This window comes from Gouania willdenowi, chromosome 3 (genome assembly GCF_900634775.1).
Source record: "Gouania willdenowi chromosome 3, fGouWil2.1, whole genome shotgun sequence".
NCBI lineage: Eukaryota > Metazoa > Chordata > Actinopteri > Blenniiformes > Gobiesocidae > Gouania > Gouania willdenowi.
This window is the reverse complement of record NC_041046.1, coordinates 29,887,467-29,959,555: the sequence shown is the minus strand read 5'-3', so window position 1 is coordinate 29,959,555 and position 72,089 is coordinate 29,887,467. Positions and strand designations below refer to the sequence as shown.

General features: G+C 39.0%; 3 protein-coding genes across 3 annotated transcripts in view; 2 read left to right on the top strand and 1 right to left on the bottom strand.

Moving 5' to 3' along the window:
* The window catches only part of polr2m (RNA polymerase II subunit M), an 8,368-nt gene extending 5,032 nt beyond the window's left edge, over positions 1-3,336 (top strand). Inside the window, exons 2-4 of the mRNA XM_028436523.1 lie at positions 535-1,092; positions 1,190-1,412; positions 2,492-3,336. Coding sequence (XP_028292324.1) covers positions 535-1,092; positions 1,190-1,412; positions 2,492-2,635 — 925 coding nt within the window. The 3' untranslated portion in view covers positions 2,636-3,336. The remainder of the gene's footprint in view (positions 1-534; positions 1,093-1,189; positions 1,413-2,491) is intronic.
* A 32,648-nt stretch (positions 3,337-35,984) lies between these two features.
* aldh1a2 (aldehyde dehydrogenase 1 family, member A2) lies at positions 35,985-60,224 on the bottom strand. The gene is made up of 13 exons (XM_028434607.1): positions 59,894-60,224; positions 52,951-53,055; positions 52,137-52,277; positions 51,548-51,677; positions 49,357-49,418; positions 48,445-48,573; positions 46,760-46,873; positions 41,117-41,219; positions 40,318-40,502; positions 40,034-40,198; positions 38,690-38,847; positions 36,984-37,058; positions 35,985-36,802 (listed from the first exon to the last, which is right to left on the bottom strand). Exons 1-13 carry the CDS (start codon positions 60,191-60,193, stop codon positions 36,730-36,732), a joined length of 1,740 nt encoding a protein of 579 aa, XP_028290408.1. The 5' UTR covers positions 60,194-60,224; the 3' UTR covers positions 35,985-36,729.
* An 8,458-nt stretch (positions 60,225-68,682) lies between these two features.
* aqp9b (aquaporin 9b) overlaps positions 68,683-72,089 on the top strand; it is an 11,962-nt gene continuing 8,555 nt past the window's right edge. The window contains exons 1-2 of the mRNA XM_028436416.1: positions 68,683-68,855; positions 70,204-70,330. Coding sequence (XP_028292217.1) covers positions 68,754-68,855; positions 70,204-70,330 — 229 coding nt within the window. The 5' untranslated portion in view covers positions 68,683-68,753. The remainder of the gene's footprint in view (positions 68,856-70,203; positions 70,331-72,089) is intronic.

The window sequence follows — 72,089 nt, the reverse complement described above, 5'->3', positions numbered from 1 at the left end:
TTCTGAGAGTAGATAGAGCTGTATTACTATACCAAATGTGTGTGGTGTAATTCCTGAGATATTGAAAGATGAAAAAAAATAAGGACACACGAAAATCAACAAATACCCCCCTCACTAAATTGGCCATATCCCAAAAAGTATTCAAAAAGTATTCAAAAAATGTACAGTGTGTCTATTGAATAATCATAGAACAATTGATTAAAAAAAATCGGAATATTTTGAAACCAAAGTGCGTGAGTAATCCTCAAAATTGGTTGAAATGACATGAAATGACCCCAATGCAAAATTTTCTCAGTCACAGGTGTGAAATCGCCTAATTGGAAACACTATTTAAGTCCTGCTAACCATGTTTGTGCTGTTTGCTCTGCATGAGATTTGCAATCAATCTGTTTTTAGGCGTTTCGACCATGCAGGATTGGTTCCTGATTGAGTGCAGCATCCTTAGTCATATTATGTAATGTTTGATTAATGTTTTCATCATCACCTTGGAATGATTTGAATGTAGCTTGGACTAATGGATGTTTGTTTTTGCAGGAGATTATTACAGACGCTTCCTGACAAAGGGAAGAAAATTGAGGAATTTGCTGAGAAAATTCGTCTCGCCATTGAGCAGATCAGTCATGATGAGCGTAGACGTAGTACCGTGAGCGATGCCAGGGCGGAGTTACAGTCCATGCACAAGCAGGCCTTCGCAGTGCAGCGACTCGTTGCCTCCTCTAAATCAGCAGCCGGACAACAGAACCAGGAGGGCGACACACGAAACGCTGTGCATGAGAATACGGCCTCAACTGCTTCGCCTCATGTGCTGGATGATACCCGTATGGATGAACAACAACACTGCTCTGTGTCCTCAGCAGCCACTGTTGATACCATGGTGATGGCTGCAGAGCCCTCAATGAACTCTGATGGGGCAACAAAAAGCCTTGTAAAGGCCTTGGAAAGGGTGACACTAGATGAAACTGGTGCCGAAACCGAAGAAGGAACTGTAGGAGAGAGTTACAGTATTAAAGAAAAAAAGCCTCATTATGTCACTGTTCTGGAAAAAACAGAGAAGTCTGCAGCTTCCAGGAAGCAGAAATTCAAACCAAATCAGTGAGTAAACTAAATTTAATCTGAGAACATAAAAATGATCATGTTTTAGTACTAGTGCTTTGTAATTATAATACTATCTTTTCTACCTTCTTTCCAGGCTACTGCATGGGGGTGACATCACTTCACCAGGATCCTTGTCACCCACACACTCCTCTGAGGGCTCCTCACCCCTCTCTCTGCAGGCGAGGAGGGAGCGGGACAGGAAACACCTAAATGACATCACAGCAGCCAAACTTCCTCCTCTTCGTCACAGTCCAGCTCAGCTTGTGTCCCTGGAAGAGTCGACTGCCCTGCTGAAGGAACACACCAAGAAGCAGCAGGTCAGTGGAGTACAAACACTCCTAAAGCTGCGTATTACACACACATTAACTGGGCTGTTTTTGTCCCGATTCTCCCCTTTTCCGACCACTGATGGTAAATGCCAGATTATTTTATGTTTTATAAGATTATCCTTTAGTCTGAGGTGTGTTAAGATGGGATTTTTCCCAATAATCAGACCTGAGATGATTAATGATCAAAACTCCTCGTGTGCGACGTGCGTGTGTAAAGCTGACGACTCTCCACTCTGTGATTTGTGACGTGGAGCGGAATCTAGCCATTCACGGAGCAAGTTGACTTAAGAAAAGCATAATGCTGCATTCAAGGCAACTTGGAACGTGGCGTTCCCGAGTTAAAAATTCCGATCCCCGAGTTTGACTGAGTTCAGCAGCAGCGCGTCAAAATATTTCCAACCTGGCTGACTGATATGGCATTATATTTTTTCCCCGACTTCATCAAGTAGGAGCTCTGACTTCAGGTGGCGTTCCAAGTCACTTTTTTAGGTAAGAGGTAGGAAAATCCTGAGTTCAGAGTTACTTGAAGCAGCCTTGGGTCACAATGTCAAATCTCATTTGATCACCCAACATTTCTGTCTTGTAGGAAGATCGTTGGTTAGTCTTTGTGTGTGTCGTGTGCTGTGATGAGTTTACAAGATTAAGCCACACACAGTACAATCTAAACTGTTCTATGTCTGATTTGTTATCATGTGTGAGGTCTGTAACAGAGAATCCTTGTGTGTTTCCAGTTCTTTTTAAAGGCGAGGCACAGCTTATATGATATTATTTTACTGTATTTGTTAAAGTGATAGCCTTAGAATATTCCATAGACATTTTGAACACTTAAGTAATGGTGAATACCTTTTCATCAGCTCTAGGGGGCAGCATTGAGTCACCAGCGTGCAGTGCTCTACAATTCAAAGCCATTATTGCACAGCCAGAAACCCACAGAGTCTGTTAAGCTTCTTATCAGTCAGTTTTTGTTGAGGGTTTAACACTGAGCTTTTTTTTAATTTTGATGTGCTTGTTTTCTGTTCACCAGTCCTTTCATGTCTGACTTTTCTCTGCTTTGTTTTTCTATCCAGGAGCTGCAGGCCAAGATGGCAGCCCAGAAACTGTCTGAGGGACTGAAGATGTCCATGGGGAGCTACACTCCTGACGAATCATCCACTGCATCCTACAGAGAGGTTCACGATGAAGGAGCTGAGCTCTCCTCAGATGATGACTGAATGCGTAGAGCCAGCATGAGAATCCAGTATAATCTTTATCCTGATAATAAGAGGCTTTTGACCTCACAATAGAGACTCATCTAACTGAATTTTCACCATAAAGACAAAAACTTGAAGTAAAAAAGGAAAAAAAACCTATCGTTTGGCATGACAGGATTTCCAGTATCTAAGATTTGACTCGTAAAATAAGAATTGCTGTTGGGAATGAAACTTCCCAACATTTGTTTTATCATCCTACTGGAATAATCAACATTTGTTTGAATGTGAGTTATTAGACACGTGTTTCTCATCACTACATTTAAATGGAGGACAATGTTGCTGATACTTTTCTAAACAGTTTTATATGTAAAGGTGTGATAATTGAATGTGCATGAAGCGCATCAGCAGATGGTTGATGGATGTTGATTTTCTGCTGCTTTGTATTAAAAGCACATGAACCTGTGAATTCCTGTCAGACGTATTACACAATTAAATAAATATATCTGATTTTCTAAGGTGGCTTTTATTTAAAGAACTTTAACATGTTTTAAATTAAACTGTCTGTCATGCAGGGGGAAAACACATGGTTCGGCAGTGACTGTTGAGTGTTTCGCTGAATGATTTGTACAATGTAAGGACTTTGATTAATGTGATATTGGCAGTAGTATTGGATGACAACCACGGAAATCTGTGAAGGCTATAAAAAATTTTCTTGTAACGAATCACAAAATAGCTTTGATTTATTTGGCTTCTTTTATGTTGTAGTTTTTCCACTGCTCTCATTCTAGTAAATGTCAGCCACACTTGTGTCACATTTGGATATTTTAATGTATTTTATTCTTATCCTGTTGTTCTACCAGGATTTCAACATGTAGTTTATCACCCAACCTGTTCGTTTGTAAAATGCAATAATGTCATGGTGAAGTAAGAATATATTGATAGTGCAATATACTGTAGTCTTGTGCAGGTCTACAATCTTGTCCCTGGTGTCCTTGGACAGCTCTGTAGTCTTGGCCATGGTTGAGGTTTGAGTCTGACTGTTCAAAGGGGTGCCATTACTACAGGTAACAAGTGGAGGATAGAATAGCTTCTTAAATAAGTAATAACAGGTCTGTGAGAGCCAGAATTATTACGTGTTGAAGTGTACCTATGATGAAAATTACAGCGCTCTCTCTCCTTTTTAAGTGGCACATCTTGCACAATCGGTGGCTGCCAAATACTTTTTTTGCCCCACTGTGAGTATAACTCCCAAAATCTATCAACCTATGTTTTAAACTCAACATATCAGCCAAGAGGCAGCAGTTCCAACGCCTTAAGAAAAGAAACACTTTGAATCTTTAACCCAAACCTAGAAACTGATTAATTTCCATTCAATCAAATGATTCGTGACCATTTAAATGTGGCCACCTATTATATCAGATCAAAATAAATGTGCCTGGTTATCTGACTAACTGTGTTCCCAGTGGAGCTGTGGTCAGCTGCAGGCGCTGAGTGTCTGAAATCCTGTGAGATGTTATCAGGCAAAGATCCGGCCGGACACTTGATAAGATTAATGGCTGCCAGTGAAAAAAAAGTCTTGACGGCTCCGACATCTGGACCACGTTTAGATCATGTTGTTGTTCAGAAGGGCTGGCAATGACGGGACGACAGCAGACTAATACATTGTAGTTAATACCACTTCTTAATGTTGATAACGCGTATCAGATAACAGGTAGGTTATCAGTCAGAGTCAAGCATCCATTCAGACATTCACAGAGGACTGCAGGGCTTTCTACATCAAGCTGCACCACGCAGGGATTTCACTAAAGAAATGCAGCAATCAAGCATTTTCAGGGGAAATGAGTGAGTTCATGCAGGTTAGAATCAGCTGGTAGATGCTCCTTGATAACCTTTAGAAATAGATGCTGAGGGGCAATAGTTCTCATGGGGGAAAACCCGTCTGATTACTGTGTATTTAGAAACTGTGTCTAATGGGCTCCAGAGTGGCCCCCGTGGTGACGTCCAATAACAAATACATGTTTTGTTGTGTAAAAGACCATCATCGAGTTGGGTTACAGCATACCTGGCTTAAAAATAAAGACTGTTACCAATTACGGGGAACATTTGTGCTTTTCTTTGTGGCATCTGGTGTCAAACCTGACTGTGAATGTTTGTTGACGGTGTTGAGCTGAAACCAAGCAGAATCCCGGGTCAAAACTTTTTCCCTTTTTGAAAACATTGTCCATTGATGAGGAGGTTGTTTAAGTTTTAACTTGAATCCCAGACCCTTTGACTCATTATTATAAGCTCCTCATGAAGCAATCTGCGAGTGATTTGCTCCGACCAGAGTCCGAAATCACACATCCTGTGGGAATATAAATAATTTGCTGTTTAGGAGGGAAAATTGGAATGTGATTTCAAAACGGCCTCTTCAAAGAGCTGTCAGCTCAGCCTTAAATTAGATATACAGCATGATGTATAGGCTGGCGTTAAACAAGAGCTAGGCCTTCAGCAGAATGATTTGATTATATCTGCCAGGTTACAAAGTCTGAGGTCATACTTTTCTCATTCTCAGCCTCAGTGTTCGTCATATTTTTTCAGGAGATGAAATAATGCAGCAAATGGCAGCTTTGTGCAGATAAGGTTGCAGCCCATCTTTCCAAATAGACGAAGCTCTCCCCCCCTTTAGAGCACCAAAGCCAACGCTAGAATACCACCTTTAGTGAGAGTATTTGTGTTGCTTCATGCCATGCAAGGGAGAGATCTTTAGCTTTTTAATCTAAACATTTTTGCTTAATTTGCTAGTTCTAGCACTGTTTAATGTTGTCTTGAATGCGCATGCAGAGCAATGATGAATCACTTGTGTGAGTTGGTTGGTTTTCATAAAGCACCTATAGATGAGGAATTTGAATTTGAAGTAACAATGTAATTGTAGCATTTTTTTCTGTTCCAAAACCCCAAAAATAGATGGCTGCCATTGACAGCAGTGCCAGGAGTACATCAGGCATGATGTTCATTGTTTGTTCAATCATGATGGCTGAAGTGACTAACAAACATTCAGATGTAAATACAGGAGTATACATCACGTGTGTAAACATGGTCTATATGTGCCCGATACCTCTGTCCTACCTTGCAGATCATCTTCCCTTAATGAACAGAAGACGTATGTGAAACAGTAATTTTGTCTGAGGTGGAGAAATGTTGCTCAAACATCTATTAATCATCGGTTGCTTTAGACAAATCGGAATCGTCTGCAATAGCTTTGTTAAACACTGGTAGCTAGAGATGAGTGTTATCATTGGTCAACCGATATTATCGATCTATTATTATTAGCCTTAAAATGTGATGTTGGCTGACATCGATATCAATTTTTCCACCTATATTAAAGATACGATATGTGCTATTTTTTAATCACTAAAGTGGAAAAACTATTCTTATTTTGTATTGATGATGTTTATTTGTAGAATACATCACATTAAATGTAGCCTTGAGCTATTATTTCCATGAAGAGATACTGTATATCATGTGATCTAAAAGGAGTTTGGTGGGGGAAGGGATCTGTGTATATATTAGTAGTGCTCTATATTGGAAATTAAAAAAACAAGTTTTTGACAATGGCAGCGTATCGGATATCTGTAAAAAGCAAATATTAAACATCCCTATGGTAACAGCTCAGTAATGGGTAAAGCAACAATCGCTCACCGAAGTCGTGGAAGGGGTCATGGAGACTTAGAATAAGGTTAATAAATGGCTCGGCTTTGCTCGATCAGGTCATCAATCACTTTTATTATACTTTCAATATGAAGTGTGTTTGTGATCATTAAGCTAACATACATGGGAAACACAGCACAGCTCACTGGTAAAATGTAGAAGGAGAGAAGAAGAAAGATAGAAACTGTCCATGGTTTATGTCATGCTAACCCCTGTGCCCCAGGTAGTATGATATGTGGCTGCAAAACTCGTGAGAGCCCTGCAGCTGTCTCACCAATAACGTGGGTAGAAAAATATTACCCTACTGGTAGGATAATCTATTGAAAAGATTGGAAAGACCAGGGTGTCTGGAAATGAGCGCTGGTTGTAAAACACAGTCATGGGAATGATTTATTACATTCCACAGATAGTTTTCTTTTTCACTTTTACTTCAGACATGCACAAAGAAACTGCACCTGAATGTGGTCAGGGCACAATATTTCATGCAGGTCTGTTATGTATTGTAGAACCTGGAAGTTGCAGCATATCATGAGATCAGGAGATCAAGGGAAGTGTTGGTAATTGGCTAATACCAACCTAGCAACACTATTTAACAGGTTTATTGATCATTTATAAATGATCATTATACGATTATTTTTCTTCAAATTTCACTTCTTTCTTACTCAAACTAAATTTTAATGAATTTTAATGACAGCTGAGATAAGCACCAGCAGGCCCCTGTCACCCTGAAAAGGTGCAAGTGGGAAGAAGTTGGTCAGAAAAAAGATGGATAGATGGTATTTCTCATTTTGCACGTGATGAATATGTTCTATTGTCCCCAGCCTCTGCGGTTCTTCCATTCCTTTTGATTTGAAAGGATGGACCATGTGTGAACACTGAATTAGTTTCCTTTAGCAGCTCTTTTGTTTTTACACACAGTAAACCACAAAGTCTGGAAGTCACTGCAGACTTATTTAAATGCTACTTCAAGAAGAAACCACAAAGCCTTGTGCTTTGATAACAATAAAGAAGAAACTTGAGTCTGTTTATTCTTCCTAATCCTCATTTAAATAATCTATACAGTAAATTGGCTTTAGTTGATACCATCCACTGTCTCTTCAAAAGTATTTTGTGTTTCTTCAAAATACCATGTGTTTTAAATAATCAATGTGCTACAATAAGACACACAAACGCTTTGGCATTTCATTCTACACTCCGCTGCTCGTTTTGTTTTTTCCACCTTGTAACTTTTGCCAGGGATAAAGAAACTACACAAATTAATGTAAAAGCAGTTGTCCAAAGTTTTTTTTGTTTGAGTGTTTCCCCATGATGTTTTTCTTCTGCCGTAGAACAATGTTTACAGTGAAAAGTCATAAAACTACCCACAAATGGATAAGGCATGGTTTGGCTGTAATGAGTTATCCTTGTGTAGACTCATCTTGCAGCAGATGGACTTGATGTTTATTCTAACTGAATAGGAGCTGTACTCACATGTCAACACTGGGTGGCAGCGGTGCATTATTGGTCTTTGCAGCTCAGGCGTTCACTCACATCAGGCTTTTGAAGTAAGTCCTCACAGCTCATCATTAAGAAAATATGTATCCCATAGGATTTACTCTCTGCTAGGGATGTTTTACATGTGTATCTTAGCAAATTGTTAAAGGCCAACTTTAAGGAAAATATGGACCAAAAGAATGACAATGGATTGTGTTGACAGCTGGAAGAAGCTACTGGATCATCACGTCAGCAGATTTTTGGAGTGCAGGAATTTATATTGAGTTTCTAATCCAAATATGGAAAATGAACCAGGTGAGACCACTTCCTCAGATAGAGGATCTCCTGGATCACCAACTATCCAACATAAGATCAGGAAACATCTGTACATAAAAGCACTCACACAATCTTTGCTTGGAAATCTCTGCATAATAATCTTGAGGCACTAAAAAGAAAGAGTGGAGAAGGAGAAGGGAAGATGAGAAGGGGGAGAAGGGGTTGATGCATGATGTGGGCCAAAAAGCTGCCAGCGTCCCAGCCGTTTCATGTCTGGCCTGGCACAGTATTAAGCAGGCTGTTTTGAAGACTGTCAAAAGCTCATCACTTCAAGGAAGCTGTCTCTGTGGGGATTCTGCAGGGGTGCCAGGGCACCACAGGAGAGGGGGAGAACCAGAGACCCTACCCAGCAGCTCACTCATAATGAGGAGGAAAATTCTTATTCCTGTATCCCCATTAAAGTTACAACAACAATGCTCTTTTGTCCAACTTTATTTTTCCAGGACTTTTTTTTCACCCTTTACAATTCCTCACTTCAAGCATCTCATCATGCTTTGGGCCAAACTTGAATGCAGATAAAAAACCAAGATTACAAACTGAGTATTATCAGCCAACTCTGAGAATGATCTTCACTAGATGTTGACTTCCAACACAAGGAGAAAACATTTGATTATAAATGAGAGTGTTGAGATCAGTAATTGCCCGGTTCAGGGATTACTGCTCTGGATAATGTCACTTTGATAATCAAGTACTCTACCAGTGTTGAAGTATAATCAGTTGGCGTGTCTTGTTTGTTACGTCAATCCGAAGGCGTCCAGGAAAAAGGGTGGACCAAAACAACATTATTTTACTTTTCAAGACTGATATCATAGGGCCTCATTGGAGAAAACATCAAAGGTGTATATTCAGCGTGGCCAGGAAAAAAACCTCTATGTTACTGATCTCACTTTTCTGAAACACAGACAACTTCCCATGAAACATATTTTTCAACCAAGGACCTTCTGAGACTAGGCTACCACCACTTTTGCATTAGGGGCAAAAGTACTGACCCAAATCAAGGTAAAGGAATTATGGTCTGGTCTGGTGACATTTTGGAATCTTGGAGTAGAGCTCTTGGATCAGGATGAGTGAAGAGATGTTTGAGTTGTGAGTGTTGCCACAAATACAACCAATTTGAAAGATAAATATACAGTTTATTTATCAGCGGTTGCGGTAGCTAGACTTTATCCTAAAAGTCTCATTATAACATTTTACTTGTCATGTTAAAATGATAATGACCTATTCAATAGCATTACATTTTAATTCATTTTTAATTAATATTTAGTCAGAACAAGCTGAAAAGAGTATCCATGTGCGTAATCAAATGTCTGAAGTGGGATTTGCTGCAGAGGTTATTGAGATTTTTGACATTTCCCTCAGACAGAGGACTTCCCATGGCTGTTTTGATGTCGTTCGGAGGCTGAAACCATGCTCTGCTACCACACCGGAGAATGGGATTATAGATAAAAATGATGCTTGGTTTGTCCCTAATAGTAAATCAAACATCATAATTCTCTTTTCTCAAGCATTGACCCAGGTTTTGGGTCTGCTGAAATCCCAGTGCCATCATTTTCTTTATTCTTCATTTGCAGGAGAGAAGGCAGAAAAAGAAGACCTTATCTTCATGGAGTTCAGGCTTCAATAACTTCAAACTCAAGGGCCATGGACCATAATAAGCTCACCAGGGCAACCATTCCGGCACGCACAGATTTAAAATGACAGGGAAACCATTGCTCATAAAAACAGCGGCACAGTTGATTTCAAGATGTTTGTGAAGTACAACCAGTAATTTACATGCGCGACAAAAGAAAGAGATTAATTTTCTTATCACTAATGAGAAGATGGGGTAAATATCTCTGGCACTGCTTCTATAAACTCTTATTCACCAATACTGGGATATTTTTCATATAAGACAATGAACACAGATGCGTGTTGGACATATCTTGCATGTTATAACAAGTAAAACTTCTCCGTTTAAATTATTATTATTTTTTTAAGGCTGTAATGTTGTGACTACACCAAACCCTGAAGCCAGGTGTTTTTGATTGCACTATAGTATGTTAGTGCACACACTCAGCAGCACTTCACAAGTTTAGCTCAAAGCCTAGGATATACAGTAAGTATCATAAAAAGAGGAGGCTGAGTGGAAATGTGAGATACAGTATTTGTTTTTTTCCCCCACTCTGATTGGTCCTTAAAGTAATGTTTGGTCAGGTATTTGGAATCTGCACGTTGACCGAGTTTGCACAGCAGAGCTCATTGTGAGGCAGTTGGTGCAGCTTTCTGTGCGATTTTCTATCTGTGCCTTTAAATTTCTCTGATTGTTCAGGTTTCCTCAAACCTGTTTATTTGTGACCCTGATTTTGCTCAGATTTAAAAGTGCGATATATATTGTATATGTCCAAACAAAAAGACTTTAGATCCTCCTGACATTTGTTTTTATTAGATTGGCATAAAGGTTAAATGTAAGCAAGCATTCAGGATTTAGATTAAGTGGTTTGGTGGCCAATTGTATCCAAATGAACACTAAAGCCGCTTCATATTATCTGCGGTATAACAACAGTAATGTATCATGAAATTCATAAGACGTGTTTGGCTTCCTGTTATTTTTTCTTATCGGTCGTGAAAATAACTAAAAAGAGCCATGACTAATGAGGAATGAATCACACTCAGACACATCTGGTCTTGGTTTGCCTGTGTATACATCTCTGTCTCAGTCCCTACAGGTGCCAGTGCACGGGATAGTAAAAGTGTGTGGAGGATTCACAGACCCTGAAGGAGGTGCAGGAGAGAACCAGGTCAAACACTTGATTTACCTACTGGTTCGTGAAGAATCTTTCAACTTTCTTAACCACTGTGCACATTCTGACTGAATAATGCACACTATCGAAAAAAGTATACGCCACATTGTAGCTTTATTAATTTACTTACTGCCCCCTATTGACGTGGAGGGCTGTTTAAAGATTACTTGCCGACAATTGTTTAAATCACTGACAAAATTCTAAGCAAATAAAAAGAAACTGAATTTAAAGGAAAACCTGATCATATTTTTCAGCGAATGTGTGTATCACGGTTTGGCTGAAAATGACCTATTAGACAGGGAGACAGAATGGAAAGGTTCTTGTCTTCTGACTGTTGCCAAATCTTTTTTATGCTCATTAATATCCTTTCCGACGTTTGTTTTTGATTTTCGTGTTTAAAATGCTGAAATGTTTTTGAATGCAGCCCCCCTCTCATAAGCACCCGAGCGATGAACAAAACAGTGGATTTGGATACTTTAAAAAATTATTTGCGGGTCGTTTTGTTCTGTAGCTAAAACACTTTGGGGTCCTTGAGTTTCCACTTAGAGTACGTTTTTTAAGCTTAGAGTCACAAACCACACAAAAAACAAACTATAAACTGGCCATCAATAAACCTTACATATCATTGTAAATATTTGACCCTCATTCTTATCATTGTTATTGTCATTCAGAGCAAAGCATGCTGATATACTGCTAGTGCATTTGCCTTTTTTTTAATAAGCTACATCTGGATTAGGTCAGTGTAACAAAACATAAAATCCTTCGTAAGTTGCTGAACACAGAGCAGGGACCGAGCTCTTTGGTATGTTGCTTCTCCTGAAACTATCTGCAGGAAAGTAGCAAAGTTCTGTAATATCTCACCATAAAAGGGGAGTAACGACAGTTTTTCAACAAAGACTGAAGCTCCGTAAAAGTACATGTAATGATAAAGCAAGTGTATTGTGTTGCACTGCTGTCATTAAAAAGGAGGCCGTTGAGTGTCAGAGCACAAAACTAGACTTTGTTTGAACATGCTGTGTGATTTTTCAGCAGCTAATGTTATTTTCACTTCTATGCCGTGCACACAGGTCTTTTAATGGCAGCCACAAATAGTCAGATGCTGAAGTAGTTCTTTATTTTATTTGAAGGTGTATTCATTTCTAATAGGCTTCATCTCACAACATGTTGGTCCCTCTGTTGTTCCTGTGCTTTTTCTCCAGTCTGAGCTGATGACTGTTGACATGCTGGGAATGGATAACTGAGTAACCATTGTTGTATTTCAAATTCACAGCTTCAAAGTTTTGTGCCTTTCAGATGTTGTTTTTCTATTATAATGTTGTACAGATATCAAACGCACAGAAATACTTGTTACAAAATTGAGGGGAAAAATCTTACCAAAATGGGGAACTGGCATCTAACATTCAGTGGAAGGTTTTAGGATAAATACGTTTATCTTTTGTTATCATTATCAGTTGTGAGTGAAGTTTTCAGATGAAAGAGTCAGAGAGTTAATTTGTGTGACTTTATTTTAAAGAATGTTTTCTCAATAACCTTATCATTATAATGGAGGGATGTGGTGTGATGATATATTGATAGAGATCTTGATATTATCTGTGAATCAAGAGCATTACCGCACCTGTGTGAGTGTAGAAAACTCATTTTTTAGAGGAGAGGGATTGACATCTGACTTTATTTGTGACTAAATACAAAAAAGCAACAATATTCTGGTTTGTTTACCAGTATTTGGAAGCCCAGCTTCACTTAGGGTGTTTGTTCCCTGTGTGTTCTTTTTTCCCCTGGTTGACACCTTGGCGTCACATCCGGCTAAATATGACTGCTCCCCATGGATTGTATTTTGAACTTATTATTAATTTTGTTCCAGACATGTCAAACCATTGCATGTAACACCAATTGATCACATACAAAAGAAAAAAAGTAAACAAATAAACAAATAAAAAATAATTAAAAGTGTGTAATATGCACTGAAAAAAAACATAAACGCAACACTTTTGTTTTTCTTCCCATTTTTCATAATCTAAACTCAAAGATCTAAAACATTTTCTATAAACACAAAAGACCTATTTCTCTCAAGTATTGTTCACAAATCTGTCTAAATCTGTGTTAGTCAGCACTTCTCCTTTGCAGAAATAATCCATCCCACCTCACAGGTGTGACATATCAAGATGTTGATTAGACAGCAGGATTATTGCACCCGTGTGCCTGACCTCCTATTTCCACTGGATACGGGTCCGCCGCGTTACATCTCCGCCATACCAGTAGAGCTGATAGGTTTCACTTTAGTCTATGTGATCTTTTCCACCAGGTCCGGTACGTTGCGTATCTGCTCCTTCCCAGCTCCGACAGTCCGTAGCCCTCCGGCTGAAACTTCTATTTCTGGCTGATGCCACAGCACAATGCATCAACTCAGCACAGAGAAAATACAGTGAAACAGGAAGTTATGCACATACTAAACATTAATACATCTGGTTACTTTTCAAAATAAAACACCTCAGATCATATTTAAAGTAACTACATCACCAAAACGTCATAATTCTCCTTGTACTCCTTCGTTAGGAGCACTGACCTGTTTATCTGTTTGTTGTTGTGTTTATAACACTTCCTTTAACTCTCACGCGATTATGTAATTATCGCGATAACTCCTCGATCTCGTGATGTCAACCGATGGGGACTGCCGGACGGCGGAAAGCAGAGCGAATCCTTATCAGAGCCGTAATGCAGCGGAGACGTATCCAGTGGAAACCCTGGGTTAGGTTTGTATCACCAAAGAATTTGCTCGTCGTCTTCATTGGGGTTTCGACCTGAGTGCAGTTTGTCGTCGTAACTGACTTGAGTGGGTAAAAGCTCACATTCGATGGCGTTTGGCACGTTGTAGAGGTGTTCTTTTCACAGATGAATCCTTGTTTTCACTGTTCAGGGAAGATGGCAGACAGCGTGTGTGGCGTCGTGTGGGTGAGCGGTTTGCTGATGTCAACGTTCTGAATCGAGTGGCCCATGGTGGCGGTAGGGTTATGGTATGGGCAGGCGAGATCCTGAGGCCCATTGTTGTGCCATTCATTTGCGACCATGACCTCATGTTGCAGCATGATAATTCACGGCCCCATGTTGCAAGGATCTGTACATAATTCCTGGAAGTTGTAAACATCCCAGTTTTTGAATGGCCAGCATACTCACAGGACATGTCACCCATTAAGCATGTTTGGGATGCTCTGGTTTGGGGTACACGACAGCGTGTTCCAGTTCCTGCCAATATCCAGAAACTTTGCACAGCCATTGAAGAGGAGTGGACCAAGATTCCACAGGCCACAATCAACAACCTGATCAACTTTATGTTGCACTACGTGAGGCAAATGGTGGTCACACCAGACACCGAGTGGTTTTCTGACCCCGCCCAGACCCCCTTAATAAAGCAAAACTGCACATTTCAGAGTGGCCTTTTATTGTGGCCAGCCTAAGACACAACTGTGTAACAATCATGCTGTCTAATGTGCTCTCTAAGTGCTCTCTAACACAGATTTAGAACCATACTTGAGAGAAATAGGTCTTTTGTGTATATAGAAAATGTTTTATATCTTTGAGTTCAGCTCATGAAAAATGGGAGCAAAAACAAAAGTGTTGCGTTTATATTTTTGTTCAGTGTATACATGTATATGCATACTATACTATATATACTATTCTGTACTATACTTTTATATATCTATATATATCTATATGTTGGACCCATACAATTGAATATTATTTATATATTATTTTAATGTATACACATACAGTATATTCAAAATAATTAAAAATCTAACCAATGTACACACCAATCACTATATGTATATATATATATATATATATATATATATATATATATATATATATATATATATATATACACAGATAATAATACAATGGTAATACACATCTACATGCACATGTTTGTTAATACCTTAAACACATTTTATTTCATATACAGTTCCACTATAGGTGCCCTTTGAGTTCTAGGTGTTTTTTTCTCTCTTTTTTTTGCAACAAAAAAGTCTTGTACCAGTGTACAAACCATTGCTCTCTCTTAAAACATTTTTTTTTATAATAAAAGTGCAAGGATTTCAAATCAAGAAACAACCCCTGAGTTCAGAGGGTGCCTGTTGTAAGAAATCCACAGTACACTCGCCCTATTTAATCCCTGTGGGTATCCAGTTTCTTGTTGTCCTTGTTGGATTGTTCTGCAGCCTAACATAAAACCTCACAATGGTTTTGGACTCACCATGCAAAGTAATTGTAATTATACCTGTGTTGGCCAAGTGTGATAAAAGCAGGTCAGGCACTCAGCACTCAGTTTTACGTCAGAGCTGCATGTCGGCTTGGGTTCATACGTGCTTGGAACAGTTCCTGCTCTGCCACAAGTGTTCCAACAAACAGCACTCAGCAGCTCCATCTGCACAACCTCACTCACTGGCACATCCAGCGCCTTCACTTCTCCCCCCCCCCCCCCCCCCCCCCCCCCCGTCTCACTTTAGTGTCAGAGAGGTTTAAAAGAAAGCAATACTTGGTGCTGATTAGGATTGAGACTGTGTTTTTATTGCATGATTTGGCGACATTGTAGTTTAATCCTGTTTTAACACTCTTGACAGCTGAGAAGCTTTAAATCTTACAGTTTATGATCCTACAAATGAGCTTTCCCACGTACACACGTTTACATCATTTACTTCATCGTTATTCCACCAACACTTCTCACAGCATTTACCAAACACAGGTGTAGTTAATACCATTAACAAAAGCTTTGTTAGACTCAGCCGCTCCAGTGCCAGGTCCTGGGCTCAGCTACTGGGAATGTTGGCTCTCTGTCATGGCTTTCTGGGCCACCTAAATGGAACAGGGCCATCATTAACATTATTAGTTACAGCTGACAAGTTCATCTGACCGCTGTGAGAAATGTCTAAATTAATGGCAGCGATCATTTCCTGTTATTTCTGAATCAACTATGATTTTGTAAATATAGACAGCCTATGTATGACTACATCATTTTCCCCCTCCAAATCTTTACATAAAAACCACAATTGTAAACATTTGTCTGTATTTTTTGGATAACAGAATGGATGGTTAACTTTGATTTCTATAGTTTTATACATTCACAGTCTACACTCACTTTGAATTGCTGACAATGTCTCCTAAATAACAACCAATGATCATTTGGCTACATTCTTTACCCCTTTTCATCTGTACCCTGCACTGCAGGAGTTGTTAGAGCCTCAACATTTGATGACTTTTCTTGGGGTGTCCACTAATAAAGAAAGATTTCTTAAGAAAAAGAGATGGTATTTTGATGTTGTGGCGTTGCTTTCAAATGTATTTCAGTAATGCCAACATGATACCATTCTTACGGTATGTTTCAGCAGTTTGTGAGCAGGGTACATGTTTCAACATGGGTGACATGAGTTAAAATGGCTATTTGACAAAACAGATATGTGATTACGATGGATATAGTATATCTGTTCGATATAATGCACTGTAAATAAGTGACAACTTGTCTTCGGTGTGCTTTGCCTATAACTACAGAAGGTACAAAAGATGTTTTATTAAATGAATGAGATTACAAAGAGTCAAGATGGTGACTGAGTGATAAAACTGCCCCTCTAACATTAGCTCCTGCTGACTTTCCTTCCTCTTGTTCTATTATTGTCAATACTTAATCATGTTGTCAATCACAGGCTGTAATTAGAAGATATGAAGGGAACACATGCCATTACCAAATATACCTAAAACAAAGTAATTTCAAACCCACATATTTTGAGCATTGAGGATTACCCCACATTTCCAATACTGAACACTTTCAATGCGCAACTTTATTCATTGTAATCCATCTTAAACACCACATGGCAGTTCAATCTCTGCTCCTTTATCTCTGGATCTAATTTAAAGTCAGGGACGAGTTGTCAGGGCAGATCCTTTAATTTAACTAGAATATTTTTATTATTTTTTTAAACTTCACTTTAAACAGATTTATTAGTCACAGGATGCCTAACAAATCAACAATGAATGATTCATGTCACATTTATCCAACAGGGACATTTCCTTATTTCAGGAGAGCACTGGATGGAAAAAGCTTTAGAAGAGTTACAAAAGGAGTTATTATTCCAATACCACAGGTTGTGGAATGTGTTTGCAGTAAACAGATACATGCCTAAACATACTGAATTACAACTGTAGATTTACCTGTTAAGTTTTTCTTGTTTTACTCAGAAGAGCGTATGCATATGTCATAGTAGTTTTGGCAGACCTCCCTGCTCTGTTTTCTCAATCCTCTGGAGGTTGGCCCTTGGTTCGGCCAAACACTGGTACAAGAAGGCCATTACACTAAACAGAAAACAAATAGCAATAAAGGACTTGGCAAAAGGAGAGGAGCAGCTGTTCCTGCATCTGTGTCCTGAAATCTTTTCAGAGTATACTTTAATCCTGACACCTGCAAGCCATTTTATCATGATTTACAGTGGGGGGAAGACAGGCCGGGGGCAAGGAGGCCACCAGAAGAACTGTTTTCACAACAATTGATGAGGAACACATTACAGGACATTTGTTGTTCAGCTACACACAGAGATTCATCTGACAAAGAAAATGCCCCAAATGATTATGTAGAGAGGTTATTGCACAAGCTCACCTCCTCATGGCAGGGAAACAGTGCAGAGTGTGAGGGAGGGAGGGAGGGAGGGAGGGAGGGAGGGAGGGAGGGAGATATGCCGGAGGTTTTTAGACAGGATGTGGATTTCTTTTGAATGATCACCAGGCAAGCAGAGTCTCTTCAGACCAGAGCTACAACTTAATTGAGCGAGTGTCACCCCAGCTGCTCACCCATGATCTCCTAACACTACAAGATTGATCATGTCCATTCACTTTCTCATGTGCCTTTTTTGTTCTTGCACGTGCAAACAACAGTGTTGTGTAATATCTTAATATTGTATATTTGTCCTACCGTCTGCATTAATTTTCCAGCACTATTGCATATGAATTATTAGGCTGGAAAAGAGTCAACACTGGGACTCATTAACCAAAACGCAATAATGAATTCAAGCAGGAGCCGTCTTCTCCCAGCAGATTGGCCTTTAATTGCAAACTGTACTTTAAATTATTATTGGAACAGTGCACGGAAATAGTCCCGCTGTGTTTTTTTCTCCAGGGTAATGTCACAAAAAGGAAGGGAGATCCTGATTAACATCCTTACTTGTTGTGTGTACGGCCATATCATTCAACTTGAATCTGCTCTCCAAATATGTAAATAAAAAGGCGACACTTCTTGAATCTGTCAAGCAAACTAAAAATAATAGCAAGCATTACTCTGATCATTACAGCCTATATAAAGATCTCCATCTTTTACCCAACGAGATTAATAATGAGGTGCAATTCCAACACTCTAGTAAAGGGAAGTATAGAACTGGCTTTCTCCATGGTTTAACTATTAAATCATGATGGGACAAGATTAGACTAATTATTGTAGTAAGATTGGATGAATCTGTCGTTTTAAAAAATTGAATTGAAATTTTGGGGAAAAAAAATTGAACAAGTGTTTACCAGACCCAGGCAGAAAAAATCTTATCAAATTCAATAAAAAAAAAGGTTAAAACATATTGTTTATAGGAGTCTACATTCTGACAGCCAAGTGCCAATTTGAAACTCCTATTGATGATGATTACATTATATAGACTAGAGTAGAGCGTATCCATAAAGTGGACAAAATTTAGTTCGAGTTCTGAGAGAAAAGCTTTCACCACAGTGCTCGTGCTCGGATGGTTGGTGAACAATCATTAGGCCTTATACTTATATATCCCTTATATATACTGTACATATGATGTGTGCTCAATATTGAGCCTGAACGGTCTCCTGACAAGAAATACGTTCTGGAAACAAAATCTAAAATGTAAATTTAAAATAATGGCTAGTAGATAATGTATTTACTTACATTTACAGAGCCATGAATTAAGAAGTCACATTAGCTATTAGAGGGCAACTAGAATCATCACAAAAACACTCAACTGCAACTAAAAGTACATTGAAGTTGCTGCAGACACATTTAAAACAAAAAATAAATAAAAATAAATCCTCCTTCATTTAACTTCTAACCATGTAAAGCACATTGAATTGCCTTGTGTATGAAAAGCGCTTTACAAATACATTTGCCTTGCCTTGCCTCGGTGCGCTGCTCTTTTTTCAAGTAGCCTTTTTGTTTTCTTTTTCTCCTCCCGGAGATGACACTGTCATATTTTAAAACATCTCTTTCTTGGTTGGCAGTGCTGTGCTTCTCTTCGTCTTTCTGTTTCTATTTTGTTAAGGACCACACAGAGGGATGACATGTTGGAGGCACATCCTGGCTGGGTGGCCCGGCTGCAGGAAAGATGTGGGTGACAGGATCAGCCTTCAACAGACTATGGGAGTAATGCGTGTAGACAGTGTAAAACCAGCCTTTTAGAGACCTGTAGAAAAAGCAACGCTGGCAATTCTGAATAAATGCACTTTGAAAAAAGACGGAGGTGGGGGTAGGATAGGCTGGTGGGGGGGGTTGGATGTTAGTTCTTTGGGAGCCTTGTTTTAACTGCAGCCTCATACACCAATGCACTGCTAATGTCTCTTAGCATCCTGGCCAGTATAGAAATAAACCTCTTGGAGCTTGTAGAAAAATAAAACATGGCTCAGAGTTACAAACAAATTGAGTAGTTTCATTGAAAAAGGAAAATAACACACTCGCATATCAAGTTAGTAAATCTTTAGAGCAAATCAGTCTTCATCCATCGCTCATTTATACATCAGCTTTTTAACAGTAAACCAAATTACACGATTAGAAGCAGTTTCTATTAAAACTTTTGTGTCCGCCTCAGAAAAGTTCCGTGTGTGTGTCTGTGCATGCGTTTATCTGCTGAGAAAGTCGTGTCATCACTAACAGGCCTGTGTATCCCTGCAGCCTCCACATTCTTGTGCTGGATGAAAAATGGTGCGACTGCTGATTGTTTATTTTGTTGCTCTATCTTGTCTTAGCAACCCAGTTTTAATGAGAATGTACCTCCTCACGTTACAGGTCTGTCTCCCTTTCCCGTCAAAGACTTTACAGGCTACAATACACAGTGAAAATGAAAAATAAAACAGACACACCTCTGAAAGATGCTCCACTTGATGCAAACATCTTTTCCAAGCATCAGATTTTTCACGCGGAAATGATGTGAGTCATGAAGGTCTCAAGTGTAAACAAGCAAATATGAAACTTCTACACCCACAGGCATCCTATCTGACTTAAATTATGAGCAAACAAAACATTTAGAGATTAAAATACCATGACAGATGAGTGGGCTGGAAAAATGAGGTTGGACAGTCTTGTTGTGGAAAAAGAGGTTGAGTTAATGAAAAGGCCATCTAATAATGAACAACAGCACTACCGTTTCAAGCTAAACTGAAAAAAAGAAGTCTGTACGTTGGTGTTTTGAATAATCCTCTAAGCAGAGACTGGTTAGCTGACACATGTAAGAGCCTAATGCACCTTACAGAGCATGAGGTTTGGTTTGTCAAAGCAGAATAAAGCATGTTCACTCAGTCTATTGCAGCAATGTGAGAAATAAAGAAACTTTCAAACAAATCTGCTGTCAGTGGAGAGATAAAGACACAATCAGCAGCGTGTGTGTGTGTGTGTGTGTGTGTGTGTGTGTGTGTGTGTGTGTGTGTGTGTGTGTGTGTGTGTGTGTGTGTGTGTGTGTGTGTGTGTGTGTGTGTGTGCACCAGTGAGCGATCAGTTGGTGCTCCCCCATCAAGCGCCTCACTACTCCACAACTAGGCTTGCAAACACCATTGTGTGATCCAAACGCTGCATGACTGATGTAACAAAAGAAGAGACGTTGATCTTCCAGCAGAAGAAGCTCTGCTCTCACACACTGTGCTGAGCACTAAAGGAAACGAGCCGATCCTCCTGAGCACACTGAGAAAAAGCCCATGCTACCATTTCTCCTCAGATACTCTTGTAAAACACTAGAACACATGTGTGTTCTAGTGTTTTACAGCATCAAATTTGGCCCGCTCGAGAAAGTAAGAATGATAGAATAAAAACATGAAACATTTTGTAGATTGCCAACTAATTCAGTTATAGATATCTTAGTCCCTTCAAAAACAAGATTTCAATTCAAATGGACAACATTTATAGAGCTCAGTTTTCCAGTTCTTATGTCACATGACAGCAGTCGTTTTTAATTTCAAATTGTTGAAAGAACACAAAATTTCACCGAATTCCCAAAACCAGGTAAATTTAAGTGAAGAAATTGCTGGGACTGATATAATCACATACTTTATCTTTTATACAGTATGTCATTTATACGTTAAAGTGCAAACTTAAGTGCAAAATTTGCTCTTTTTCCCACCTAAAATCTGTGCCCCACATAGCTCAAACTAGTCTGTATTTGTCCCCGAACTAAAATGAGTTTGACACCCCTGCACGAGATGAATGCACTGCTGTGGAGCGTATCTGAAAAACATTGAAGGCAATGCCTACGCTGAATCAGTTGCTGCAAAGCATCAGATAACTGACAATCAAAACCCTGCAGCATACGATAGCGACAGGTGTGTTCTCTGTAGAATATCTTTGAGGATAGACCTCCAGCTCACTTATCACTGCTTAATTCAATTGCACCAATAAAACTATCCAGCTGTATAAACACATTACAGAATGTGTGAAATCTAAAACAGAGAGCATCTTTAACACTATTCACATAGCACTGTCTACTCCTGAGGATAATAAATCATGTGGGCCTGTAGTCTAATGATTTAGAAGCTTTGGGTTTGTCACATTGGCAAGTGGCACCATGCTGGGCCAGGGTGTCGCTTTCTTAAGCGTCCATTACTGTGAAAGTCCACTTTCCCAAATGGCAGGATGGGAGGCCCCCATTTGGGTTGGAGGGCCGAAGCTGTGACGGCATGAATGTGTGCTAAGCGAGGCTTTTACACCTGTGTGTGAGTCAGGGGAGGTTCAGCAAAGAGTGGGAGAGGCAGCCAGCTGTGCTCTCTTGTGGCAGCTCCGGGGATAGCCTGGAAGTGGCAAAGGTATTTAAAAATGAAAACAATCCTTTCCACACTTGAAATTCTCCAAACTGATATTAAAATTGTTTCTTCTTAATCACATACGCAGCTGTGACTCAACCGTCTTGATTTAGCTGCATTTGATTTCATTTTTTTTTACTAGATGCAGATGTTCGAAAATGTTTTGAGTGCTCATGCTCTTTGTAAAGACTTCTTAAGATGAGGTCACCAAACGAGAGGTCATTGTTTCTCTCACTGCTTGGAGATGTAATTGCTCACTAAATAACCATTTCTCAGGGGTGGCTAACATGCCATTCAACCCAGGTCTGCACAGTGTCCTCCTCGTACAGTGGCTTTCCACTGTCTCCCAGGACAGCCCCACCAACAGCTTCATCCCGTCTGATTGCCTGAGACATTTCTCTCCCACAGATTTTTTCACCTGATGTGCTGCAGAAACTGAAACAACAGGAGGCTTCAATTTAGAGCAGCGCGACAGAACTGAACAATAAGACTTTTTCTGTTACAGTCCACTGATAACTTCACAAGCTATACTAAGGCACACCCACCGATCTTAAGGTGTTTTCTTGCGAAGTATAACCATCTGAGACGGAGGCGTCCTCCTGTTTACGCAGCACCTGAAGTTGCTCGGGTGTAATTTGTACAAAAATCATTTTGTTGGAGGGAAAAAAGTCTATTTATGACCCCAGCAGAGGCTGAAGAATAGTCTCAAGCTTCTTTCCATCTGTTTGCAATCTCAGTGTAATGCTATCATCACCTGTTTCCATGGTCCTGGTCACATCTGTCTTGTATTATGAAAAAAAGATGAAAAAAATCACTCCAGGTGCACTTTTTGTGTCTTAAGGGATGCTTTGGTTTATTATTGACCAAGAAATTTTTGAAGAAGTGGGAAAGTAACTCATTGAGCACCAAGTTGTTTTAGATTTTAGATCAAATAAATACGGGCAGGTTTTTTTTTTGTTGGTCCCAGGTTTGTCTTAAAAAAAACAGAGATTTAAAATCTCCTTGTGACTTACCTGGTTAAACAAAGGAGAAATAAAATAAATATATTGTCTTGCAATGTTTTTCTGCACTGTGAATTTAGTACGCTTAGAGAACATTTTGTAGTTCAGACAAATTACTCCAATCTGCTTTTCCTTAAAGCATTGCATTTAATGAAAAAGTGTTGGTGCTCGACACCACTGGTTCTCAAACTTTTTAGGCTCATGTACCCACTTTCTCTGATTTATGAATCCAATTACCCTCTTTGTCCGACTATAACATTTTGCTTACAAAACTATTTAAAAACCACTATAGAGCATAATGATGGAATGAGTGAATGATAAGTTAAACACACATTTTAAAGAATTTCATTTTGTAAATAAGTGGAATGAAACACTATTTAGTGCAGTGGTTCCCAACCGTTTTTGGATCGTGACCCCATTTTAATATAGATATATTTTATTTTTTTCTAAAATAAGTTTTTGATCATGTTTGAGCTCGGACATCTTACCGCATTTTAGTTTAACGAGATTTCTATTTCACAATGTGAAAGTATAGAAATAGAGTTTTTTTTTTTGAAAAAGAGAAAAGAGAGTAATTTAAAAAATTCAAAAATGTATTTGAATTTTTCAGAATTTTTTTCTCTCTCTCTCTACAAGTACCCCCTGTAGTGCCATCGCATACCCCAAGGGGTACACTTACCTCCATTTGAGAAACACTGCTCTAGAGAGTGATATTTCCATGTAGAATACTCACTCCTTACTAATTAGTAAAAATGTATTAATAAACTTTTTTGACTGATAACAAACTGTGATAAGGTGATACATTAGAATAAAATGTATTATATAGGTAGAAAAATAAAATAAAATAAATGTATTAAACAGTAATAAAAAAAAAAGTAAAGTATGAATATATAGACCCATGAAGTCAGGGTGTAGAGACTGTTGAGGAGAATTCCATGGTCTTCCCATTAGAGCCGACTTACTCTGCAAAGGTTTAAGGCACTTTAGATGTTTATCAGTCCCTTATTCTTATTCGTGACACAAATACTTCAGGGACTCATCATATTGCTCCAAAACCTTATCCAGCAGAATGACGATGAGTCTCAAGTTACAACTACAAAAATCTGTGTGAGGGCCAGGAGACCCTGTTGCTGTGTTTGCAAATGTATATTTTTTACTCTGTTTACTGTTGTTACTATGCATTTATTTACCAAAACTGGATGGATTTAGTTTTGAATATCGTTTCTTCAACTCTTGCCGTCTTAAACACTTAAAAGATGCCAAAGGTCTTAAAGGATAAACCACTCATATTTCTTTCTTATTTTTGTCTTTTGTTGTTTTTGTTGTCTTTTGTTGTTGTTGTTGTTGTTGTTGTTGTTGTTGTTGTTGCCGTTCATTAGAGCAATGAGTGCAATTTTTGAGTCTGTGAACCACCATCTTTGACATGTGTGGGACGTCAACGGCTTACGAACATTGTTTTGTATATAGAATTATACGTTTCTGTGTCTGTAAACAACCATCACGGCCAGCCACATGAAAAAAAAAAAAACACTGCTTTTGAGTGAGTGAAGGAGCCATTTGCAGTTTCAGTGTTCCAGTCGTGTGAACTTAGACATGGCTTCTTCTTCTTTTTCTTCTCATGTTTATTTCAGACACAAATGATTTCAAATCCAAAAGAAAAATCAACCAATTACATTCTTCTGTCTGTAACTGCCTGAAAAACAGCAGGATTAAGTTTACACTTATTTCATTTCTTCCCCTTATTTTTTGTTCCTGTGTAGTATATTTGATAACACTTCACTTGAAGTTTTATGCATAAGGCTGACATCATTATTATGACATGACACCTGTCAGCATGAATAAGGTGTCATGATTGCTGTAATTTATTACCCTAACCCTTCACTACTCTAACCCTAATCCTTCATTACCCCAACCCTAACCCTAATCCTATACCTAATCCCATTAGATCCCTCCACCTAACTTAAACAATGCCAACATAGCTCCAACGGTATCATAGTTTAGCGTAAGGTGTCATAATTTAGCGAACAACACTTAATGACATTCTTCATGACACCTTATTCATGCTAATGACAGATAATAACAGTGGAATGTCAGCTTTATGTATGAAACTTGAAGTAAAGTGTTAATGTATATTGAAATGTATTATCATTAATATCAATCACACTATCATAATTGTCTGTAACACTGCTGGGTAGAATATGTCTTCTTGCTGTTACTGGTGCGACGAGGTCTGCACCACAAAAAGAGCAACAGAGCGATGGATCCCATCAAACTGTCAACAAAAATATATCATAAAAATAATAATAATAATATAATGATAATGATATAACGCTGGGTAATAACGGTACCCATACATCAACGTCATGTCCAAGATGGTGGAACAGTTTAGAGTTTGTGCCAAATGTGAAAGTAAATGTAATTTTTTTCTATAAGTATATATTATATACTTTTAATATGACTAAAACTCCAATGGGCTTAATCAATCAAGGGCTCTTGTTGGAGTGTTTCACTTCCCTTTTAAACGTGTGCACAGCACCTTGGGATTGTTTTGTATAGATTTCACATCTGTGATTTAGGAGGAGGTTTTATGATACCACAAAAGTCAAGACACAGACCACAAGTTAGTGTACTGTGACACGAATCATACCCAAGGAAATGTATTTCCCTGCTTCACAGCAGTCAGAAGTGTTTGTATCCGCTCAGCTTCTCTCATGGCCACCAGCTGCGCAGCTGGTGCTCACTGGAAACTGCAGTTGTAGTCGTATGGGATTTTTAACACAGTTCTCCCCTGTGCATTCATGGACGCAGTAATGTCATGCAATCGGGGCCGTGTTATCATTGTGTGAATCCTGGAGAGTGATGTCAGAGGAAAGAGGAAACTCACTAAGTCCCAAACCAAAAGAGCAAAGGTTAGAGGCAGGTTGGCAGAGATCCAGATTGGCTTAAAGACTTTCCTCATTCTCTTTCCATCTTGCTTTCCTTAAAAGCATTCTCACTCCGTCCAAATGGATTGCACCAATGGGATGTTACGTTGGTGTTTCTATGAGCTTTGATTAATCATTATGGCGTAGTAGTTGTCATTTTGGGGTTAAATATTACAGCTTTATTAAATGGAACATCCTGTGGGATAGATCTCCATTGATGAAATACACTTTTGTAAATGGATGAAACTGAGACAAATGACTGGATGGAGAAACTAATTCATCCGCTACAATCATGTAAGCCTTTCATCATCTTTAATGAAAAATCAACACTGCCTCGTCGTTTACAAGACAGATGATTTGGTGTCTCCCAAATGTTCCCATTGTGTGACTCCACTGAAACGAGGGATCAAAGCTGACTTCTTATAATTCATTAGGCTGTCTAAATCTGCTGGAGGGAGTATGTGTGTAGCATTGGGAAAAAAAAGGATAGAATGGGTCAAATATCCTTGAATAGACGCACGGCAACGCTTTGATTGTCAGAGGATTATGTAGAAAGTATCAAATGTTGCATTGTCTCCATTGAACAACATTTTTGGTCTCTCCACTAGCTATTTCAGCAACTCTTCAACAATGTTTAACAATTTGACCACTTTGAGTACAATTTATTGTGAAGAATTGCATGTAAGTATTATGATTTTAGACAGGATTACTCTCCAGTGTGCCCTGATTAAGATAAAGGTGCAGTCCGTAATGTTGGTAAACTGGCATGATTTGAGCTTGCAAGGCCTCTGCTAAGCTCCACTCCTTCCTCACCCTTTCATACGCTCCTGTTGGGGCTTTGTCCAAAGCCACACGTTCCCCAAATAATGAATAATAAACCAATAATGAGCTGTCCAAAAAAACAGGCCCTTCAGATGCCTCATTTGTGCTCGATATATCCAGGATCGGTGTCACATGACGAGATTCTGACTTTTTCCATTCAGACCGATTGGCAAGGATGGTCAGAGTTTTGCAACAAAGATGTTGTAAGGTTCTATATTTGTTTCCCTAGTGTGATAGAATTGAATGGAGAGCCGAGCCCAGCTTGTGGCAAAATAGTATCTGATACAAAAACGTGCAAGGTCTACACTACACTTTATACAACCTTATTGTGTATTTAAAAAAAGGCTTTCTTATTGACCCCAAAAACAAAATAACACAAAAGCTTCTGTTGAGGTGAAAAATATCAGGAAGAATGTGTGATTCCTTCATTTTATAGGACAACCTGTCACTCCCATTAAACAATTTGCATTTAAACATTTACATTCTGCATTCAGGCAAATGTGACGCCATCAAAGCAAATCTACTTTCATTGGTTTGTTTTAATGGATGAAGCCAGTTTACAGAAAACCTAATAAACTACATTCTGATCATTATTACATGTCACAATATGTTACTCCAAAACCAGAACACATTTATTTGTTCAAAAAATAATTTGAGGCACTGGATTTAAAAACATTCTAGGCTACTGATGAAACCAGACAGCCACAGGTACCTGAAGACCTGCTCTGTCTGTGACGGTTTGTGTGATTTGATTGAATGCAAATTTGTCTGGAAGAAGTAGCATCATCTGGGATGGTGTTGCTTCATGCTCACCTGCAGACAAGCTTTTCAGGCTTGTTTTTTTTTTTTTTTTTTCAGTCCATGAAATGATATGGTGTTCTGATCACAAGTGGACTTGGAAATCATGCACTGTGTATAGAACCTTATATGTAACATGTCAAAAACAAAAAAAACAACTGTTGTGCTTTGTGTCATCCCTGAACTTTGTTGATAATCTGAACATTCAGTCAAGCAGATTCTTGACTTGAAACTTTTGATCACTAGTTCGGTATAGCTTTTTATGAAATCACCCACATTCACCCGTTCACACACAAGTGGTGACAGAACCTCCAGGCAAGGCACATTTACCCCAATAAAGGACACTTTGACACACAGACAGCAGACAGGTATACGCTTAAATAAAGCACCAACCTCTCCATTAGCAGATAGCTTGTCTGCCACCTAAACATTGACCTTCTATTGGTCTTCTTTGTATTTATGTTTAGTCACTTACTTTTCTTCGTTTAGTGTTTCCAATGACTTTGAGGGTTTGCAATGCATTGTGTGCGTCCTCTATTGGGAGCATCAGAAACAGAATCAGAATGTACTTTAATGATCTCGGGGGAAATTACTGGTACCTTTGTTGGCTTCAAGTAGAAAATATAACAAGGTGAAAAGAAATAAACATCAACAAAAGATATACATGTTTGAAGAGTAAAAAGTAAAAATAAACATAGAGACCAAGACAATGGTTATATTCACACAAGAATAAGGATGTTGTCTTGCACATAAACACTTCAACACAACTACCCATCTTTAAATGCTGACAAATTCACTATTATTTTTATTTATTCGTGAAGCTATGAATGGTTTTAGGAACAATGATCATGTTTTGGCTTCACGTTCATCTGGACAGTCTTATATTAATGTCCCATGGTTTAAGTTTCACCTAGATTTAGTTTTAAAACTCACATTGAGGAATGTGTTTTTTTTCTCGAGTTAATTTCTATCTCTCACCATCTTAATAATACATTTTTATTGTACTTGTATGCTTTTTACTTACCTGTCTTTGCTTTATGTTCTTGTGTCATGTACTTTTAATGAGTTTTAGCTTCATGGCTTTGGGATTTATAATTGCTGACTGATTCATTGTTCTCAGCACCGTAATGTAGTGGTTTGCTCTTTAATCTTACAAGAAGCACCAAGTTTGACACCAGAATCATGGAGTCTGTGGAGTTTCCATCTTCTCTCAATGCTTGTGTGAGTTTCTTTGTCCACACAGTTTAAAGCCATGTGTGTCACATGATGCTAATTGTGGTAATTGTGATGCTCTTTCTCCGTAAGTGCAATTGACTCTTGATGTAATTTGTCTTTTTTAATAGATGTTTTTACAGTGTTTCACGTGACTTAAGACATTTGAAAGCATTGATTTGTTAACATAGCAATGGGACCATTCAAAACATTGCAAGTCATGGATTACACGTACAGACCTCTCAACTGAAGAAAGGACAAATTGAAACCCTTTCTTCCACTTCTCTGTGCTGTAGAAAAACGAGCGACTTCTCAAGTGTGACCGTAGACTTGTCAGGCACAAATTTTATGATGACATTCAGAGCCATAATGTCACCATCTCATTAAAGTCTGATGTTACAAATGAGTCATTTCATTAGTCCCCGAGCAAATCTGGCACCCTATGGAAAACCAATAGATCAGCTCAGTAATCCTGTTCTTAAAGAAGTTAGATCTGCGAGGGTGAATTCAAGAATTGAAATGTAACCTTTGATGCTATTGAGCAGATGGTGAGATTAGCATGCAAATGGCTCCTATCGATCACTTTTCTGAGCATAGGGTAATGACTAGTGAATGATACTTATCAAGCTCTATAAGTGCTCCTTCCAATAAATACATAGTCCAGGTCGTTTGCACTGGGATTCTCGTGTTGATGGATATGAGATTGCCACTTAACCTTGGAGTAATTCCAAGACACATCTTCAATCATCTAATACATTATCTATCTCATAACGGCTTGACCAGTCTTTAAGGACATCACTTCTTAATGCAAAATATGCTTTATGAGATAGATTAAACTGGAGGTGTTAGTGACCTATTAGTCACTAGGACGTGCTGATGATGGGGCACCACGTTCTTATGTGCATATTAATTTATATGTACGTATACAACACCGTCCGTTTATTGTTGGTTGTCCTAAAATCTTTGAATACAGGACAGTGAAAAATAAACCAAATGTTCTTCAACACAATTTAATGTTTGTAGTTATTGTTATATTGCATCTTTAGAAATAAACAACTGAAAATGCTTCAGATTTAACAAACTCTGCAGGGGTTCAATACCAGTATTAAAGCAGTTCAATACTGTAAAAGCACATTTATCATTTTTGATACACTTTTTGTGTGACTTAAAGTATATCAAATATTAAAGGAACATGTGCAGGCAAATATTTTGTGGCTTCACATTTGATCCTGGTTCTGGTTAAGCAGGTTTAAATCTGTGCCTAACAAAGCACGACACTGATTTATGACAGCTTACTGTGATCATGTGCTTCTTGTTGAAGGCCGGCTCTCATTTCCCCACCAACACTTGACCCTGACCCTGCCTGACACAATTATACTTGAGGAGTTTCACTCCTCGTTCAGTAAACACAACTGAGTACATTTCAAGGTGTGTTCATACAAGAGTTTAATGGTTTCTGTGACTCGAGGAGACATAACAGAACAACTTGATATGGTATTGTTTTGTATGAATATTTCACCAGATGCTATAGATTGATGTCAGCAAACACACTGTTTAAAGAGCAATAGCCACCCGGACCTGATGTTTGGCTCACAAGCTAATGTGGTGAGTTGTTTAATAGTTTATAAAAAGTCAACCAGCATTTTTATTTCTATCTATCTAATCTATATTTGTTATTGGATTAATACTGATTATTATATTTACAAGAAAACTATTTCATTTAGTAAGCTATTTTATCCACAGCGATGGCCCAGGTTGGATTTGAACCACTGACCCTCCAATTACAGACCCGCAATATGATATATGACAAATTTGGACTAGGGCATGATAAAATATTTTTTAACCAGATTTGAAATCCCTTTTAATGAAAATGGCATACTGAACAAATTACAGGATGCAAATTGTGACACTGCAGCTCAAAAGTATCTAGCTCAAAGTATAGCTCACATATAAAAGCCTCTTTGTTATGAACACATATTTATTTAATCTAATAATGCCATGGTATCCAGTGCTGGGTCTTTTTTGATGGTTCACACATCTCATGTTTCCATCTCACAAGACAGTGCACAACAATGAAAACGCAGTCAATACACACTGTGTGTGAAATGGGCTTCAGCAGTTCAGGAACAATAAGTGTTTTGTTCTGGTTGTCTTTTGTGTCCCAATGGTTTGTAGGTGATTGTTACTGTAATATACAGCCATGACAGCCCCCGTCAACAAATGTATGTATTGCTAAGGTAGTGGGACAGATAGAGCAGCAATATTTAGAAAATGTACATATTAGTAATGAACCAGTTTTTAAGCTTTGAGCTCAGGCGAACCAGTGATTTTTTAATGGTCATAAACCATGCATGCTTGAGAGCATGGCTTTAAAATGGTAGTTGACAAACAAATTCTAATAATGGACTGTGTTTAACTAAACACTAACTAAATAATACATAAATAAAATACATACAGTGAGTAAAAATAAACAACTATAAATCCAAATATTTTACTATTTTTTGCTATTACCAAACACAATCTCCCCCCAACATATATATTGGATTTTAGAAGAAGGTCTGGGATCTGTGGGAATTATACCGTCAGATTCATGACCATTTAAATTATATGTGGTTTTGCAACCCAACACTATTTATTTCAATGTAAAATTTACTGCAACACAGATTCACATCCAGAAATATGTCCGAGTAAAATAAATAATAAAAATCATTTAAAAAAATAATTTTTTGGTTTTCTGTGATGCAGACTGTCAAATAAACTTACATGCTGTCATCTACTCGTCACAAAATCTCTGTGTGGAGTCTGTGTTGTCCAGATCTGTTGACTCGTCCTGACTGACTGGATGAAGCACCATGTACAGGAGATTAGACAATGTTAAGGGAGAGAGAGAGAGACAGACAGACAGAGGGGTGTGTGTGTGTGTGTGTGTGTGTGTGGGGGGAATATTCCAATGTCATGGCTTTACAGTGTCTCTTAAATGAAAAGCACTTGTAATAATAAATGATGAGCGGACCGGGACAAGAATAAAATGTAAGTGTGGTTCCCTGTCAGCATGAGATCTGCTTCCAAGCTGATGTCAACTTTGAGGTTAGGGTTGCACACTAAGAAAATATGGTGTTTCTCACTGACAATAAACTCATCTGTCCTCCTTCTCCCACAGTGTGTTTCACATGTAACGCCGTAATGGAAGAATCAAGTCTCAACCAATTAGATCATGTTGTACAAGATGTTCACATCAATTTATTACCATACACGTTGTTTTAAAATCTTTAAATATACAATAACAGCTCCTTTGACAATTAATAAATATGTTTTAGTTGATTATCAACAATTTCAGTACGAATTATAAGTGCTAAATTATTTTAGGCAGAATTATATGATATTTTGAGTAAATATGGAAACAACCTTAATTAAAAAAAATGCTGATGAAGCACTTCACTATGTCAGCTCATTCACACACCAATGGAATAGTTCTGCCACGCACTAATCAATCATTTGGATCAACTTAGAGTTTAATGTCTTAGTCATGGACACTTAAACACATAGACACATGAACTTAAAATTTCTGGAACAAGAGACAATGCCCTATGTCACTGAGTGAATAAGTAAGAGATAAGTGCTGCATGTCCGGAGCTGGGACATGGGAGAGAGGGTTCGGGCGTGAAGGAATGCAAACCTCGACTCCTGCAGAAACGGACTCAGGGCAAGCCACACCACAGAACTCACTCACACGTGCTGTCCTTTAGAGGAGAAAAAGCCAAAAGTGGCACATATTGTGCAGCTGTTTGTTAATAAATGAGCCTGTGTGGCATTTTGCATCAGCAAAGTTAAACCAGAATTGTCTTGTTGGTCAGATTTCATTTGAAATAAAATGATCAAGATTTATATCGTACTATATCACCATTTTTAGTAACTGCCCGAGCCACTTTCCCCCCCAGTCCGCCCCTGGCCCCAACAATTAAGAAAAAAAAAAACAAACACTTTTAAGGACCTTGCACATTTCAAACAGTTTTTTTTAAAGACAGTTATGTGATCCTGCCTTGCTAAAAAGTAAAAAATAAATTTAAAAAAGTTTTAAAAAATGTATGTTGTTTATTTGAACATCCTGCTCAGCAGTCAAGCTTTTGTGGGGGTGGGGGAAGGCGGAGCATATAGTTCTTGTTCATTAAAGTATGTTAAGTTAGCAATTCAGTAATAAAAAAAAGTCTCACACATAGTCGATCCTGACACCTCCTGTTGTGTTAACAGAGTGTTGCAATAAGGAGATCAATTTTTCACCTTCTCTCTCTTTCCAAAGGCTGTGGATACCAGCTGAGAAGAGAATTGTGGGAACTGTAAGCTGAATGCTCAAAAGCAGTTTGCCAAAGTAAAGCACCAACACAGAGTCATCTTATCTGATCATCTTTCAACAAGAACAGCAACACAGAGCGGAAGATACTCTTTTTTTTCATAATGTTGGCAGTAAAAAGTGACAACCAAGATTTATTGATTTTATTGCCTATATACTGCCTTTGTGATTTCCTAGTTGCAGCAAAATTCACTGGTGTTGCACAGTGTCCCATTGCTAACAGAGTGGAAAAATAGCTGAAATCCATGATGTTATCCTCTTAGGTGTGCACAAGAGACTAGAGCATACTATGTGTTTAATTTAGTGCTATTAAACAATTTTTTTATTGCATTTAATCATGTGATTTTTATGAGTTAATTGTAATTAATTGTAATTAATAGCAATTAATGTTTTGTTTTTTGCTAAAACTCTGTGTATTGTGTCATGGCAATAAGAATGGAACTAATATAATAAGGAAGTTTTATTGCATATAATGTTCCAGCAAATGTATTGAGCCAAACAAAAACAAAAGTTCAGTATTTGTTCAAATTGCTTTTTAAAAAAATGAATATTCACAAGATATCTATGAGTTTTTCTCATTGGAAATCTGAACTTGAGTTAAACTAAGTCATTTGTAACCACTGCTGGGTCAATGCACAACTAAATGTTCCCTAGGTGTGGCCAAGCTACGAAGTCATAACAACATATCTTTCATTCAGTTTTTAACCAGCTAACAGCAGAGCATGCATTTACTGTAGCTAAAGTCCCACTGGTAGTTGGTTTCCAATGCCTTCTTTTTATCTAAAGCAAATTCAGAAGTCCTGCTTTTCTATAAAGTTCTTGGTTTGTAGAGGTCAGAATCTAAAAAGTGGTCCAAGAAAATAATATGGTGAATTGGGAAAGTCTGACTGATGTTTGTATGCAGTGAAGACTGCCCTGTGTGAGCTCCTGCAGCTTTGAAGTGTCTGGATAGAATATATTATTCATTTAAGTTGTGAATGGAGCTGCATGACCAGAGTGTGCTGCTACAGTTTTAGACCATGCCCACATGTTTGTTTAAACGACCTTTTCTGATGTTAGTGGCTTTATTCAGTCGGACATTAAACCCTGCCAAGAAGCTACTGCATATGGTTTGGAATAATTTGAGAAACAGAATGTTTGAGGTTTGGGGACCGTGGCTCAGTAGTAGAGTGGGTCCTCCAATAACCGGGTTTGAATCCCGCTCTATCCAAGTCATCGTCGTTGTGTCCTTGGACACGGATGAATGGGTATGAATTGTTCATGAATGTTGGTGGTGGTCAGAGGGGCCGTAGGTGCAAAATGGCCGCCATGCTTCTGTCAGTATGCCCCAGGGAAGCTGTGGCTACAATGTAGCTTACCACTGCTGGTATGACTGGTGTGAATGACTAATGGTTTCTGTACGCACTTTGAGTCTTCTCAAAAAAAGCGCTATATTAATCCAAGCCATTATTAATGATGTGTGATTACAGAATCTCTCCTGGTCAGTTCTGGTCAAACTGCCCCAAGCAGGTCAGATACTATTGTACTGATAACATTTACCAAGGTCTTTCTCAGAGACTCTGTAATTGTTATGCTTAGCGCTATCAGCAACATACAAAAACCCGAGCATAGAACAGCTACAGATTCATGCGATGCTCACACTTTGAATTCCAGACCGGTCTGCCCCAAAACCCTTTGATCAAATAAACCCTGTGTCCGCATTTGCCCTTTAACCTTTCAACCTTTCAACTGTCTCATTTCATTCAAAACCGCCACAACAATTATTATTATTGATTTGGCCTCCAAAATCAACTACTCGTCACATATCGACATTCCGGAATGACCCTTTAGTGTCAGATTTCGATGTACGGGGTACCCCCTTGGCGTTTGTTTTTGACGCTGAGGGTCCGTAAGCTGCTTTTTACCGTAACTTTCAAAACAAGACTTCTAACCCTAAATCTAACTCTAACCTAACCCTAAGTTATTGATACATTTCTCACTAGAAAGGTAATAAAAACAATTTTAAAGCCACAATCTATCTTGAAATAGGCAATTTGCAACAGGCCGACCCTTGGCGTCACTACGTGACCAAGGTACCTTCCTGAACGTCGATATGTGACGAGTTGGGAGTGAGAATGTGTTGCCAAAATCTTATTAACTCCAGGCAGCCAGGATGTCCAAACTCGGTCCTCGAGGGCCACTAATTAACAAGGTTTTAGAAGTCTCCCTGTTCTAACACAGACTTGTTTGCAGACTTTCTGCAGAGCTACTTGATGACACTTCAAACTCAAGTGTGTTGGAACAGAGAGACACCTAAAACCTGCTAGATTAGTGGATCTCAAAGACAAAGGTTTGGAACCAATCCCCTCATATACTTATATATTACTACTGCTCACTTTTGGGATACTTGTAGTTTCTTTTTTATGAAAATTATTGCTTTAATGTCTTCAATTAGTTGTCATTTTTATTATATTGCTTGTATATTTGTATTATTGCCAATCTTTGAAACTGAACCTTATTGCGTTGTATTTATTCAACTCAAACTGTGCTGTGTGCATCACAATATTCACAATAGTGCTCTTACTACTTGCTGCTGCACCAACCCAAAGTTTCTCCACTGTGATAGAAGTAAAGGAATGTCTCTCTCTCTCTCACTAGTTTAATGTTGTGTAATACCATTATCCTGAGTGCATAGTGAATAAATGTAATGTTGCGCATGCAGTTTCAAGACTGTTTTTGTAGCAAAATGAAACATGCAATAAATGTACTTTTGGGATAGACCTTGAATACTAAAATGGGACTTTGCATGAGCTGTATCATTATCTGTAATATTTTATCTATTAATGTGTGGAAAATATTAATATTTAATGACAACAGACTTATGGCACCACAGGTTAACCTCAAGCTAAACCAAAGAGCCCAGGATTCTGAACACAAACGCTTTCCAGAACAACACCAAAGTTCATTTTGTATGATTTTATATGCGATTGTATAAACATAAACATAGATGGACATCAATGAAAATCAGTTACATATAGTTTAAAATACATCTACGCCTCTTTTAGCAGGTGAGAGTAAAATGCTTTTAAGAGGTTAAAATCTTTCATGTTTACATCAGTCAAAGGTCAACATACAGTGTTAAGTCATATGAGCTAAAATATAAACAAATAAAAGACATTTAGAAATCAAGCTGAATTAACGTATCAATCCATTCATATCTGAGGCAGACAACATCAGTGGTCTTAAATGAGCATCTACGAATCCTACCAGGACATGACACGTTATCATACTACACAGAGTGAAGTGTAGAGTGACAGGGTAGTGGTAAAGGATTGAGTACAAGTGCGGTGACCGAGTATCTGAACATCCAGCTTCTGAGATGGGGGAGTGGGGGTGGGGGGGATCAGAGTGAGGATCCAGACATAGTGGCTGTCAGAGCAGCTTCTTTCATCGTCTCTGAGAGTGCTTTAATGTAGAAGCTTTACAGTGTGAATGCATTTCACAGATGTGACAGGGTTTAAAGTCCACAAATTCAAGACCAGGTGGAAATGGTTGGACATGACTGAGTTGATGAGAAGACATGAGCAAATAGGCATCTGGTCACCAAAGAGATAGCTAGTTCTGATGGTATGTGTGGTTTTCTGCTGCAGATTGACTGGTCAGAGATGGACAGGAAACTACCGACTCCTCCCCATAAATGGCTGCCTTAAGAGTTCTTGGTCACCATCTTCATTGTGATGGTCTTCACCTCTGAGTATTCCTTTAGGCCAATTTCTCCCCTGTAGAGGAAACAGAACTCATGCTGATCATTTTTGTTTCAAAAAGCAGCATAGAAATACAGCAGAAATAATATGGAGAGAGCTTTAATAACACTTACAGATTTGAGAGATTTTTGGAACAGAAAGTGCGTATTTTGAAGTTTTAACTTGTGTATTTTCAGACAGATGAAGTGATACTCACAATTCACGGCCGTTGCCAGACATTTTATATCCTCCAAATGGACACTGCGAGCTCATAGCGTTGTAGCAGTTTATCCTGAAAAATACACACATTATACAGTATATATATATATATATATATATATATATATATATATATATATATAAATATCATAGCCACAACCTACACACACACACACAGACACATCACTAACTTATTTTTGACTTTATGGTTTCCCCCAAATCTGAAAAGATTCATTTATAAACAAACTTTCATCATCACGATAATTTTGAGACCATCTGAAGGCTAACCTGGTACTGTTACTCATACAGCTGGAAATATGTTTGTAGTGGGGCACTGCACGTTTTGGGCATTGGATTTTCATTTCAGAAGAGTATATTAAAAACCCCCAAAAAAAGAAGAAAGAGTGGTTATTTGATTTTCATTTTGAAAATTAAAAGATGAAGATTGAAATTCAAGCCAATTGTCTTTATTGAAGTGGAAAAGGGATAAACAAAACTTCAAAAATTGGATGATTTTCATTCTCTGTTTCTTAAAAAAACAGAAAAAAAATGTTAGAAGAGGGAGATAAAATTTTTTTTTAAAAAAACGGCAGTTTTTCATATGGCGTAACCGGAAGTTGCTGAATTCAAAATAAGAGCGCGTATGACGACAATGCTGTGTTTCTGGCATAAGCAACAAAATATGACTTGCACTTGTGGTTTCCCTAGCTCAGGCTAAAATGTCTTTGGAACATTACTCTCTATAACAGTAGTAATATGGATCAGGGATGTCCTGATTGGATAAATCAATCTTCACCAAATTTCACAGATGATCCTCTCTATATCAGCTTGTACACTGGCCTGGTTTGACTGAGACAAACCAAACAATGAGGAAATCAGATGTTGTACAGAGTGCATGTTTACTGGGGCACTCCTACACAAACACATTTTAAAAGCATTTCACTTTTTCACCTGCGTGTCTAGCAAACTACAAAAGTGCGAACATAAGCGTCGATCAAAACAGCATAAGAATGACAGAGAGGGAGAGTGAACCTAAACTCAAACGTTCAGGCCAACACCAACATCTGATCACATGAAATTGCAGCAAAAATACTCAAAACAAAAGCTTTGCGACCTTAAACCTTCTTTTTCTCCCTCCTGTATTTAGTCTTCTGTGGAAAGAGTTTGGACACCCCTAGACCTGAACCCACAACCTTCTCTCTAACAGGCAGCACTGCTAAAGCCCCATAAAAGAAAGAATATTCAGAAGAGATTCAGAATTTTTGCGGAAGGCAATGGTCGACTTTATAATAGAGGAAACCTTTTTAGCTGAGGGCGTATGTTAGGTATACTTTTCCCCACAAACATCTGTTTGTGATTATGAAAAGAAACAAAACAATTCAGAACAAATTCAATGGGTCATTTTTTATGACCATTTCATTTTCAGAAATTATACAATTAGAGTGTCGGTTTACTTTTACAATTCACGGTGAAGGAAGGCTGCGCTGGTACATTACATCTGATATTTGTACATCTCAAATGTCTTTGTCCTGATTAAATAAAAGCGAAAAGGGGGAAGGAAAGCATTTCCTTGTGGTTTGTGTAATGATAGTGAAGTGGCACACAGCCAATTTACAGTTCCTGGATGGCAAAGACTGAAGGGGTTGATAATTCCCAGATGAGAAATATTTCTGATTACGGCTCAGAAAATAGGGAGGAACTCACCAGACGGTGCCAGCCTGCATGGCTGTGGAGACGGTTATGGCTTTGTTGATGTCATTGGTGAACACTGCAGCTGCCAAACCATAGTCTGAGTTGTTGGCTCTCTCTATCACTTCCTCAATAGTTTTGAACTTCATGATCTGCTGCACTGGTCCAAAAATCTGGGAAGAAGTGAGAAGAAAAAAATTGATTGCTAAATTGAAAACGCATGGTGGAAAACAAGCAGATACATCCATGCAAACACCACGTTTTAAGAACTAAACTGTGTTTTCTTTACAATTATCGTCAGATGTAGCATATTTGGTTACTGTTAATAATTTAAAGTAAAATAGAAGGAAAATATAAGACAATGAGTTATTCCCATTTGTTAGAAAAATTGGGTGTGTGGTGACGTGAGTAAAATGCTTTAAACCAATCACAGGCCTAATCTGTTTGAATCAATAAGAAATTAATAGAATTTGTCAATTTTGTTGTTTGCATTTCACACTCGTGTTCCCCTAACCCAGACATGGGCAACTTCTCAGAGCGGGGGCCATAAAAATGTGATGGTCTGATCCGAGGGCCACATTATCAACATTCATGTCAGCATTTAAAATAAAGATCAATGTGATCATTAACACAGGAAAGAACAAATGGTTTTGTCATTGTAGTCCTTTTGTGTGGGTTTCTTGATGTTTTTTTGAGTTTTTAGACATTTTGTGTGTTTTGAATTATTTTTTCTGTTTTCTTGCCAATATGGTGAATTTTTTATACCTTTTCACAAGTTCTTTTGAGTCATTATGTGTGTTTTTGTTATATTTTTTGTGTTATTGTTGTTTTTTTGTGTATTTTTCTGTCATTTTGTGCAATTTTGTTTACATTTTGTGCATTTTGTTGACATTTTCTGGAGTTTTGCGTGTTATGTTGGGCTTCATATAACTTCCAAACTCATACAATTTAGTTTTTGGGGCCACACAAAATTAGGCCGAGGGCCGCATATGGCCCTCGGGCCGTCAGTTGCCTATGTCTGCCCTAAACTCTTGGACAGGGAGTGAAGTTAAACGTGCTAAATGTATTGAGACAATAAACACCTACACCTATGACAGCTGATCAGTAAGACAACACAACAGCATTATGACTGTGGTGTAATCTATTTCAGTGACTCTGCAGGATGGTAGCAAGTGCATTATGGATGTCTATGTGCACGATCATTGAGCATTACATGTTCTGCAAAGGCATGTATTGCTTTTTCTCACTTTTCCTATTGTCAGTCAAGGTAAATGCAATAACCTGACAGCAGCTTTTATTAAGTCAGTACACACAATATATTTAGCAATGTCAAAATAAGCATGCTAGACAGTTTTGTACCTCCTCTCTGGCGATGCGCATGTCATCTGTCACATTTGAGAAAACTGTGGGCTCAACGTAGAATCCTTTCAAGCCCAGAGCTTTGCCACCACACTCCAGTTTGGCTCCTTCACTGATGCCACTCTGGACAAACTCCAACACGCGATTCTGCTGCTCTCGGCTGATCTGTGATGGTAATGGTAAAGTGTCATGTGGATACCCAGGGAAAAAGAGGGATACAGTCGAGTTTCAAAAATAAGGTACAGTACATCATGTGGAAAAGACATGAAAATAAGTCCACTCACTTGAGGACCCTGTTCGGTTGTTGGGTCAAAAGGGCTGCCCACTATTTTCCTTTTGGCTCGTTCTACACTCCTTTTAACAAACTCGTCATATATGGGCTCCTCCACATAAATACGAGAGCCTGCTGTGCAGCACTGGCCTGCATTGAAAAACACGCCCTGGTGGGCCTGCTCTACAGCCAGATCCACTGGAAAAACAATTCATCAAATTGTTAACAAATAAAAACATGTGTTGCTCATTTCTGCATAAACATTGTTTCATCAGCCTAAACCTGAAAAGTAGACCTCATTTTATGAATAACACAACTAATTTCTAGTTTACAGTTATTCACAGTTTGGTAAAAAGAAAAACTTTCCTGTCTGGAAAAGGTGTGTTACTTCTCTCACTGGAGTTATCCTGTGCAATTCTGATACCTGACACCTGAGAGACAGAGTCCTGCTGCTGTGCATGAAGGGTTAACGGATCCCTGAGATTTATGGGTCTCGGCTGAAGCACCCGACCGAGTCAGTGTCCATTCACTTGATTTACAGGTGTCACTGAACTCTTTTAGAGGCTGTTGGAAGCATTTGAAAACACCCCCCCCCCCCCCCCCGCCCTAGTTTGGTCTGACACTTAAAATTCATATAGGAAACCCGTCCAGAAGTTTACGCAACATCGCCAGGCCTCTGAACGTTTATCAGATTTTGACTGTTTCAATCTGCAAACTCAAGGACTGACTTGACAACTGTTAAAATGACGATTCCCAAAATAAAACAATCAAGAGATAAAAGACAGTGAATGAAACAAGAGTTCAAAACTTACAATCGGAATCTGCAAATATGATGTTGGGGCTCTTTCCTCCCAACTCTAGTGTCACTCTCTTCAGGTTAGTCTTCCCAGCTGTCTCTTGGATTACTTTGCCAACCTTTCAGAGGAAACAGATTATTGGTTTACTCTTGGAAGAAGAGGCACACAGCCAAATCTCTAAATCAGCTGGAACCATTACGGTCCCAGAGGGACTGGTTTGGTCCAAACATGGAATTCACAGGTAGGCCAGCTGAAACAAGAGTTCTACAAACACGCAGAATGAATATCATTTACTGGGTTTTGGAGACACTGACAGGAAAACAATGTGTTATTTCAGCCGGGTGCAGCATCTGATACGTTGCAAAAGACAGGAAGAGGCAACCACAAGTATTGGGCTGGTGTCTGATGTTCCCAAAACACGCTGGGATGGGATGTTTGAGATAACACTGATTCAGTGTGACCATATGGTGAGAACATGAGATCTAGTTAGGACACTCCCTGTTTTCCTAATATTTCATTTCCTCTGAAAAAAAATGATTGAATCACCAAAGCTCTGCAAAAAACAACAAACAAAAAACAAAACAACAATGCTTTCTTCTTAAGGAGCAGCCTGATGTGTAGCATGATAACTCTGACAGTCAGCGACAGGTTAGTGTATGTTCTCCCCGAGTTTAAAAAACTTTATGATGAAAAAAAAAAATTATAGAATAATATGATGTTGCGTGAGCCGATAAATACAAGGCAAGTTAATTTGCCGTCACAGAGCCGCTGTACTACAAAGCAGGTTATCAACACATTCACTTAAGCAAGGTGATTTCAACCTGAATGCGTGCACGCTCACATAAAAGCTGGTGGGCATTGCAGCTTCTGACCAATCACAAGCACAGAGAGCAAGTTATGTCATAATTGAGGAATATTTTTTAAAATCTACAATTTGGACAAAAACAACACAGTTGCTTCAGCAAAAGCAGGAAGGAAGGAATGCTGACAGATAATTGAGGACTGTTAATGCTTGAATTTGTGAGATTATACAATATTAATTCATTAGAGAATAAACCGACACTCTGGCAATTTCAATTTATTACAGCACAAATGTATCTATATTCACATATCCGCCTCAATTTGGGGGCAGTCTGTTGCTCTGATGCTGCTTTTATACAGCTCAGCCTCAATGACAAGGTGGACAATATTTGTATTTTATACAGCCTGTATTATCTTACAGGACTGAGGCTTTCAGTGTTGCCAACAGTGTGAATTTATGAATGAATGAATGAATGAATAAATGAATGTCTGAGGCTCTGTCAGCTGTCAAATGTCACGCAGTCTATCAGATTAAAATCTATATCTTTCCTATTGGTTAATCACCATAGTCATTTACCATGGTAAGAAGTTAACCAGCGGCGTATGACAGCCGTATAACAGATACACTTTGAGAATCAGTTCAAGACGAGTGAGTTTTTAAGATGGATGAGTGATAAGAATATACCGGTACCTTGTTTTTAGCCTTTGTTTTTTCTTGTGAAAAAAATGCATCAATGAGATAGTCCGGCCTGAAGAATCCCACACCTCCCTCACAATCCCCCAAACAAGAGCTTATCTTCCTATTCCTCATAAAGTCTGTTTTATTTTCCACAAAAACAGGCAAGATAATGTGGAAAAAAATCCCCTCCAGTGTCCAAAGGAGAGAACACCCCCCCACCTCTGGCATGGAAAAGGGCTCCTCATCTCTCAGTATCTCTGTCCCGTGTCTAATTCAGCCCGGATAGCAAAATGTAATAAAATAGACTGAGGAGTTTTGATAGGTTTATGGAGCAGGATCAGCTGCTGTGCTGTTGCTAGTACTAAAGTTGTCATAAAACAACAATCTGGGTTGGCTTTAGTTTTACTGATGCTGTCTTTGATCTGAAACACAGAGTGTCTGGATAAGGGAGGCAAGCATGCGTTTATTCCGGGGTGAAAAAAAAAAAAAAAAAAAAAACAGCCCAGGCGATGAGACTCTTCTCTGTGCAGCAGTCACAGACACTTATGAGTCATGGGGAGGAGCTGTGCACCTGTAACTACTCCCCCCCCCATTAGGAGATGCTTTGCTCTTTGTATCCACTCATTGCTTTTACTGTTCACTGACTCACTGTCTGGGCATCACTAGTCCACGACAAGCTCTCTCAGTAATTGTCCCCAGCTCTTATTAAACAACAGGACAAACAGTACATTTAAATGATTTGTAAACAAAACCATTTGATCAGGATGACATGATAAAAACATTGAGTGTGTTTGTGTTGGAGAATGGGAGCAGTGTATTTGTGTGCGTATGAGGGAGCGTGTGTGGGCACAATACATTATAAAGTGGTTTTACTGTTACTCAGAGAAATCACAAACAGATGTTGTTGCTTTTGTCCCCGGAGAAGTATTTCTTTGCAGCTGAAAGATATTATAAATACTATCGAGGCTATCAGCCATAAAAATATGACCACTGACTGATTAATTATCAACCATTATGTGAAAGGGGGAGTGGGGATGGGGGGGTATCCACATAGGCGGTGAGGGAATTTTTTCTTCCACAAACAATCGGCCTGTTTTAGAAGTAGCACAAAGTGACAAGTGTAAGAAATTTGGAGAATTTGAAAAGGATCAACTCTCTGTCGTGTTTCTCTCTCTACATTTTACAGTGTCAACTTCTCTTTTTCAGTAATAGATGGTTGGGTATGGAAAAAGAAGCAGTGCCTCACTACTTACAGGAATAGACGGGTCTGTTGCTGATGCCAATTTCAGCACACATCCAGAAATCTAGTGTACCTAATGCTTTCATTTTCTTTGTGGGTCTTTTGCCAAGCTGTAATACAACTGTGGCTTACAGGTTTATTTTGTACACACAGCAATAGATTGTGTCAACAGATTAAAAAAGTCCATATTTATTGCAGTGTGTTCGATGTGCAGATTTTTAACAATGATCATGAGATTAAGCCATTAATGCAATGAATGTGAGTCTCAGAGGACATCATAGTGTCAGCAGCAGACATTAATGTTAACAATTATAAAACCCAGCTCCCCTTTGACTGTGCAGTCAAAGTACAAATGACCTTATCACATTTCAGGAAGGTTCTCCTTCAGGCAGCAAAGGCATTGAAGTGCGAAATCGAGAGTGACACCAGACACCCACACTGACTAGATATGACAGCTGTCCAGCTGTTCCCCGCGAGTCCTTGGATCATGCATTTGTATTTCATTTAATTGTATTATCTAGAAGTAAATAATGGAATTTTGTAAGGTGAGACGTTCCCTCTGGTATTACACCACCTTAATTCATTTCTTTGTCATTTGCAGTGTTGTCAAATCCAAAAAGATGACCTAATTTTTAGGTCACCATTATGTGAGTAAAAGGAACAATGCCAAGCATGACAACCTGTGCACATAGAGAAGCATCGTGGTTCTTGCTTTGTGCCGTATTTTGCACCATCAAGTTAGGGCCTTTTGCAACAGCCAGTTAAGAGACTGGTTACCAGTCCAGGCGTGCCTTGGGCCCTGTGTAAGCTAAGATAGGCCACAGTCCTTAGCTTACCAATTCCAGATCTGCTACTATACCTCAACAAAGCCAACATACCACAACACTCATCAACACCTCACATGGCATGTTTTTTAGCCTCTCATTAAGCACCATTCGGCACTGCACAAGTACTAAAAGTTTATTTTGCGTGAATCAGATGAAAGGCATTCTGGAGCTGCATTAATACAGCAGGAACAGCTGAAGGGAATCAACAACAAGGGGGATGTTAGCAAAAAAATTGTGTTTATGTACCACTAACAGCACATGTGTATAAGATAAAATTAGAGTCCTCTCTTAAGTCGTAATGACAGGGTACGTAGCTTATACAAAAGCCCATTTGTTTGTCCTTTAAACTTTAATACCAAACACACAACAGACGCACAATACTTTTTCTTGTCATTTGAGGACATTATGACATCTTTTTTTTTTACTTTCTGATAGTAATATTATTAGCAAAATCTGCCATTTTTGAACGTGTGCTGTAAATAATGTTTTTTTTCTTTCTTTCTTTTTTTTTTTTAAATATACCATATTTGCAACAGAGCAAGTTTACAAAAGAGATCTTCTCAAACACAAGGCTTCTTATTGGTGTCATCCAGGGGCAGAAAGGGTAGTTTCAAGTATTTTCCAGTGTTCTTGTCTTTATCTAGTTCTCTCTCTGACACACTGATCGATCTGTGTTTAATCAATCAATCAATGTTCATTTATAAAAAGTGCTTTTCATACAAAGAAATGCAGCTTAAAGTGCTTTAACATAGTTTAAAATAAACCCATCTCATACAAACCCCGCCTACCACACACAGACACACTAGTTAAAATAAGGACAATGGCACATGGCTGGGTACAGAGGATCTACGTATGGAGACATCACAAGGAGTCGTTTGCACAAGGTGCAGACCACAGACCGTGGGCACAAGTCGCTGAGACAGAACCCCCAGTCCAGCAAAATAGCAAAAGTCATTCACCAAAACTGAGGGCCACGAGACAGCACCACTGCAGCCATGGCCCATCACAGCATTTGAATTTTATCGTTTTTAAGAGCGATGTAGAAGGTGGACGACTCAGTGTCATAACTTAATCAATTATATATTGTAATGTTGCTTCTTGATTTTCTGTCCATGACAGAACAATACAGTTTCATAGTTTAAAAATACTTTCAGTTAGCAACGTCCTATTGAATTGCAGTATCATTATTCCAACACAATATGATGGAGGGAGTGGACAATCAAGAGGAAATGATTAAAAGCACACCTAGCAATATAAAAGGCAGATATCATGGACATATTTGGGATTTTACGAAGAGAACAGGAGAACCCGTGGTTTCACTTCTTGATGAAGACGATAAAGCCATGGTTTGAGCTCCCATCATGTAGTCACTTCACAGAAAAGGTAAAACCTGCCCTCTGTAATGAATCCAAAGCCCAGATCAGAGCTTTAATGAGCCAAGCTAGTCGCTTTGCCATTACATGTTAAAAACTGCAGGATTTTGGGGCACGTACTGTGACCGAGAGCCACTTAGGCTGATCTAACGGAGTGACTGACTGTTTCAAATGCACTGCTTTGTTGAAGGATTTAAGTTTTCTTTTGTGAGGATGAACATTTTTACAAAAATAATATCAGTAGCAGCAAGGCTAGGCCTGTAGTGTTTATTTTGTGTTAAATGACTTTAATGTATCAAGAAGTACATGACAATTTATGAGCCACTGAGAAGTTTGATGCAATTTCAGTATTTATGTTTGTTTCCTGCTGCATTCATACTTAAGTTTGACAGTTAGGTCACATTCAGTGTTTTTCATTCAGCAGAGGTCAAACGCTAGAAGTAGCAACTCGACTGAGTTCATTTCACACGGATACAGGGAGGGTAGACCTATACAATTTATTCATTTATATTTACAGTGGGTACTATAGTTTCAAAATTCTAATGCTTAAAATAGAAACATGACTTCATGTATTGCTCAATATCCTGATGAGTATTTCTCAGGGTATTAACTGACGTTGGCATTGACATTTTATATCTATAAGCCTGCCAAACGCTGTTTTTATGTTTTACACATTTTGTGTCACTCGTGGTCTGTGACATAAATGAGCGTAAGACCACCGGAGAGTGAGAAAATTACCTCAGTGGATCCTGTAAAGGCAACTTTATCGATGCCCTTGTGCGCAGCCATCGCAGCGCCTGCTGTTGGCCCAAATCCTGGCAAAATATTGACGACTCCCGGCGGAAACCCAGCCTGTCAAAACAATATGAGAGGAAACAAGCTTCAACATAGAGGACAGTGGAGCCAAGGAAAACCACAAGCAGTGTGGGGGAATCCGGACCCAACCCAGCTTCCCTACGAGCAGGGTATGTGTAAACAAAAGAGGCAGCAGATAATACATATCCTAAAAGAAACGAGACCAGAGAGGACATACTGCCTCTCTAAACTAAGAGCAGGGTTCATTTTAACAGGCCGTCTTTCAAATGTGTCACAAATTACTGATTACTACTTCAATCCTGTTACTACTTTTTGAAAATGTCTTTTTTTAAGTGTTTATCATTTCAAACTGTTTCTTAATGATCAGCGCCAGATCTTGTCTCATGACATTTTGCAACATCACCTTAAACACTGTCGTATCACATCAGAATATATGGCTCATATCTACCATACACACAAAAAAATACCAACAAAATATTGATTAAGGCTTTTCCAACCAAGGGGAATTTCTTTGCACTTTGTGGATGTTTTTTAGTTGGGCAAAGTTGGAGAAAAGCCCAATGAAGGACATAGAATGGTCCTACACAGCTTCCCATAGTAAGTCGTCTCCAATGTTCATTATCGCAGTTGGATTTGAAAATTTGAATTTCAGTGACAAACATTGCATTATATGTATATTTTTAAATCTGCTGCACTAAGTAGCACATGCCGCAGGTAACTTTTCATCACAGTTACTTTTGCTTTTGTATGAATTTCTAAGCAAACTGTATTAGCGTTGGTATATCACCATGTTTTGCTCCCATATCTTCTTAGTGCTGTGTGTAGCTCTCCCATGCACAGATCATTCATTGGAATCAATGGTGAGGGCCAACGTTAAAACTCATTGATGAATATTCATTTTAGAGACACAATAAAACTGTGAGCTGCAGCCATTGCACATCGGTGCCTGGTGCAGACTGTGATGGTTATGACAGGTAGATCAAACTTCTGTGTCATGTACTGCAGAGGTTTTGAAACTTTCGTCATTATGATAAAAGTAACATTTTGTAGCTTCTAAGAAGGTGCAGCAGGGAAAACAAAAGATAAGACGAGGTTGAAGCAGTGAGCTGGAGATGTCCTTTAGGGAGGGCAGGCACAATATATACAATATATACTTCTAAGAGACACTATCTCAATGAAGAGAAGGCCTGTGTGCTTCAGAGATTTAGGACATTTACTTTTGAAGTTTGGTCATTTGTAACATCTCTTTGAATTCCAGTGAAACAGACCAGCAGTGTAATATCCTGTTAATGAAATGTTAACCTAGAGTCAATAAGTGATCCCTATTGAGTTAAAGGAAGCAGCAAGACTGAAATCTAATAATAAAATGTGATCTGACAGAAGCCACATGAAACACTACTGTGAAAAGCAGTTTTACAAATACAAGTTTCACTGAAACATCTCTGTGTGTTTTTGTTTCTGTCACATGAGCACCAGCCTGTCCAAACTCATAGGGAATGAAATGAAGACCGGCAGCAATTGTGATAAATCTAAGCACGAAGATCCGACCGCCCATTGTTTGCAGGTTAATGGAGTAATGGAGATTTCAGCAGATTCGGCTGTTTCACCTCTTTGATGAGAGCTGCGATGTAGAGACAGGTGAGGGGCGTCTGCTCGGCAGGCTTCAGAACGATAGTGTTTCCACATGCCAGAGCTGGACCCAGCTTCCACGCTGTCATCATCAGAGGGAAGTTCCACTGTTCATCACACACACACACACACACACACACACACACACGCACACACACACACACACACACACACACACACACACGCACACACACACACACACACACACACACACACACACACACACACACACACACACACAGGAAACAGACATCGTACATCTGAATCGCTGGGTGGTCAGAAGTCAAGTTCAATAACTCAGTAAGTGACTAACTCTCATTTTCACTCTGTCTAAACATAGTCAAGTGAGAAAATGTACTCGGCACTGGTTCAGTATTTTCTCTCTCCACAGCTTTCTGGGAAAGAAGGAAAATTGCAACACATGTGCAAAAGACCCATATCGCTGTGCAGCACACAGCACAGCCTGTGTTATTCCTGCTCTGCACAGGAGCCCATGGGGCTCAACACGGAACCACACGCTTTCTCCACTCTTGCACAATCAACAGCCTTTTCTTCCTTGATCTTTTCCATCCATTCTCATCATTCTTCTTTCCTCAAACTTCACATCTTAAGTCTCTAAGATCAACTTTTCTTCTTCTCACTCACATCTCGATCCCCATCGCTCACACACTCTGACATAGTGATTTCTGGGTATTGCTGGCAAAGCCTCACCCAAATAAACAATAACTGATTCAGATTTACTGAACTCGCTGATAGTTTTTAAACAACAAGGTCACTAAAGCATGTCCAAAGTATTTATTTCTATATAATCCATTCTCTCGAGATTTCTCATCACATACATATATTTGTGTGTATTGCTCATGATACCAGCAGGAAAGGGATTTACTCACTGGGATAATTTGTCCACACACCCCAATTGGCTCGTATCTGGTGAACGTCAAAAACTGACCATCTGTGGAAAAACAGATACAAGCATAGACACACACAGACAGAGACCGAGTGGGAAAGTGAGTTATACATTTCTATGTCAAACATTTGTTAAACAAAGTGGAAAATAGTATCCCGCTCAACAAAGACTGTCACCACCCGACACCCCCGGTGTTGTTGACTCAACATGTTAATTTGTAAATGAATCCACACGCAACATTCCAGCTTCCTTAACCCCGGTGAGAGATTACATTTCGTTTTTTGCGAGGCCTCTTCAGCAGCAAAGGCATGTGCACAGCAATGGGTGTTATGCTGGAAAGCCTTGTTCATTCCTCAAGCATTACTTGAGAAAAAAGGAGGTGCTGGCTGAAGGCGTGTCATGCTTGTTCATTCTCTACCAAAACAATTCATATTGTGAAATATATGTGTATGAGTTTGTTACGACAGTGGTCAGCTGATGATTGCCTCATGTTGCCTTTGGACTGGAATGGTTCATGGTAGATGAGAAGCTAAACATTTGAGAATGGGAAACAGTAAAAGTCTGACCACAGACAATGAATCAGATGAAAGGTTCCCATGTGTCAGCCTCTTTGTGAGAGTGGACGTTGGATCTGTTTGCAGACTGCACCTGTAAACTTATCAGACGTGATGTTTTCAAGTGTCTGCATGACTTGCTTGAAAGAATGAGGCCTTCAAAAGACTTAGATTTCAATTTGGAAAGGTCCACGTACTGTAAATGATATCAGAATGTAGCCAAGGGTGCCCTATGTAATGACACCCCCATTCATTTCACATAGTCTGGGACACAAATTTAACACCAGAATCTCATCTTAACACACTAGACAGGTGGATACTGGGAGACACTGGTGGGTGCATGAGGTGCACAGTGTCCTCGTGAGAGATCAGCTACAATTACTTACATCACACTGGTGACACATTGTTTTTTGTTTGTTTTTTTTTAAATATATTTGTTATTTTTTGGGGGTGTTTATATGGGGAAATCTTGCAGCAAATCTCAAGTAAATAGTTTAACTTGGGTGGTTTGGCAGCAGTGCACAAATGGGGCTTTGAGTAGGACAATAGAGCTGTATCCAGAAGTTTCCCATGCATTTTTCTACTCTTGTCTTGATTAGGCACACTTTCATTTGTGTCTTCTCTTCTTTCATAGTGTGCTAAAGGAAAACACTGTCTTTTACAATAAAATGTATTGTATACTCTACTGTAAAACATCTTATTGTGAAAAGTTGTGCAAGGTAGCGTGTCCTTCTTTCTTGGCGGGATGGTTTGCAGAGGTGAAAGTAACGGATTACAAGTGCTCATGTTACCATAACTGAGTAACTTTTATGGGGTTTTTTTGAGTATATTTGTAAATCAATATCTTTACTTGTACTTAAGTACATTTTAAAATAAGTAAAGTAAGTCGTTACATTTCTACACCCAACCATTACTGAGTACATTTTTTTGTTTTGTTTTGTTTGAAAATGATCAACGGACATTGTAAAACTACAAAAAATGAAACAGACAACAATCAAATGCATCACATCATAGCCGACCAACCAGATTAAATGTTGTGCCCCACGCCAAAACAGCATTGAATGCCAGCTCTTTTATCAGTTTTAGAGTTCATAAATGTAGCTTTACTTAGAGCCTGATAATTTATTTTATTTTTAATTGAATTCACTGGTATTAAGAATTTTTACATTTTGACAAACCCTGAATTTTATACAGATGCCTTTGTGGAAAATACATTCAGTTCCAATTGTGTAAGATTTAGTCTTTTACTTTTTAAGTTTATACATGAGATGTTTACTGTATGCAAGGGAAATGTGGCAAGATTTATGATCAACAATAAACATGGGGGGTAAAAGTAACTCGCAACTTTTACTTTGAATACTATTTAATTGAACTACTTTTTACTTCTACTTGGGTATTTTATGTAGGACTTCTGCAAAATCCAACCCTCAAATAACATTTTACAAAAGGTTCTGAACACAATGTCCCACATCAATAAAACCAAAACTGTCTTTATCTTTAAGCTAACAGGTCCCTGCCTATCTTATCTGTTGGGGGAAATAATAAATTGTGTTTGATCATTGATCCATCGATTGGAAAACCTCATAAATTATGAAAAAAAAAAAAAAAAAACATACATACCCATTGGAATGGTGCTGCCATGGATCTTGTCTGCATATCCTGCAAAATATCTCAGTGTCTTTATGGTTCCTTGGAGGTCCACAAACAGGGTGGGCAGAAAAGGTTTCCCACTGTTCAGTGACTCGATTGTCTGAGCAGACACAAAAGAGACGCTTCAGAAAAATGTGATATAATAACCCCGTGATCCTCACATAATTCTCTACCTGTCCATCACTTGCAAACATCTGTGGGTGAAATGTGACACTAAGATAACACTCAAATTATCCTTTTCATTAAATGTCTAACTTTCCATTCATACTACATTCAGTGAATAGAAACAAAATCATTCAATAATTTATATCTTAAAATCATATTTATTTATCTCAGACACTAATATTATAATGCCAGGAAAATGAACTCGGATTAATCATTTATATTATATTATAATATTCCTTTTTTGTTATGACACAAACATCACTCATAGGTACACTAGAGATGAGTTTTCATGGCGGATGCTTATCACTCTTCTAAAACCTGCACATTACAAAGCATTGCCTGTGACCTGACTGAATAATTGGGTTGTACATGCTTGAACTGGACACCGACTTACAGCCAGATAAACACTGTCCCTTTCCACCAAGTCTGCCAGTTTGGACAGCAGCCGGCCCCTCTCTGATGCATCCATCGTTCTCCATACAGAGCCCAAAGAAAAGGCGAGGCGAGCTGCTTGCACTGCTTTATCAACATCAGCCTAAAAAACATACACATTTTAGTTAGTGCTGGAAGATTGGATGTTTAAAATAAATTCTATCTAATATGTATACAGTTCAATTTACCCCAACCAACATCAATGTAAAACTCTATAGGGCACTATAGCCATGAGTATTTTGACTGCAAATTCCTGGGTTGCTTGGTGGGTCAGAGGTTAACGATGGTGCCCTTAGTTTAGGGCACTGAGGTTCAAATCCCATTCCCAAAAATATAAATTCAATGAATGTGTGCAGGTGGTGGTTTCATTTAGGGTTAATCTGAATTTCTAAATTGGACGTAAAAGCCATTGTGACAATAGATTAGCGTCCTGTTGGTTGTGAAAAGCTTTCCAGGACTTGAGAGTTGAATGGACATCTGGCAAAATCTAGTTTTTTTAAAAAATTTTATTATGGTTATTTATTTCTTTTCACTTCATTATATAGTTGGACTATGTTTATGTATCTTAATACTACATCTTAGCCATTGTTTGTGTCATTTTGTCAGTTGTGTTGCTTTTTTCTTCCCAGCACTTTGATCAACTCCAGTTGTTTTAAATGTGCACTTTAAAGAGTTATCCAAAAGTGGTACTACGTGTTTAAGTAAGTATCAAAATATTGAAAGACTTGTTTCCTTTGTTGGTTAACTTAAATCTCTTTTAAATCATGGTCATGTACCTTGTCTGCTTCCTGGACCTCAATGATCTGCTCTCCAGTAGCTGGATTGTAGGTGGGGAAGACCTTCCCACTGACGGAGTCCTGCCACTCATTGTTGATGAAAATCTGAAATAGAAGTTGACAAATTGAGCAAAATACAAGGACGTCTGAGTAAATTTCAACGATTGAAAACAAAAATGGTTTAATAATTTACTTGACATAATATGACTGCAGTAGTTCTGCATAATGTAAGATCTTTTGCTTTGTTACGTGGTTTCGTTCAGGCCGAATGCTTATTTACTGTGAAAAGATAACACGTCCCAGACAGTAGGCCCAGCATGTCCAGGCTCTCGTGTAAGGGATATGGGAGAATCTCTGGAAATCTGGTCACAGATTCCTGCCTGTCTAGCATTGCTCTCTGGGGAGTGCTCCACCATCCAGACAAAAGGGGTGTTTTTAGGTGTGGGGGTGCAGATAAATCCCTATTAGACACCAGACTCCAACCCACCTCCCCACCTTCGTGCACAGAGACACACGTTTCACAACATCACTGCTCGTTTACGAGATCATAAAACACGTGCTGCGCTTGGTTTCTGTGATGCGTTAAAGCAAGTCGTCCGTTAAACAACTGCCTGGGACTCCAAACAGATATATTCAACACGTATGAAGACCAAAAGAAAAATAAATGTTTACACAGTCACCAAACTGGAAAGTCATGCGCTGGATGAAACATGGAGCTTAAAAGGAGGTGTGATTTGAAGTTGTAAATACATTTTATGAATGTGGAGTCAGCAGAGAATAAAATTCTTTCTTCTCGCTGGCATGTTTGGATCCATTAGGCGGACTTCTCACACACTGTTTTTATTGGCTGTCAGTGCGTCTGATAGATAGAGTGCAAAGAGAACATCTGTTGGCACAAATATCTTTGTGTATACATATGCTCTTATACTTCTTCTACTTTGGGGGACAGTAAATGCTTTGACAGCAAAAAAAAAAAAAAAAAATTGAGGTTTTGGTGTCCCACTTCCACTTGTCTCAACCCTCCATCATCTTCACCTCCATTAACACTGGGTTTTAAATACTGTTTAATTGGTTGTAAACTGTTAACTGCGTTTACATTGGGGCTGGTATAAAATGCTGGTATAGAGTTGCTGGCAGCACATCACTGCTCCTTCGCCCCTCCATTCCCATGACTCATTGGCTCAATATGTTTATATATGATTGACTCACATGCAGATGTTGAAGGTGTTTAGTGTCTGCATGTACCACTCCAAAGAGTAAAGCCTCACTCCTCTGCACTGGTCACTCCTAAAATTCTCCCACCCCCACACAGAGCTTGAGACAGGCCCGAGTGGCTTCTCTCCCTCCCAGGCTCAGTGTTTCTGAGGCGCCTTCCATCAGAGGCCACCTTTAATCTGCTGCTCATTAAGAGCACTTCATAAAATTGTCAGTAACGATAAGGAGCAGAGGGCCAGCTACAAAAACAAAAAGTCCCATAGAGCACTGAATTAGTTTTTAAATTTATAGGGGCCACTGAAGTAGGGCGCCCTAAATCAGAGGAGCCCCCTGACAGCCTCAACAGTCCGAGCAAGAATGCAGACCGTGGGTAGCTTCATGCATGGCGTAACCCCTCTCACAAGATGCTGCTAAAGGAGAAGGGATGAAGCACGAGAACAGTCGAGCAGGCCCCACCTAAATCACAGCCAGAAAAGGACAACTGTCAGCCGCCGCTTGGCTCGAGCCTCTCGCTGGGCTCGGACTGGTGTTAGACTTTTGTCTGGTTCCATTGAAAGACTTGATTAAGATGACAGGCTGCTGTTGTAAATCAACTCTCAAGGTTTTCTTAAAATTGCTTTTAGGATCATTAGGAGGAGGAGCGGAGAACACAGGGATGAAAAAGTGCAAGAGTGCACATTTTGGAATGACAGATAATGTTTTCTTTCCCGTTCCCAGCGGGGTCGTTACTATCACTTCACATGATGTTTTCATGTTTATGAAAGTCGGCCACTTAGTTCTTTGAGTTACTGCGTAGAGGGGGAGGGAATTTTCACAGGGTCCTGTTTTCTTCAATTACATTCATGTTCCACATGTTTAAAACATGTCTATCTCCATTGAAAGACCTGAGACTTTTAAAACGCAGATAGGAGAGTTTACTAAATGGATCGAACAAACATTGTAAATTACAATAAGTTGTTGTGTGCAATACGTAACAAGAGAGCCTGATGAGGATGTGAGCAAAGCAATAAGGCAGCTGCAAGCGTTTAGAAACTGTCGAATTATTTAAAAATTTAAAATGTGGCAACAAACACGGTACAGGTTTTGCTGATTAAAAACTGTGAAAGAAAAATCAAACCCGTCCTAAAATATCCGCAATTTATGCAACATTTAAAAATAGACTCAAAATTATCCTGATTTTTAAATCTAAAGTTGTATATATTTTTTTTTGTCATGGGAAGCACAAAATGCTGAAATAATGCAGGCAGGAAAACATTTGCTCGGCTCTTTGCTTTTTCACACCACTCTTAACGGCCAAGACACAAACGTAAGGCTATTCAGTCCTCATCTTATTTTTTAAAGCAGGGGGAGGGGTGTAGGTCTTTTTTTTTGGAGGTCGTGAATGCATGTGTGCCGTTTACATGTGTGTGTGTGTTTATACACAACAAGCCAAGATTCCTCAGCCAGGCTAATCCTACGGGCACCTGCAACTCCAGGCTGCTCAGGAAGTCTCACATCCTCCCCTATCAGAGGACCTCCATTTCCTCTCTGTTTCTGGATGGGTTTCAGAAGTCTTATAATTACTACTGTTACAAGTAAGCACAGAGCATGTGAAAGTGGAGACCAGCTGGTGTTTTTCTCCCTGACTTCTTTTTGCACGTCTGACAACCTGGTTCATGTTTTTCAATCCCGTACACAAGCACAATGCCACCCTGAGCCGCCGAGGTTCGCTGAGGGCAACCCTGCTGGTGTCACGTGATGCAGGCACGCTGTACAGCAGCTTCAGTTTTTTATTACGACATACATCTAAATATTTATCGGCAGGTTTTTTTCATTACATCATGGACAGCTGTTTAATAAAATAAAGCCAATTTATTTAAAACAGTTTTACTCGAAAAAAGGATAAGAAACCATTCCGAGCAACTTTTGGAACAAGAACAACATTTTAAAAATATTGCCACGAAATGTAGTCATCCCAGTATTTTTATGAAAGCTCAAAAATTAAAAATTAGAAGAAGAAGAAGAAGAGGAAGAAGAAGAAGAAGCAAATTCCATAGTGAGCAAACTGTTAAATTACTGTTTTGTCAAATTATCAAAACACATTAACAGTAAATCTGTCCTAAACTACAACTCCTAAAATTAAGGATCTTTACAAAGTTAATTAACACTGAAATCAAACACAAAATAAAATACCACAGGGAAAATGTCACACTTCTTCACAGACGACTTAACATCGAGAAAGGTCCTGCCGTCTCTTGCTCGTCTCTCTTTCTCGCAGGAGAAAGAGCCTTTTCCATTAGATTTATGAAGCCAAGTGTTTTTTTCATAATGACACTGTGAGGATTTACATGCTCCGTGTCAAAAGGCTGCAGACTGAAGCTATGCCAAGCTAACGGGCTAACCCTTGCTGTCACAATTCTTCTTTAAAGTGTGATTAAGAGACGGGGAACATGATGTTGACATGTCTGCGAGGATGATAATTTACACTTACTGCACAAGTGGGCATTTCACACCAACAGGCCAGTTAATGGCACGGCGCACTCGCCCTGTCACAATCAAAGAGATGTGTTTGTGAGAGTATGTGGCCATGTGTGTGTGTGAATCAGAGGGTTGTGTAAGCAGGGGCACAGGCGGGATAGAGAGGGGTTCTCGCAGTACTCGTCATGATAAATCATTTAGTTGCATAGTATCCACGAACTTTGGTTCTGTTTGATGTTGGGCACACTAAGACAGTGGTTTTGAAGTGAAAAACTCCAGAACCGCAGGTCAGGCTCTGGCAAAGCAAGGGCCACTAACCCACACAGTGAGGCAGGGTCATAATTTACACCCCGGTGGACAGCACCTAGCATCAGGGAGCCCCAAGCCTCCATCTGTACTATCTCAATCAGTGACAGATTGATGGAGCCTCTTATTCATCCGCACTGAGTGGATGACTCTGCACAGGCCGCTCCACAAACACACAGGTCTTCAGCAGATGGGGTTCCTATGGCGAAAGTGCCTTAAAGCCACAATGAGTAAAGTAACAGAGAAAATGTATAACTGTTGATCAGATTAAAGGACCTGTAACTCAGACAGTTAACAAGACCACTGAATGTACTGTATATTCACTAAAGTCTGCTTCCTTTTAGAGCTTTCTGTTGCACAGCTTTTAATGTCTCCATGAAATCAAATCTCAGCATTTAAATCTTTATTGTTCCAAAAAAAAAAAAAAAAAAGTTTATAAAACCGACAGCTACAATTTAGAACAGCACAACATCCTTGATTTTACTGCACACGCAGTTTATATACTCCTCCTTTACAATCAAAGCTCCATAAACAGTGATTTTATTTCCATTCTTGTTAAATTTGTCCCGGTGAGGTTCTGGTTTAACAGCTCATCGTCAATAAACAGTGTGAAAAAACAACAAAAACCAGATGTATCACCTACCAAAAGGAGCGGGAACACTCATCCGTTTGCCCACAAGTCAAGCCTGTCCTTTCTACTACTGCTGGAAGCAAAGATGTGTTTTATGATATTAGTACTGGTAATAATGAAAAAGATGCTTTTGAATTTATGGTTTCCTTTGTGGCCCAGTCAACTTTTAAGGCGGTTTGGGTGTTGTATTCCAGCTGTTAAAGGATTCTATTGGGAGAGATGCGGGGGAAGGAGATGAGGAGAGAGAGAAACAATCCTCTTTGCAACCTTTGCTACATAAAAAAGTATGTTCACCACCAATAGAAACTCATAACAGAGGTCACATGTTTTATAGTTGCACAAAACTGTGGACGATATCTTAACTGATACAAACACACAATTATCAACGGTTCATGACTGGGTGAAAGGGACAAGGAGCAAATGTTGATTGATTGTAACAACCACCTTTTTTTTTTTTTTTTTTAAATATATAACTACCCTGTTATAGAAGCACAAGTCAAGGTACTGTACCGCTCATATCTGTGTGTCCTCAGGGTCATGGTGAAGTAACCTTTGCTTTGGTTTATAAAGGTCTGTCTTAAAGAGCAAAAAAAAATGTTTGAGTCATTATGTTAAGTATATTAATGCAGATCGTATATCTTAACAAAAGAACGATGTTAGTGAACAGGGCTGTTTCAAGGCAGTCACCAGGGTGGAGAACAGGAACAGGGTGTGAGGAGAGCCCAGGGGTGCCCATAAATCAGACCCTCCATGCCCCCCGTGTCCACCAAACCAACAGGGCCTGGATGATCCAAATTCCTAGGGGTTAATTCACCAAGTCGCTCCCTAAATTTCCTTCAGCACACCATCCTTTCTATCCTCTTTGACTGAAACACAACAAAGCATTTGCAGCATGCAACTTCCTCCTCATCAAGCTGCAGCAGCAGCAGGAGTGTGCCCTTTGCTCTTAAATCACCAAAGTATTTGCTAACGCGGAGCAATTATTGCTGCAAATGAACTACCAACGCATTATCATCATTCTGCCTCCTGTGCCCTTTAATCTCACAATCATAAAAACACTTGCACGTGTAAAAGCTAGAGGAGTATTCACAACACTCGCCGTACCAAAATACTTCCTAAATAACTTAAAGGGATCATTAGGAAACCAAAAAAAAAAAAAAGGTTTTTATGGAACTAAACCTCAAGCTAACTTTGTGTGTGTTTTGACGCAAATCACTGCCTGCAATTAAAAAAAAAAACCTTGTTACAATCAGGCAGGACATTTTTTAAATGTGAGCAACATGAAACCATCGTTAGACACAACATTCACTGTATAAATAATTAAAGTAATAATAATAAAAATTATTTCAAAGATAAATATTCACAGATTATTTTTTACTATCATTATAAAATTGATAACTGTTAAATAATTGAAAATAACAATGCTCTTTTTTTTAAAGCATATATTTCCTATGATGTCGCTGCATCTATTTTATTTTCACAGATTTTAGTGTAAACACAAAACTAGGAAATGATCATTTTAATATTTAAGTCTCATTATTGCTTTTTTCATTAACAAATCCAGTATTGGTTTTAGGATCACAAGCAGGTAATTTATTCTAGCAGAACTAATGTGAACTCGTTACTGCTGTGTTGGAATGGAAGTTATTTTTTTATGATTAGATAATTTCACAAGTAATCCATTATGTAACATGTTTGGGCGAAGAAGATAATTCATACAGCACAATTAACTTTCTTTTAATAGGCTATAGACACATTTTTGAAGATATTGTATCAGACTTTCCAACTTGGCCGTGGTTTGCTGTGGGGCTTTATTCCAGGTACCATGTGCAATAACAGTAATATAAAAATATTTTTGTGATATTAAAAGCGTATGACATGACTGCAGGGCTGTAAAAATGTAAGTAGAGCTGGCTCTTATCAGGCTATTACTCACTCTTTACTAGGATTTACACAACAAGCAGCATTTGTTATCACGCTTGTAATTAACATATGCAATGTCTGAGTGGCCTTTTTACAGTTTCTAACATACTCAACAAAGAGATCCGATGCTGATTTCAGAGATTGTTGGTTAGGCTCACTAGAGGCGTCTTTTGCAGAATTAAAATTAAAATTAAAAATAAAGCAGCGCTCAGCAGTCAGTCCTTGGTGCGCTCTGACGCGCAGAAGTTCATCTCCGCGCTCTCATCATGCTCAAAGTCTAAACTCACCTCTCTCCTCACACTTTCATACGTTTTAGCCTGCGATCATTGTCTGAGAGCTGGAAACTTGGTGAAGGTGCATGTGTGTGTGTGTGTGTGTTTGTGTGTGAGAGTGAGTGTGTGTGCGACAGACCTTGGTGTACTTGATCTCCGGGTTGGGCACCGGTGCGGGCATCAGCTGGAGGGATGCCATGAGAGCAGCAGGGTCGCTCTTCACCTCGCCAGGCATCTCGATCTTACTGGAAGTCATCCCTATGTGTGTGTGTGTGTGTGTTGTGTGTGTGTGTGCGTGTATGTATGTGTGTGTGTGTGGATGGGGGGGGTCCGTGGTCGATTTCCCTGCGTCTGTGGGGTTTTTCCAGCAGATTTGTGATTGGGATTTCAGGCTCCTTCCTGGGTTTATAGCCAGGTGTCCGACACTGCTGCTTCTCATTGGGTAAAGAGAAGGGCCGTCCTTTTGAAAATGAAATACAAGCATTTACATAAACGAGAGGAGGGCCAGGGCCAGGGCCACCCCATCCACATCCACATCACACTGCTCATTCACCAGCTTTCACTCGCTCATTGTTACACAAACACACACACACACACACACACACACACACACACACACACACACACACACACACACACACGCTTACACTGAGTTGTTGGACTTTTTCCCAGACATATTTCCACCTTCTGACTGATACAAAACTCCTGATTCGACATTTTATAATTGATCCACCACGTTTGCAACAGGCTTCATTTAAAAGGAATTAAAAAAAATACAAAAATCTTGGATAAAGCAATGTGATTGGAAGATGAGTTAATTGACAACTGTGTGTGTGTGTGTGTGTGTGTGTGTGTGTGTGTGTGTGTGTGTGTGTGTGTGTGTGCGTGTGCGTGCGTGTGCGTGCGTGCGTGCGCGTGTGTGTAGGCTAACGATCAAAGATGTAAATAAATAAAAAATGATTTAGGCTGCTCATTATTCTGTGCACCATGTTTAAAAAATGGTTATGACTTTTATATTTGGATCATGTGTTTTCACATCACAATGTACTTGTGTTGTTTTATGTGTATGGATCCCCTTGAGCAATGGTGCTTAAATCGAGGTACAGGACTACACTCTGGGAGTTGCCAAACTCTGTTACATATAGTTTTATCAGTTAGGTGAAGTTCTGATTTTAAAAGTATTGCAAATCTACAGTCACAATTCTCACATTTTTTTTTTTTTTTTTTGCTTATCCAAACATTAGTTGAATCCTAAGCTCCTAGAAATATGTCACAGTTCCAACAAACAATGCACATCACATCACATTCAGTCTTTCACTGATTTGTTATTATTTCAACTGAAATAAATGACGAAGCAAAACCTTAATAAGGAGGTAAACTAAACATGTACAAAACAACAAATTTGTACGGATCTTTTTTGAAGTTCTACTGTTAATGTTCATCAAGCTAGTGCTGGGGAGTGTCAAGGTTGTTATGTAGGAACAGCAGCTGGTCAACATGCTCAGTGGTTAAGCTGCTCCGCTGAGAGGTGACAATGTCTCCAGCAGTAGAAAACACACACCCACGAAAATGGGAAAGAAAAATGTCGATTAAATGTATATAAAATAATAATAATTCATTTAAAAAAGATAAAAAATAAAAAATGATTCTGGGAAGAATCCCGGCACCCAAAAAAATCGCGATATATTGTAAATATAAACTTTTTTTTCCTCCCACCCTTAATATTTTCCTATGTATCTGCTGCTGAAACTTCCCCTTTGTGTGACTAATAAATGTTACAGTATCTTTATTTTTATTTAAATTATTTGTGTCACTGTGGTATATTGGGGGGTGTAAATAAAAATGGCACAACTAAAAACATTCCTCTAAATGTCATATTTAGATCATCCCAAGGGAATAGGAAATACATATAATATTAGGTAATAAACTTGAGCATTATGAGGTTCCTCATAATGCTCAGGTGTCAGGCCTGATACAAGTCTGAGAAACCTTGCACTTGAGTGTAGTTGCCTACATGTATCAGGAAAAACAAAGAAACTGCAGGGTTTAAGGAATCATCTAATGCCAAGAGGACCTGCTGACTCAGCTTGTGAGCAGTCTGATGTAAGCTTCTTCTTCTTCTTCTTCTCACCTCAACGTTCATGCAGTAGCAGCTAATCTGCAGCTGCACTTTGCTCTTCATGATCTCTTGTAAAAAAAAAAAAAAAAAAAAAAAAAAAAAACCTCACAGGCAACAATAAAAGTTATTTTTCTTTATTTCAACCAACAGGGGCATCAAAACAACTTTTCATTTGAAATGAAAATATAGCCTCACACCTTTATTAACCATTTCCTTCCAGTGAAAGGTGTCACACTCCTATCACCATGTCGTCCTATTTGCCTAACACAACCGCCCCGTGGTCTGAGGTGTTATGTAAATGTGAGTTTACATGGATGCTTTGCTACTTGCTGGGGGTTTTGTTGGCACAGATTTGTCCTGCAGGTGATAAATCCTTCCAGGACCTCCTTCAGACCCCCGTCAATAAACATCCTTTGGTTGGAACAAGTCTGCCTCTGAACAAGTTAGGATCAACGCACACATGAGAACACCTTTTTACAGATAACTATGTGACGTGCAGTCACTATATTCAAGCCAATCAGTACATGTAGCAATTAATGTAAAGAAACTGTAGATTGACAAATAATATAAAATGTCTTGGGACTAATAGCAATGTGTGCTTGTTTTTTTTTTTAATCTGAGCCTCTTGACAGGACAAAGTAGTTTGGAGGCAGAAGGATGCTTTTTCTCCATCAGCACATCAGCCTTTTTTTCCCAGCATGGGCGACACCCTCCAAGTGTCTGTTTCACAGAGTGACAGTGATAAATGGATGGAAAACATCCCATCCTCGCCTATTCACAGGCCGCAGTGAACGCAGATAAGACGCTCACAGAACCACACCAACTGCATTCATGGAGCGCCCTCTGTTGGACAAACTCAGCTCAGGACGCACGGCACGTTTAACTCTCATATAAACCAGTGGTTCTCAACCTTTTCAGCCCCCAAAATACAGGTTCCAGAGACTGGGGACCCCCACTGTTCCTGAAGGTGGTTGAACACAGACATGAACATTTATGAACAGTTTGTAGTCATCTTGAAGATGTAAATCATTGTTTTTGATCAGAAATAAAATGGGTTAAAAGTGACCAAAAATGGTGGAAAAGGTGGTGAAATGGGATTTTAAAATTCACAGACATTGGTTAAAAGTTGCAATTTAGAGTGGCAAAAAACTGACAGATAAAGTGGTAAAAAGGGATCAAAGTGTCAATATTGGAACAATTAGTTTAAACTGGCAAATAATGGGCATGAAAAATTGTGAATGTGGTTGAATTGGAAAAAAATAAGCATAAATAATGGTTAAAAGAGGTTTAAAGTGACAAAAATGAGTCAACATATGTGACACTAGGTGGGAAAAGTGGTTGAAAGGCTTTATAAGTGCCGAAAATGTCTTGAATGGGATAAAAATGTGCAGAAAAGGCATTGAAATTTGATGGAGAAATGGCAGGAATGGGAATCTCAGTGTCTCGTGACCCCAAATGGAGTCCTGACCCCAAGGTTGAGAACCTCCAACATACAGTTAACAATGCCGTGATTCAATTAGGAATAATAAAATATTTTTGCCTACACATAGTAAGACACATGGTTAGAGTATTTGAATAGACAGCATTTGAACCATTAGAGTAAGTCGGGCAAAGTTTTTACAGTGATTTACAATTTAGACAACACGTGTCAAACTCAAGGCCCATGGGCCGAATTCGGAAGTTCAGAGGCTTCAACCCGGACCTCAGAATTTTTACTGCACTGATTTTATCAGTGAAAATCAAAAAATCAAAAAATCATTTGAAATTCTGTAAAAGTTTTCAGTTTTTTTATTATGTATGTTCTTTAATAAATGCTTGCACATTGGATTTTTTTAAATAAAATTTTTAATCTGAAAGTTCATAAATTTATTCTAACCCAGCCTATTTAGAAATTAATAAAAACAAGTCCGACAGCCCTTCAGGAAAAAAAACTAATTGCAGATCTGAAATCTACCAACTCACATTAAATATTTGGGTGTCAAACACAAGGCCTGCTTCCCCAATCCGGCCCAACAAAGAATCCCAGGGTCGATTTAGCTTGGACTGAAAATTGCAGGGAAAATTAGAACTATTATTATATAATCATTTACACATGAAAGTGTCCAAATTATGACACTAAATTGTTAGAAAATTCCAAATTTTTTTCTAAACAATTGTTTGGTTTTCTTTTGTTTGGCCCAATTAAGATCGATCTGGTCCAAATGTGGCCCTTGAACTGAAACAAGTCTGACATCCCTGATTTAGACTAAGTTTTTGCATTTCTGACAATAAACAAAAATTAGTTAGTTTAACTTCCAACAAGCACAGTTTGGATACATTTCTGATTTTCTAAAAAAAAAAAAAAAAAAAAGTGCGTTGCTTTGCTTCTCTCATGGTTGTATGCTTTGTTCTTTCCTCACAGTTTTCCCTTCTCTTTCTTAATTCTAAATTAAAAAAAAAAAAAAAAAAAAAAACTTCTTTGTCTCGTTTGTCTGTAGGTTGTAGATCCTTAAAAGCCAGTGAGTTAATTTTAGTCTTCAACTAGTTTTTCTCAGTCGCTTTGGTTTGTTTCTCAAATCATCCTCATTTTTTGCACAAGAAGAAGTCAATTTCTCAAAACAATTTGTACAAATAGCAAAACCCCATTTGGATCATCTGCAAAAGTGAGACTCTTGCTCAAAATCCTTCATTCATCTCTCAAAAGTAAATCTGTGTCAATGACAACATGTCAGTGCCATCAGAAGGACAAGTCTTTGTGTCATTTTGTACAGATTAGACCGCCAAAATGTATTGTATATGGTTGGCAGACTATGTAATATCAGTGCGATAAGGAAAGGGAAAGGCAGCACTGCATAACACAATGGGAAAAAAAAAATAAAGTAGAATTGTGAACATATTAAGACACTCTCATAGGGGAAATCTGTACATGCAGTGCTAGTGTACTTTCAAAGAAAAGTCTGAATGATTGATTGTTGTTTGCCCAACATTTGTCTTCACCCTTCGACCAGCCTCAGTCATTGTAAGCCCTTAGTGCAGAACACGGCCTACAAGTGTGGCTCTGATCTCATCGGGAACGTATACGAACTCTTCTGCCTCCTCCTCTGTATTGTGGCCAATTCCTTACCCTATTGTCATATATTATAACATTGCATGTAAAGATTTGTACGGTGAAATAATGCCTAATTGTTGTGGGGTGTGAGATAATTCAAAAGAGACTAATTTAGTACATTTGATCAACATGACAGCAATTGATGATGTGGGAAAAAACAAAGAATTGTACATTATCCTTTGCATGGTTGCACCAAAGTATTTGCAACTTGATGAGCTCAAGTGACACGATGATATGAAGAAAAAAAGTGTAATTGTTGACTCAGGTACCTGTAAGGGCCCAACCTCTTAGATATTAGATATTGTTCTTGAGCTGGACAAATGTTGTTGTTGTTGTTGTTGTTGTTGTTGTTGTTGTTGTTGTTGTTGTTGTTGTTGTTGTTGTTGTTGTTGTTGTTGTTGTTGTTGTTGTTGTTGTTGTTCTTCTTCTTCTTCTTCTTCTTCTTCTTCTTCTTCTTCTTCTTCTTCTTCTTCTTCTTCTTCTTCTTCTTCTTCTTCTTCTTCTTCTTCTTCTTCTTCTTCTTCTTCTTCTTCTTCTTCTTCTTCTTCTTCTTCTTCTTCTTCTTCTTCTTCTTCTTCTTCACAGTGGCTGCTGGAACTTGGGTCAAAGTGGGCCACATGTCTGTTTGTAGCCACGGCCTCATGCACCACCCTCCACTGGAGATCAGCACAACGCTTCTCAATGGGAGGGCGGTACTGGGACCTCCAGCTGCCTCCGGGAGATGACCCCAAGGCCAATACACCTGACCACCTGGACTTTGGGGCTGCAAACAGCTCGGCTCTATGGCAGACTTTAGTGGCTGTGATGTACAGATCCTTTGCCACTGCGGCCATTTGTGGCAAGATAGGGAAAGACAGAAGGGTTTCAATCGTTCCCTGCTGTGCTCTTGCGGCTTGCACCAACAGTGGAGGGAAGGCCAAAGGGCGGACAGGAGGACCAACACTGAACACCCCCAGGACTTCTCTAAAGAGTGACAGGAGCCTGCCATGAACATCCTGCAGCAACGACTCCATCACACGCTGAGACCTTAACCCCATCTCCTGACTCAGCTGGGCTGCATGCAATCTTCCAGCCTCTGTCAGTCCTCAGGTCAGCCAGCCTGGTTACCCCTGCAGCCACAAATGCGTGCCTCACTTGAGCCGATTCCAGGACATCACTCTTGACCATTGCATTGTGGAAAAGCGGCTCTTCTTCTTGCCAACCATTCTCTCCTCTCGTGAGAACAACACTGATTAGATCCAAGAGTAACAGATGTCATAGTCCAGACTCCCCACTCCACGGAGCAAGACGGGCACTCACTTTTTCCACAAAGGCCTTCCCATTTCTTAGCCTGGAACTGTTCGTTTCCCAGGAACACGCCCAAGCACTTGATCCCCTCTGTACTCCACTGAAGTCCTCCAGGAAGGGTGGGCCTCGCCCGGTGGACCCACTAACCCAGGAGAAACCCCTCGAATTTGGTCCAGTTCACCTTTGCAGAGGAGGCAGCTTTTGTTCTAAAGTCTCCAAATCCTCTTGTCCCGATGTACAGACAGTGATGTCATCTGCGTATGCTGAGATGTGAAGGGGCTGTGAGACCTGATCCACCGTGAGGCCCCCCAGCCCCCTCCTAGGCAGATTAGGCAGAGGTTCAATAGCCAGCACATAGAGCATACCTGGCAGAGGGCAGCCTTGCCTGATGCCCCTCCACACCTGCACAGGTAGACTCAGCCCTCCCCCACTCTGAGTAGCACTGTAGCCCCTGCATACAGAGTTCCAATCTATGTTATGAAAGCTCTGGGGAAGCCAAAAACCCTCCTGGTGTTAAAGAGGTAAGGATGGTCCACTCTGTTAAAAGCCTATTCCTGGCCTATTGATAGAAGTCAGAAGTCCAATTTCCTTAGTTTAGCTACTCCAATAATGTCCCGAATGAGGAAGAGGCTATCCATGATGGTACGTCCAGGTATAGAGTACGTCTGAGTATGGTTGATTATTTTGTTTAAACTGTCCCTCACCCTGTTGGAAAGCACTTTTGCAATTATCTTTTAGTCCGCCCACAACAGGGAGACAATCCTCCAGTTCTTTAAATCGGTTAAAGCTGCTATCTGGAGTTTCTGAGAGAACGTCTCAATGTCCCGCCCTCAACAGCTCTACTTCCTTCCCTGCCACTGCCAATCTACCAGAAGCTACGCCTCTATGTTTGTGCATGTGCATTGCGAAACAAAATCGCATAACTACAAAAACTACACATTTATTGTTAGAGTGCCATAACTTTTGATTAAAACATGTTTATCACCTGTCCATGAGAAATGTCTTCAAATCCTGGTCCGTTCTGAATCCTTTTAAAAGCGGCAAGTCCCTCCCCCTTTGAAAAGCAGCTCTGAGATAAAGCCTGTTGCGGTCACGAAGACGTTTATCCACAAGCTTTGTACCCGGATTTTTCTTTTGTCTTTTAGTAGAGGCTTTATATGTTGGCAATCGTGGAATGGATAACGTTGGAATTTTGGAGCACTCCTTCATGATGCTCTGCTGCTCAGAGTGATACCTGTTTGAGACATGCAGCATCGTTTCCGTGCACAGTTTAGCAGCACGCGCATTCACTTTGATTGACAGTTCTCACTTCAGGAAGTTGAAACCTATTGGCTGGGTGCACTCTGCGATTGTTTTCATTTGTATAGGGGTCTATAGGATAAAGGAGGTACTTATATACATTAATGTATATGAATGACCACCTCCAGTAGACCATAGTAAAAGACTAGTTATGTATTTTCTCACATTTGGTTCAAAATGCTGCTGCCAGACTTTTGACCGGTACGTCCAGAACATCACACATTACCCCGATACTTTCCTCCCTGCACTGGCTCCCTGTCAATTTCCGGATTGAATATAAAATACTGGTTCTAACATTCCGGGCTTTGCATGGCCAGGCTCCTCTATACATTTCAGACATGTTGTGTCCCTACACTTCAGGACGCAGCCTTCGATCCTCAGGTCAGGGTCTACTATGGTTCCCAAAAACCAAATTTAAAACCAGAGGAGACCTGGCGTTCCAGGCTGCAGCCCCCAGACTCTGGAATGGTCTGCCCCAGTCTCTCCGGGAGATGAACTGCGTGGACACTTTTAAAAAACATTTGAAGACTTCGCTTTTCAAAAAAGCTTTTAGTTAACAAGATTTTATTTTTAATTTTTACTGCCCTTTTATGATGCTACACATGTGATGTAAATGTATGTTTATTGTTTCTGTGTACAGCACTTTGTGATTTTATCTGCGAAAAGCGCTTTATAAATAAATACTTACTTACTTACTTACTTACATTTCAAAAGAATCATACATAAACATAGATTTCTCAGAAACTCCAGATATCAGCTTTAAATCGCCTTTCTTTGGTTGGAGGGCCAACACTGCTCTGGTGTAGCTGCCAGGCCGTAGCCCCATCTGCAGCGCGGTAGTAAAGATAATGTAAGAAAGAAAGAAAAAAAGAAAGAAAGCAGTGATTTTTTTTTAATTTCATTTCCTCACTTGTGTCTGGTGTGTTAACTTGGAAGGTAACAGGACAAAATCCCAACAGTTCGAACCCCAGTGGACGGTAGACCACTGGTATTTTCTTAGAAATAACCCTGGACCATAGGCAGTGTGAGGGAGAGCGGACCCTGGTGGTCTGGGAGGGAATGGGTCGGTCTGAGGCTTAATACCGTGGCCGTGAGCCGAACGCAGCGAGTGGGAGGCGACAGCTTCATTCAGCCTCCATCCAAGTTGTTTATAGCTGTTTGTTTTTGCTCGGAGGAAAACATCAAGGAGCCTCAGAGAGAGGAACCATGGAGAATGAGAGGATGAGGAAGATAAAGGAGAGATTTGGCCTGAGGCGGGACATCTTGAAGGAGTTCCTGGCGGAGTTTGTGGGGATATTTGTGCTGATAGTGAGTACCTCCCTCTGCACCTGTCATGCAGCTTAAACAGGCGCTTTTAAAGCCGTGCACCACTATGCTAATAAGATGTCAAAGCAGGTCCTGGGGGACTCATGCTGCTGTCTGTCAGTAGGACCAGGGTCTCTCTTTCATGTGCTCAGCTGACAGCCTGTTTGTGGAAACTATAACAAGATGTGACAGAGAGGAGATTGTCTCTCTTTTTCATCCTTAAGGCTCTTCCTCAAGCCTTAATTAAGAGGAAATGATTACTTCACAATTGAATATCACAAAGAATAGTTTAAAAAAAAAAGTCTTTAACAACTAAATTATATATTGTAATACTCTTGCCAGGGTTGGGGTCGTCATTTACAATTGATAATTAATTACAATTGGCGTAGTTATAATTGTAATTTAAGAAAATATTTTGCTGTAGTAATCGTAACTAATTGTAATTGACTTTGTAATTGTTATTGCCATGCAAATTGTATTTAAAAAAATGTCATTTATAATTTAACGCAAAACTGGGGAACCATGTTACAGTTCCATGTACAGTTCTACACATATGTAGTTAGTTATTATTAAAATGTGTTTCATATCAAGCTTTCCTACATTTTACTATTAAAAAATAAATAAATAAATAAATGAAATTGAGGGGTATACTGACAAAAAAAGGATCAGATGTCCTCACCAAAAATTTTAAAACCTACATTTTCATTGATTAGGCAGCTTAACAAGGTAATCAATAGATAGGAAAGAAATTAGATGATAGATGTTTGTTAACATAAGAGAGGCTAACAGAAAGCTAACACAAGAACATGACGCTAACTTTTATTTGGTTATTCATTTCAGGCTCAGTAATTGTGATTAATTGTAATAGAACTTTAATAATTGAGAACGGAATTATATAATCGACTTTCTGAGGATAGAAAATAATTGTAATTGAAAAAACTGCTGGTCACTGTAATCATGATTGAATTGTAATTGGACATGAGTAATTGAAACCGAAAAATGTAATTGATTTTTTTGTGAATGTCTGCCTCCACCTGCCAAACCTGAGCTCCACCCATCACCTCTAATAATCTGTGTACCACTATCGCTGTCTCTTGTACTTCACTAACATTTATTTTTTTGGATAACTGCTTCCCTCTAAATCATTTGTGCCCCTCACTGACTAAGTGAGGGATTAATTATTGTCTTTCGCTACAACTTGGACAAATTGTCTTTGGCAGTCTGTTGGTGGACAATTGGTCTAGTGTTAAAGGTGACTATAATTGGAATGATTCAAAAACAATTAGGCTTTTTTTTTTTTTTTTTTTTTTTACCTCAACTCTTTGTGTTTTTGTTCTTGTTTGTGTTCCAGCTCTTTGGATGTGGTTCAGTGGCTCAGACGGTGCTGAGCAGAGGGACGCTGGGGGAGCCACTGACCATTCACGTTGGTTTCACTCTGGGAGTCATGATGGCTGTCTACATGGCCGGGGGAGTGTCAGGTAAAAGATGACAACATGAGCCATGATCAGAACATGGTCCTTCATTCTAAATTGGAAAAAAAAACACAAATCAATAGCAATATCTATACCCTATGAGGGATGCTTTTGCAAAACACACATCTCACCCCTCTTATAAGCAATTCAGTGTCTTTAAATCACCAAATTCGCTCGAGGAGTAAAACCAAATTACAAAATGATTTATAGCATAGGTTTTTAACCTTATTGGAAGTACTGAACCCTGCAAGCTTCATCACTGCATGCACCAAACTCTTCATCATTTCTTTCTTTTCTTCATTTATTTATTTTATTTGGCGCAGTTCAAAATACAATGAAAAATAATAATATCAGTATCAACAGTGGATAGACATTAACAGAAATCAATACACTTTAGAGGCATGCCAAGGAAAACCCCAAAAACCCTCAAGGGGCTTGAAGAAGAGGGCTTCCGATATAACAAACTTTAACCAAATAGAAAAAATAAAAAGTATTAAAATTAAGACAAAATAGAGGACGCAGAAAACAGGAAAAAGAAAAACAACGTTAACATCAAAAGACAAGCATAAAAAAACAATACAGTAATTTCATAAATTAATATTAAAATTTAAAATGTAACATTGTTATTCTAATTTACTTTTTAATAATCCACATGAAATTATCAATGTTATGTACTCCATTAAAGATCATCTAATTAGGTGTAAAACTTTTTGTTTGTTTTTTGTTTGTAGATTTCTTTGTTACTACAGGGATTTTTAAACAAGAGATGGAAAAAATAGTGAAAAAAGCATATTCCTGCTGAAAACACACACTTTCATCACATTCATGAATTATCCCAATGGCAAGAGTTACTGATGCAGATCTTTGGTATTATTTACATCTCCCAGTCCCTTGCACACTGTGAGGTTTGGTATTTCCAGCTTCCAGTGATTCTTCCATCCATTGGTCAGATAAAGCAAGTATAGAAGATGGATGGATTGATGGAAATAAAGAGGAAGTACAGTTATTCATATATCTCCTGTAATGGGCCTAATCTTTGTGTAATAGTAGTCTGGCCGTGCTTTAAAGCTGAAGATATATTGTCATGATGCCAGAATGGGACTTTATCAGTTACCATACATTCCTGAAGGATTACAGCAAAAAGAGACCACTGTGTTTGCCAAAATGATTTTTGTATTCAGCACATCAAAGACTGCATTGTTCAGACACAAGAAGTTATGGTTTGTTCTTTATCATTTAGGAAAAGGTAACGATTTATTGATGCTTCTACCTGTTGAAGCATCTGAAGGTATGATAACTGCTGAAGCTGCAGACTGATTCTTCAAAACACATTTCAAAGTCAGCAGGTACCGCATGATTAGTAATGTGTAGTAAATAAGTAAAAAAGAGGCAATTGGAGCAGAACAGGAGATGCAGTGAGCAGGAACCACCAATGTACAAGAGCACTCAGAGAGCGCAAACATTCACCCATCGCCCAATCTCCTTTTTGCCAGATATTGGCAGTTATCTGGATCAGAGATCCTGATCATGGTACCATGAACTCATTTCTATCCCCATTAATAACAAACTCAGAATAAGTCAAAATCAAAGGGCACCCTTATTTTTCTCAAATAACTGCATTGAACTGCACAATCTGGAACCGATCTGCATTAAACTTTGTGGGATAATTGAAGAACCAACCCAACATAGCTGAGTTGAATTTCATAAAGAGATATGACATTTTAAATGTTTTTCGATGATGAGAGATAGGAATTTTTTTTATTTT

Bases quoted from the DNA above. Each gene is read 5' to 3' on its own strand.
- aldh1a2 (XM_028434607.1), bottom strand. From the start codon at position 60,193: ATGAGAAGCAGCAGTGTCGGACACCTGGCTATAAACCCAGGAAGGAGC. The intron at 52,278-52,950 runs GTACATGACCAT...TATGTTTTTTAG, and splicing joins AGGTCCAGGAAGCAGACAAG to GCTGATGTTGATAAAGCAGT. The intron at 46,874-48,444 runs GTGAAACAGCCG...TTGTTTTGACAG, and splicing joins TCGCAGCTCTCATCAAAGAG to GCTGGGTTTCCGCCGGGAGT.